This window comes from Sesamum indicum, linkage group LG2 (assembly GCF_026168435.1).
Source record: "Sesamum indicum cultivar Baizhima isolate 11 linkage group LG2, ASM2616843v1, whole genome shotgun sequence".
NCBI classification, from domain to species: domain Eukaryota; kingdom Viridiplantae; phylum Streptophyta; class Magnoliopsida; order Lamiales; family Pedaliaceae; genus Sesamum; species Sesamum indicum.
The window spans coordinates 12,438,067-12,496,023 of NC_142658.1; the positions used below are offsets into that span (position 1 = coordinate 12,438,067).

The 57,957-nt window shown below is 32.1% G+C and overlaps 3 protein-coding genes across 3 annotated transcripts; 1 reads left to right on the plus strand and 2 right to left on the minus strand.

Moving 5' to 3' along the window:
- Window positions 1-5,007: 5,007 nt before the first annotated feature.
- On the plus strand, window positions 5,008-14,560 carry LOC105155594 (QWRF motif-containing protein 2). Its single transcript, XM_011071488.3, has 6 exons — window positions 5,008-6,620; window positions 8,408-8,527; window positions 8,853-8,969; window positions 9,106-9,195; window positions 13,888-13,998; window positions 14,182-14,560. Exons 1-6 carry the CDS (start codon window positions 5,247-5,249, stop codon window positions 14,263-14,265), a joined length of 1,896 nt encoding a protein of 631 aa, XP_011069790.1. The 5' UTR covers window positions 5,008-5,246; the 3' UTR covers window positions 14,266-14,560.
- An 8,106-nt stretch (window positions 14,561-22,666) lies between these two features.
- LOC105155595 (zinc finger protein ZAT10) lies at window positions 22,667-23,722 on the minus strand. Its single transcript, XM_011071489.3, has one exon. The coding sequence runs from the start codon at window positions 23,627-23,629 to the stop codon at window positions 22,853-22,855; it is 777 nt and encodes a 258-aa protein (XP_011069791.1). The 5' UTR covers window positions 23,630-23,722; the 3' UTR covers window positions 22,667-22,852.
- A 10,801-nt stretch (window positions 23,723-34,523) lies between these two features.
- On the minus strand, window positions 34,524-36,729 carry LOC105155858 (uncharacterized). Its single transcript, XM_088877880.1, has 5 exons — window positions 36,073-36,729; window positions 35,725-35,976; window positions 35,325-35,390; window positions 35,144-35,209; window positions 34,524-34,752 (listed from the first exon to the last, which is right to left on the minus strand). Exons 1-5 carry the CDS (start codon window positions 36,637-36,639, stop codon window positions 34,654-34,656), a joined length of 1,050 nt encoding a protein of 349 aa, XP_088734006.1. The 5' UTR covers window positions 36,640-36,729; the 3' UTR covers window positions 34,524-34,653.
- Between the last annotated feature and the right edge of the window lie 21,228 nt (window positions 36,730-57,957).

Consider the following 57,957-nt stretch of genomic DNA (forward strand, 5'->3'; position numbering starts at 1 on the left):
ATAATTCTTAATCTACAAGAGCATTTTGGTCAGTTCACTACAAAAAATGGATGAAAACTTAACAGATCGGGCTAATCGTTAGACGACTGTTAAAATCAGGGGCTATTGATAATTTTTCAATCAATGAAGAGGTATTCGTAATTATGTCAAATCTCAGGGGAAGTCGTTATAGTTTACCCTAAAAAAATCTACACCTTAAATTATCAATTCACACAGTGATTTGAAACGATGATTACATAATTACATCAATATCAATAAATTGATATAAAGTATATCGATTTGATTAATAAATTCAAACGTCGACAATAAACTCATATTATGTAAGAGAAATAAACATTACAATACTGATATTAAATGAGATAAATACCCCACCATATAATATCAATTATACACTGAAATTAAGTAATTCGAGGGGTTAACAATGATTTGGCAAGAAATTACTTTATAATTAAGGAAAGAAACCTTAATTAAAAGCAGTAATTAGAAAGGAACGATTCTGATATACTGAATCACAAATTTCTTAAATGCACCCCCAAATTTGAGCAAAAAATTAAAAAAGATAATTTTAAATGACTTCATATTAAAAAAAAAATAAATTGATTATATTCGATAAAAATATAGCTCAAGTTTAGAACGGAAGGATTTGAAATTCCTTCGATTTATAATTATCTAAGGGTGTATTTGAATTTATGAATTTAAATTTGAAAGAAGAATTTGAAAAAAAGAATTTAAAATGACTCAATTTAAAAAGAATTTGAAATCGCCAATGAGGCTTAACTCAATTGGAGAAACTGAAGCTCAATGACTTTAAGGTTATTGGTTCGAATCCAACTGATGTGTGGGGATGTTGTTCTGCTTTCATAGTCGATATCATTCTACTTTAGTAATAATTATTGGTTAGATATAGTTGTCTGATACTGATTATTAGTATATGGTTGTTATAGTTGTCGGTTGTTGGTAGATATAAATATGAGATAATGACACTCTCATCTCTTAAGATTTGGTATAATTATACTTGGACCCCCTGTGGTTTAAAAAATTATATCTAGCACCCTTGATATTTGCTTTCGTCTAACAAATAATCTCCCCATCACTCAAAATATTCACAAAAATTGCTGATATCAATAAAAATTAAAAATAAATATATTTACTCACGATTAACTTATTACTGACTTATTGTAGGTCAAAAAAACTCTTTTTATGATCAAATTATCCTCATACATCTTCATGCGTTAATGCATGTGAAGAGGTATATCTTCACCGTTATAAAGATAATTTAGTTTGAATAAAATTATTTGACCTGCAATAAATTAGTAATAAATTGATCGAGAGTAACTATCAATTTTCATTCTGCTTTTTCATTAATATCAGCATATTCAGTAAATTTTGAGTAATGAAGGGACTTTTTTGTTAGATGAAAGCAAACCTCAAGTATGCTAGATATAATTTTTCAAACCACAAGAAATTTACGTGTAATTACACCAAACTTGATTATAACTTGGTACTAACATAAAGAGAGTAGAGTTTCCAAAACTCAAACTTGATTACTTAAAAAAATATTTAAACAAAAGAAAAGAAAATATGGTCATACTTTTTAGCAACAGAAGGAATTGATGGAGCCCATTTGTCTACGGATATGTTTGCCTTTGGTTGAATCCGAAGCTAATGACTTCCATAATCATTAAATTAGGTACGTTATTTTACTTACTAATTATTTTTTTAAGTAAATCAATTATAATTATATCAAATATCAGTTTATACTCTATTTTTTAATGTAAGTTCTTCACTTATTTAAAAAAATAATTTGATGATGATTTAATGTGCAAAATACTAAAATATATTAAAAATAATAATTTGAGTCATTAAACACACACATATATATATACACAAGAATTTAGGGATAGAAAAATATATTTATTTTAATTAATGCATAAATTTAGCTAGAAAGAAGTGAAATATTTGTAAATTAGTTACATAAACTAGACTTCAAAAATTGTAGAATTACATATACTATTATCAAATAATTAACAACTTAGGGTTGTTTTAAAAGTTCCTTTTAAAGTAATTTTGTAATTTTATTATGAATATTTTATTCTCTCTTTTTTTCCTTCTATCATCTATTTGTTTTTTTTTTTTTTTCGTTCTCTATTCTCTACGTTGTACTGTACTCTTTATCTCCTAAATTTCACAGTGCTCTCTATAAAGAAATTAAAAATATAATTTTGAATTAAAATTATTGTAACGGGGGCTCATTCTATTTTAAAGAAAATCATAGGACTGCGCCTCCATGGTGCTTCTAGTTTTTTTTTTTTAACACCCGAAGGTGGGGGAAGTTTTTCGAGGTCGCCGTCCCTTATTCATTGAAATTTAACTAACAGTCATCGCTACATCATTACTGCAACAAAGTCATAAACGGAGGAGTACTACTCCTTTACATTGTAACAATTTCTTCTAGCGATATTATGTTTTGTGTTTCTGTTGCCATCTTCTTTTGATTCGCCTTGTCCGAATTCTTGGACCACAAGAGTTGTTCCATGGTGCTTCTAGTTTTTTGTTTATAAGTACTATTTTTTTGGCATTTCTAAAAATAAAAATCAGCATTCCAAACACCTCAAAAGTGTTTATTTGAAGTCGGAATATAAAAAACGTTTTTTCAGTGCTCTCCCAAACACACCTAATACATTATTTTGTATTTTAATTTACCATCACTATATAAACTTATTTTTTTTAAATATACTAATTATATATAGTATAATAAAATATTAATTTAAATAGAGAATTGACTACATATCTAAATCAAGAACCTTCGGATTGGCATTTATTGTCCGTGGTGGGACGAGCCCACCTTAACTAGTTCAAATTTGTAGTGAATCAATGTAAGCACCAAGAATTGATTTCTTTATATAGGAGGACCAAACACTGTCCTACGACTTACACCATTCATAATGCTTTCACGCGTCTCGTGAATAGGTAGCACCACTTGCCAAAACAATTTCCCTTGTGCTCTGTTTGTTTCGATCTTGAAAACAAATATAGAAATCGATTTTGACTAAGTCTAGGAGTGTGGGACCGGGTTAAATCCCGGGTTGATTCATTTGGGATGAGTTTTGAAGCCATAACTGAATTTTGGAAAAACCCTTTTTTATACTAGTTGTTGTGGCACGTCGTTTCTGCGTGCATAAAATGAATAATTTTTCACGTTTTAAAATGTATTATGAATAAGAGTAAAATGTAACATAAATAAAAAGAAAGAAAGGAAAAAATAATAATTTATCAATTAATGTAAATTTTAAAAAGTTGAATAAGTTATTTATTTTATCATGAAAAGCATTTTTTACTTTATAAAAAATTGGTGCGGCGATGTCACTAACCGCCGTTTGCGAGTGTGGACAGACTTTTCTTTTTATATTAGTATAGATAAAATACATGTAAATATTTTATTTATACTTTATATCATATATAAAATTGAGTTGTAAAAAAATACGTGACGGGTTGGGTCATGAATTTTGACAAACCTGCCTCAGACTCAACCCATAGCACCCTAATTGAGAGGGTGTTTACATAAGCAAAATAAGTTGTAAACACAAACTTAGAAGTTATTTCCATTAAGAGGGTTGTTCGAACAAAATTTCTTTTCTGAGAACAATAATTATGAGGCAAGAAGTAATATGGATAAAGATGTTTAAATAAGAAAGTGCTACAACCTCTATGCATGTAAATACGCCCCCCGGTTCTTCGTTTCAAATATTAATTCAAGGGTTGATAGTTGTTCTTGAATAGGATGCGCTTCCAAAACTTATAGAAGAAAGTCATGGGCTACTTTGTAAAGATAGTATCAAGGTCTTGAGGTTGGAGAGCTTCATCGTGACCAGAAGCTTTTAGATTTGCCTTATTATGGATTGATTGTGTGTATATAATTACCTGTTGTGAGTAGGACTTAGGTAGTTTGGGCTCACTTGCATTGATTGGGCTTGAACACTGTGGCTTTGGTGCACATAAATCAGTCTCTCGATGAATCTTATTTGAACATGTCTTTGGCCCCATTTAGTCAATTCAAAAAAGAAAGAAATTTATTGATTTATCTTCGATTGACCCATAAAAATGAATAAGGTTCAAGGGCTTATGAACTTATTGTCTTTAAAAACACGAAAAGCCCAAATTTATTATGAATTTTTGCATTCATAAACTCTAAAAATGATAAATTATGGTAAAATCTTTTGACTATTTCAAAAGTTTGCATAGGGATTTCTAACAACCATTTTGTCAAATGCCCTAATTTTAGGTTAAATATCGTAAACTTCATGTACCTTGAGGACCTCATATGCTAGTGGCACGCCGCCTGCCCTTTCGGTACGACTCTACCGGCTCGTGAGTTCCATCTATACTATCGATATTGATACATAAACTTGACAGTTGACAGTATAAATAATATCGATATTTAATATTTTAAATTTTAGTGCATTTGAATTCAAATAAACTTTTACTCGATTCATTTTGAGTTGATTATATCTACTCAAATGAAAATTCTATATTAACTATACAAATATATTGCTTTTTCAGCTTTCAGCATAATTGTGTACTCATAAGTAAATATATTTATCTTTTTCTTAAGTTAGTTCATTTTTTTTTTTAGAAAAAAAAAGAGTATAAGAATGAATGAACCTTCGGAAAAGTGGGTGAAAATGTATTTAATTTAAAAAAAATTTAAAATTTAAAAATTTGATGTTGGCACCTAGCAATTTGTTAACAATTTATTACACCCCATAATTTCTCTTCCTGCCTTTCACGGCAACACAAACAGGCCCTTATAGTTCGTGATTCGATGTACAACCATTATAGAAGAACGTACAACATCTCTTTTGGTTATACCTGAAAATGTTTCTCTCTCACACATTCACACACTACACGACAGTTATACTCCAAAGTCTCTCTCCCCACCCCCACACCCACCCCACCGTTATATATATACATACATACACACACATATATATATATATATATATATATATATATTCGCCGGGTTTCGTAACGGTCATATCTTCGGTTTCTCTCTCTAAAACTACTCATTAAAGCCACTCATTTTCTCTTCTAAACATATATATATTCACGTTCCCCTTAACTCAGTCGTAATTGGGTTCTTCTCTCCCTTAGTACACGCTTTTCATTTGTTTCCAGAGCTAAATCAGCTGACTTAAGCTGAATTTTAGGGTTTGAAGGAGAGTGGGGAGTTCAGTTGACGATGTGAAATGGTAACTGCGGTTACATCCACCCCCAAGCAGCGCCCTTCGCAGAACCCAAAGCGGCCGCCGTTGCTGTCGTCCGACTCTGACAATGCGCCGTCAAGCCGTCCCAAAGCTCGTGAAGTATCCTCCCGCTATTTGTCTCTCTCAACCTCCTCATCCTCTTCCAATTCTTCCGCGTCAACCAACACGACGTTTTCTTCCGTTACATCCGGGTCGTCAGTTGCGTCGAGAAGGTCCCAGTCTCCAATGCTTAGCAGGAGTGTCGCGGTTGCTACTCCGAAGAGTCAGCAGAGGGCGGTGTCTGCTGAGAGACGTCGGCAGGGGGCGACGACGCCTTCTAATGCTGAGAGAATGTTGGTGACGTCAGTGCGGAGTTTATCGGTATCGTTTCAGGGGGAATCGTATTCGCTGCCTGTGAGTAAGGTCAAGCCACCTCCGGCAGCCGCCGGAACTCCCGGGGGTTTGAGGAAAGGTACGCCGGAGAGGAAGAAAGCGGGAGTGACGCCGGTGAGAGATCGAAGAGAGAGGGATAGGGAGAATTCGAGGCCGAGTGATCATCAGCAGCATCGTTGGCCGGGAAGATTACGTGGCGAGAATTCGAATTTCTTCACTAGGAGTTTGGATTACGTCACGGGACGAGTGAAATTGAGTGGATCCGGTTCTGCGCTCAAGGAATTGAGAAAGTCTGTGGCTGATGAAAATAGTAGAAACAAGGTTAGTAATTTGAAGTTGGACAATCACGATGTTGACGTTCGAGGAACAAGTGAGCTCGATGGTCGACCGAGATTAGGTGAGTCCCGGAACTCAGATGCTGAGAGTGACTCAAGCGAGAGCACTGCAAGTGGAAATGTGATTCAACTCAGAGGAGGGCCACGTGGGGTTGTTGTGCCGGGAAGATTCAGTCAAGATGCGAGTAACCGAGAGCATAAAGTACTGGATCCTGGTTCACCCTTATCAAATAGTGCATCAAATAGAACATTAGGTCATTCAAAATTAATTGTTGCAAAGAATTTTCAAAACGATAGTCCTGTTTCATCACCACGCGAAGTTTTTGCGATTAGAGGATTATCACCTCTTCGAGGGGGAATGAGGGCCGCTTCACCAAGCAAGGCCTTGACTTCATCTGGTGCTCTGTTAAGGGGTATGGCTAGTCCGACAAGAGCTGGAAGTGGTGTGGTAACTTCAATGAATGCCAGTAACACGTGTAGCACACCATCTATATTGAGCTTTGCTGTTGATATGAGGAAGGGAAAGCTGAGAGAGAATCGAATTGCTGATGCACATAACTTGAGGCTGCTATATAACCGACTGTTGCAGTGGCGATTAGCAAATGCGAAGGTAGAGAATACCCTGTTGGTACAAGAACAGACAGCAGAGGTACTAACTTTCCCCAAAATTTTTGACTCTTCAATAAAATAAATTAGTTAAACATTTACAGTATTGCAGTTCCAATTGTTTCATGGATCGAGGCATCCGTGCTAAAGTATGTGCTTTGCTCTAGTAAAACTGAATTTAGTGACAAAATAATAATAGACACATCGAAATATGTGGTTGTGTTAAATAATACTGTACACATCTGGGCAGCAGATTATTGGTTACTTACTCCATTAAATCATTTATAATCTTCATCCAGTCTGATTAAGTCCAAGAAGTCTGTGAATCGATATATAAGATTCTTAAATGCCAAAATGCACGAAAAAATAAAAGAAAAAAGAAAGGTAGGGAGGCTACTAGAAACTCTTCACCTTTTATTAGCTTCAATTAGTAATTGCAATATCTTAATATTAATGTAATCCCTTCCACACCCCTCGCTACCCCCAAAAAGAAAAATATAATAATAAAAAAAATGACATATGGAATGTTGCATGGAGTCTTATCTGAAAAATAATCTAAAATATATACTTTATGCAAAAGCGACCCAGTTCTGTATAATAGTTCTGATTCCTCAGGAAACGTAATACACTATTGTTTCATCTCGAGTCCAAAATATTGTGAAGGTGCTTTTCTACTTGGCCTCCTGTATTAATCATTGCCATCAAGTTTAAAATAATTTTCTCAGTTCATGGTTCTGAAATTTTGTACTCTCTTTTTGCGCAATCTCAAGAGTTTCAACTTTGGGTGCTGTAGCATTGTGATGTTTATTAATGGATTTCTCCTTTCTATATCAAGTGGTTAATTGCTTTCTGAAAAGCATGATAACAAGTTTAGTTGCACAGTGAGTTAGAATGGTATCAGTTTTTAAGCCAAGAAATGTCAAGGAAAAGGAAATGGAAACTATCAGTGGCATTAGGGAAAAATGAAAATCTAAGTAACCTTAAACTAAAAAACGCTTATAAACCATATTATTTCGATGGGAATGAAATATATGATACATATGGCGTACATCATGAGCACTCATTTTCCCTGCTAGAAGTGAAAGTACAAGAAAATTTTTACTTATATTTGCTTTTCTATTAGATGATATTCGGTGAATGAGAGATCTACCTTTTTAACTTGACGAGAAACGTAGAGGTGATTTGCTTATTGTAAACTAGGAATTGATATGATCTATTACTGGATAAACTGATAGATGACAATTAGTATTGGTACAGACGAGATAAGCAACTGAAATCGTTATGGCATCTGACATATCTTGCTTGGAACCCAAAGTAACTGAGAAGTTCTGTTTTTAAGCTGACATATCTTGCTAGGAATTGAAATGATATATTACTGGATAAACTGATAGATACAATTAGCATCGGTACAGACAAGATAAGCAACTGAAATCGTATGGGCATCTGACATGACATATCTTGCTTGGAACCCGAAGTAACTATGAAGCTCTGTTTTTAAGCTGATCTACAATTTCTCTCAAGGAAATTATTTTGCTGAGTGCAGCAATTATTTGTCAATGAACATTAGCACTTCACAACTAAAGAATTCCCTATCTTTACTTGATAATTGATTGTTGGTTCGACAAATCTATCACTTGCACATATTGATTAGATGTGTTCTTTTCACTTGAATATTTATTAACATGGCTATGTAATTTATATGATGCTAAATTGGATACGTCATTCTTCGTACCATCTCACACTTGAATTGGGCACTTATTTAGCTTCTTTAATATGATGTTCCAAGGGAAAGTGTTCTCATCTCTACCCTTTCTTTTTTGACTTCATCAGAGAAGTCTCTATACCGCTTGGATGACTACCTCAAAATTGCGACATTCGGTTGGGTCCAAGAGAATTGAACTACAACTTTTGAGACATAATGTGAAGCTTTATTCTATATTAAAGGAGCAAGTAAGACCTTTTCTTTCTTTGACTGTGCTTACTGTGATATCATTCAGTGGTTGACTTAAGTAGTTATATTTGCTCAAGATTCTTTTCTTTTTTTCTTCCTTTTTTATTTGGCCGGAACTTATTGCACTCTGGAAAATTTTCTAAATTTTTACTTCTCAAAGTGTTTAAAGGGACTCTCTCCTCTCTTCTTGCTTGCTGTAATTTAACATGCAACTATGTTTGATTAGTGCCTGCTTTCACACCACAGCGCAAAGATGTATATATGAAAGAAGGTTGAACACTGTAGACTGTTATTTAGCATTTAACTCATATTTCTTGAATGCAGGAGCCAAATTTGGAGAGCTGGGGTCTGTTCGAGAGAGATCACTGCAATTCCTTATCTGGTGCTATAGAAGCATTGGAAGCTAGCACTACCCGTCTTCCGCTTGTCGGTGGTGCAAGGGTATGATGGTGTTTTTCCTAATGAATACAACTGCATTTCTTTTCCTAATGAATACAACTGCATTTCTCCTTAAGATAGTTTGTAGCTAAAGAATTAACAAAGCCTAGTGTCGTTCTCTTTGTTTTATCTTGTTCAGGCTGATATTGACAAGGTGCAAGAAGCAATATCTTCGGCTGTTGATATGATGCAAGCAATGGCATCTTCAGTTTGCTCTTTGCTAACTAAGGTAATTCCATTTTCAGTTGGATTGTCGGAAGTATGCATTCACCTAATTTTTTCATAGTCTGCAAACTTAAGTTGTCCTCAAAGTTCTTAACTGGTTTCTAATTTATTTTCTGATTTCTTGGATAAGTATCATATAATACTCACTAGTCTCAACACAAACAAGTATCTGGATTGTGGACTTTAAAGAATAAGAAGCCACTTTTGAGACCGCATATAAAAAGGGGCAGGTTAAAATGAATTCTTCTACCCCATGATGCTTCAGTATTTTCTCAGGACTATTGTGAAAGGAGTTTCTTTTGCATGAATATGAAATTGTTGCAGTACTAGGAAGTTAGGACTCCTTAATGGATGTTGGCGCAGAAACTAGTTGCAAATTTGTTAGGCGGTCAACAAGTTGGATACTGTATAAGGTGGAGGATTTATCAGTTCAAATGTTGAAGCATACACGACACATCAAATGAGTTGAGTTCAGTGGAGCTTGGCAAGTGTTTCAAGGCTCGATCTTGATGCGCTTCTTTTAGTGGCCCGAAAAGAAAAGAAAATGAGGAGGAGCTGAAGCTCATTCATGAAAAAGGAAATATAAATTAATTTTTAATTTCTTAAAAGTATTTATCAAATAAATTAGGTTGACAAATGAAACTTTACTTTTAAATTAATCATAAGAAGATTTTTTTAAAAATATTTTACATTTGACCTAACATGAAATTCTAAAAAAATGGAATGATAATGAATATGAAATTCGACAAAAAACTAATAATTTTAATAATTCTTATTAAGAATTTAAAAATGAAAAATATTATAAGGCATACATACATTGATTTAACTCATAAATTTATAATTGTTTTTACTAATATATACATAATATTAGCTTATAGTAGCAACATATTAACAAAAGTTCGGAAATATGCTTTATAACATATATGCACAAATATATAACTGGTTATAGTTATATATTTATTGAATTAAAATAAAAAGAATATAATTTTTTTTTAATTAATTCTTGGAAGGGTAAATATTATATTTGGTCTTTTAAATTTTCGTTTAGAATCACTTTAGTCCCTCAAGTTCATTTCTTGAATTTAGGATCTTTAAACTTTAGTTTTTGTCTCAGTTTGGTCCTTCTAACCATTTTCCGACAAAAATGTGGCCAGATTTTGACTCTTTGGAGGGTAAAATGGTCAACAAATTTGATTTGATCACTTTAGTCTCTTAAGTTCGTAAATTATCAAATTAATCCTTTTTTACACGAAAAGAATAGCCGTTTTTACATTTTTTATGTTGATATGCTCTATAATCTTATGTGAATAATGAAAACTTTGAATTCTTGTGAACATAATACTAATATATTGCTGAACTTAGAATAAATATTCTCTTTTCTTTAGTAGTTCAAAAAAATTAAAATTATGAATAAATTTTATAAAACTTATCTAATATGAAAATGTGATAAAGAAAATCTAAGTCAGTAATTTTTATTTCAAGAGTTTAAGATAAGTCTAAAAAAGTTAAACCTAAATAATATTTGTTAAATGTTTGGATCGAACAAAAAGTTGGTAGATTATTCTTTTTTAACTAAATTCATTAGTGGATTTCATATATATAAAATTCATTTTAAGAAGTTTTCTACATATATAGTCCCATTATAGAAAAATATCTCTAAAATGAATTTAGAAAACCTCTAAAAATGAATTTTATATATATTTGAAATCCACCAAATAATAATAATTAAAAGCATATTCAACCAATTTTTTCTTCAAAATTGTAACTGTTACTATATATTTTATAACATTGTTAAGATTAGTTTTATTAGATATGTCTTTAACTCCTAATATTAAAGAACCGATTTAGACTTTTTAATTATATTTTTAGATTAGATAAGTTTTTTAAATTTATTTATAATTTTGATATTTGTCACTTTTGAAAATGAAAAAGAAAAGATTATTTTATTTTAAGTTAAGCAATATGTAATATTATGTTCACAAGAGTTCAAAGTTTTCATTTTTCATACAACATAATTACATCCCATATAAAAATATAAAAAGAAAATGGTTTTCTTTCTAGAAAAAGGACTAATTTGATATTTTACAAACTTAAGGGACTAAAGTGATAAAATAAAACTTAAGTTGACCATTCTACCCTCCAAAAGTTGAACTCCGGCCATATTTTGGCTGAAAAATGGTTTGAGGGACCAAACTGTGACAAAAATTAAAGTTTAGGGATGTTAATGTTAAGAACTGAACTTAAAAGACTAAAGTGATTTTAAACGAAAACTTAAGGGATCAAGTATAGCATTTACCCTTCTTGGAATATGTCAAATTTACAAATAAATTTGTTAGTTATGAGAAGTTATTAGTTATTACATACATTCTCAATAAATAATATTACAAAAATAATGTTATAATAAATAAGTTCTAAAATAAAATTATAGTAACTCATGTATCTCGTATTTATTAATTACATAGAATATAGGAGAAACTTATAATCATTTTTTTTTTCATTTTATATCTAGAGATACAGGACATTTTGTGCATATTGAGTAGGCCAAACCTATGTTTTTAGTGCAAATACAATTTTTTATATTGTTTGGTCCCTTTTCCCACAATCACTTTCGAATTAAATTATACCAAAACCATATTCTGATAAAAGCTACAATTTGTATCTTTTAATCCCACTGCTATTATTTTTCATCTAATTATCTATTATACCTATTAAATTCTACCAAAACCACTTGACATGAGGTAAGTTTGGGAATATAATTACAATTTGAATATGCGTAATCATTATTAAAATTGTAAAGTCACTCTTCCTACAATCAATTCTCTCATAATATGCAACAGTCGACCCAAACTAGACTAATATCAATAACAAATTTTAATTGTTATTGTCATTGTTACTATCATTAGTTTATGGGTATTATCAAATTTTACACAGATTTAAAAGTTTTACTGCAATTAATTATACATAATATTCACTAGATATGAAAAGTTATCATTATGTTTGGATTAATGTTTTGAATGTTTTTATTTTGGTCTTTTGGAGATAGAGAGAGAAAAATAGAGATAAGTAAGTATGTGTTTTGAGATAGATGGTATGTTTGGATTTGTATTTTGATATAATATAAAATAAGTGTTGTAGGTTTGATGTTGGGATTTGGGAGACAGGAGTTACTGTTCATTGTCAAATCATGTCTTTGAATATATATATATATTTAGTAATATATATGTGTATGTATATAGTATTTTGTTTGTTAGTGAAATATAATATATATATTTATGTTAAGAGAAGAATAAAAAATAATTAAAAAAAATAATAAAAAATAAATAAATTACAATTGCACACCTAGTGGAGGTGTGCAAAATACAAAAACAAACAAAGTTTTGTAGAGATGGGCCAAAACACAAAACCAAACATAGCGTATAAGTATTTCTAAGAATGTATTCATATTTTTTAGTTTCATTTTCCAAAAGAATATTTTGGATTGAATCATAAAAAAGATTTAGATAATTATGCATAGAAACTATTAAGATAATTCATGGAAGTAAAATGAGAACAAACGGAAGTTAATATCAACATAAACAAACAAAAACCATATACATTAAATGAAATAAATATTTCTTTTAAAGAGTTCAATAATATACATTAATAGGGCTGATTTTTGGATACATCTTACTAACTTTATGAAAATATCATATTATTTTAAAACTATAAAAACTGTAATATCTATTGAGTAAGATTTTAATATGCTTTATTTTATTTTAATATATTCATTTAATATATATTAAATACATAATTTTTAGAAAATAATAAAACCAAAAATACTAAGTCTAAAAGGGAAAAAGCCCGTGAGCAATAGAGGGAGCTATGCTCAAGCTTGGAGCTACCGTCAAGCGTGCTTACGAGGCTTGCAGGCTGGTTCGACTCATTTTGCACCCCTAGTTCTCCCAATAACAAGCAATGGAACACTGCCTTGCGAGTCTGATAGAGTCATTTTGCGCGTCCAGTTCTCCTTGATAACATGCTATGGAATCTTTGCCAGTGGAAGGTATCCCATTTATCAATGTGGCAGCCATTGAGAGAATTCCGAGACAACCAACCTGAGAAATGTCTAAGATCTGGATGAAATCAAAATTACAGGCTTTTCTTGGTTCAACATGAAGTTTGTTATAAAGGAAATAAGAATAGGCTTCACAATATTCATGACCCGTTGCTGATAAAGATAGGAAAAGTGAATGGCTATAGGAGCATAAATTGCAGTGTGAACAGATACAAACTTCTAATTGTACTGTGTCCATTTAGTTCCATACTTCCATTTAATACCATAGCAAGCATACGTCTCAACAAGTTGATCTGGTATGTTTCGCCTGTGTAAACAGGATAGTCTGAACATTCTATATTTCTGAATAGTTACTCAAGGTTCTAGTACTAAAGAATTATTAATAACAACAAAAAAAAATTATTTGTTTAGTATTTTAAATGGGATGAGTCGATAGATTAAAATCCACCATAATTTGCATGAGCTGATAAGGAGAGAGGAATTCACTTTCGGTTATAAGACGATGAAGAAAAAAAGATCAATTAAGTTTTCAGTGCTTAGGTAATTTGAGCACCTAAGCAATAAGCAGTGGATGAATATTTACTCTAATATTTGCATACCATCTCTGTCTTTCTTAAACTCCCTTTAATTGCTGCTATACAGGTGGAGCAGATGAACTTACTGATGTCTGAACTTTCTAATCTAAGTGTAAGGGAGCATCGTCTACTTGATGAATGCAAAGATTTGTTATCAACAACATCCATACCCCTGCAGGTCAGAATATTTCACATATAACAATCTTTAAAAGAATTCCATTGTTGACTAGTCTGGTTTCATTCGTGTCCCTATTCTCTTTACCTTTAAGCTGCAGAAAAATTTTATTGTTTCTATATCCTAACTACAATTCGTTCTAAGTAGACGACTCTAACAGTGTGCTAACACAAGTTATTGTGCCAGGTCATATATTGTAGCCTGAAGACCCATGTACTGCAAGTTCATACACACACCCGTAAGCTCAGCAAAGAAAGTGCAAAATGCTGATCTTCTCTTATTGCTAACATCAGCCAACTGCTATTTCTCTTACAGCACCATGCAAGTGAAATGGTAGTTTTCATAGTTAATTTTGTGTGGGGATTGTCACAGTGGTCTGTCTGTCTCCTTTAGGTTTCTCTAGAGCAGCCCGAAAATGTACTTTTGTGTGCGAAGATATGTAGAAGATCTTACTTTCTAGTTTAGGTCGTTACACCTAATCCTATCAATTTTCCGAGATATGTAAATATGCTAGTTTAGCCTTCAAGTATATGCTCATCTAGTAATTAGCATTCTGTTTTTTGTTTGTGATGCTGTGTTTTTTGAGGCCGCAATGGGGCGCTATGCGTCGGAAGGTACTAACGTTTGTCCTCCTTGGTGGGTATAATAGTTCACATAAATATACAACTATATGTCTACTAACATTTATCCTGGCTGGGAAATGAACATCGAAGCAAGGAGTGCAATACGTCCTCTTGCTCACTTCCACACCAAGGACTTCACTCCCCTTGGTTCGAGATTCAGCACCGTAGGAAGTCCATTCCGGCACACCCTCCACGCAAATAATCTAACCTTAGGCAGCACATGGGCTAGCCAAATAAACTTCCAGTTCACAAGTCCAGCCGGCGAGGTTTCCCCGCCTTAATAGGCTTTCAAATCCAAATTTGCCTCGAATAAAAAACAAGATCTGTGATTTCAGATCTTGGTCTATTTTTATAAAAAAAAAATAAACTGTGAAATCCCTGGGATTTGACGAAATGTTAAAAGAAAATAAAGTTATCGAAAATTGGATTTCAAATTCCAAATATATTAAAATTCTTATCTCCAGTGCAATATATAAATACTAATAGGACACATGCATGTAAAAAGCGATCACATTTAGTATTACAAAATCCAATTTTATGTATATAATTTTCAACTCAAATTTTTATTTTTATAATATATTTTAAAACTTAAAAAATTATTTTACCATATACATATAAAAACAACGTGTCATAACTGCTAATAAAATTATACTCTATTCATTGGGAAAAAAAAATTGAACTTAATTCCCTGGAAGCATCTGCATAAACTGTTACCACAACCATATCAAATTAGATTGATTATATATATATATATATATATATATATGTGGCCTCCATCTGAGTCTGGACCATCCATTTGGCAATAGTTCTGTGTGGTTGGTGTGCCGACCACATGATTGAATAACACACTTCCTCTCCTGCTGCTGCATCTATAGTTGAACCTATTACGCCTAAGTTAGAGTGGCAAGCCATCAATGTCTTTGATTCTCTATTTTTCTCGAATTTTCTGTTTTAACTTAGTGGTTCTGAGTATCTGTACATTAGATATTTGGGTCTCGTTAGATGTGTTGCTATTTATCGAGTTTATTTATTTATTTATTTTTAAATAAAAATAATAAATTATTATTTACTGAATAAAATCATTCATAATTATCAATATCAAGTATTCATACTTTACAACAGCTAACAACTATAATAATCATATAGTAATTATCAGTATTTGATAATTATATTTAATCAACACCTATTATTAAAGTGGATCAACACATACTATTATAATAGAATCCATTATATATGTTAAGGGTGCTCACGGTGCGGTTTTTGATTTTTTTTAAACCTATTATCAAATCGAATTGCCATTGGCGGTTTTATAAAATAATTTTTAAAATTGTCGCTTTTGGAACCAAAATTAAAGGTGCGGTTTTGTGCAGTTTCGGGCTGTTGCTGGCGGTTTGGCAGTTTTAATATTTATAACAAAAATAAGACGTTGAGACTAACAAAAGAATCAATAACCGAAATAAGTGTTTGTATATAGAAAACGAGAAAAACCTACTTTATGCACATACACCTCCAACACTCTCCACAACTTTAAGTAGACTAAAATATAAGATCATATACATTAATCCAACAAGGAAACATTTAATCCAACAAAGGTTAATGGTCGATTTTAGAGAGAATAGAGTAAAAGACAGAACAAAAATAGAGGGAATTAGAAAAGAAAGAAGAGAAAAGAGGGAGAAAAAAATAGGTGAGGAAAAATGAATGAAAAATTCAGACAACCATTAAATGGGCTTAATAATTCCATCTTTGATAACATATGAATTTTGGAATTATTTATTTCGAATATAAAAATTCTTCTAAAAAATTAATTATTTTATCAAATTATTATATATAATTTAAAAATTAATTATGTATTTAGTGGTGTGGTTCGATTTTTGGTGATTTTTTTAAGTTCTAAATTAAAACCAAATTAATAGTGCGTGCACTTTTACTCTTAATTTAGAATTACAGTTTGAAAAATAAATCATGAAAAACAGTTTGATTCGGTTTGATTCAGGCATTTTGGACTGTTTTAAATTTTTTTAATCATCCCTAATATATATTGGTAGTGTTCAAACCTATGACCTTAAACTAACGGCTCTCAATTAGGCCTCATCTGCCATTTTATATGAGTTTTTTGTAATTTGTTTCGTTGCCTTAATTACCATGGTGGAGGAATTGATATTGATATATATATATATATATATAACTCAATTTAATAACATACTAATGAAATTAAATAATTATTATTTGAATAAGAATCGGACTGTTCGTTTCTACTACAATATTGTCGGACTGTTCGTTTCTACTACAATATTGAATAACATCATTGAATAGTTGTTGTTATCATACGATCAATTTTTGTTATTAATATTAGTAAATTCGATGTATTTCGAGTAACACTTGAACTTATTTAGTAGATTGAAACAAATTTGAGGATGTTAAATATAATTTTTCAAATTATAAGAAATTTATGTGTAATTACACCAAATTTCAGGAAGAAAAATATAATTATCCCTAAAAAAAACTATTGAGTAGAGCAAGTTGCCAACCTTATGCAAGCCGACTTATTTCAGTAGAAGCTTCCACCAATGGTAGCTCGTAAATTGATAAATGTACAACAATAATGCTTGGGAAAGTCAATCAAGACATGATCAACTTATGCGGTCGGCTTCTCTACTTATATTTTAGGGTAAATTTACCATAATTTTTTTTTTTAAATTTGGTATAATTATGAATACTTCTCATTGTTTGAAAAATTATAAATAATCTTTTGATGTTTGATGAAATTATATAAGTCATTGATGGGGGTTAAAATGTCAATTTTTCTCTTACTGTATTTTTTTTTATTTTTTTTTAAATTAAAAACTTATAAAAACTCGAACGGAATGGATGAAAAAATTTAAACTTTATAAAAAAATTATCCACTTAGTCCTTAAAAGATATTTTTTTAAAAATAAATAAAATTATAATTTTTAATCCATAAGGGCATTTTGGCAGTTTACATAAAAAGTGAATGAAAACCTAACGGATTAGATTAATTGTTAGACGATCGTTAAAATCAGGGAGGTACTGGTAATTTTTCAAACAACGAGGGTGATGAGAGTTTAATTATTAAAAGACAGAAAAGCCTTCATTAAGGGCATAATAGTCATTTTTACCAAGATCAGCGCAGGAGGTCGCGAGTTGGGTCGTTCAGGCCAGCCCCGCACGGGTTGACCCGAAATTTGAAGATGGCTGAGCACCGCACGATTGAAGCTAGGAGCCCCAGATTAAGACACGTGGAGTGGTCTACAGTGTCAAATAAGACCTTATAAATACTTCAGATCTGACGCACTCGAGGTAACTGGCATTTATTGCATTGACTCTTTGACTTTGGATCGCATATTTTTATCTTGACCACCAACTAACTTGGGCGTCGGAGGGTTTTCGTCGGGGACGACCCCGACTAACATGACGTACTTGTTTAATTTCTCAGGATCTATCACAGATCTGGAAAGGATCCGTGGCTGGATGTAGATCGTTGATCAAGGTCGCTTATTCAAATCAAATAAAAGGGAGTATTTATAATTATGCCAAACTTTATGAGAGTTGATTATAATTTAGCCTATATTTTATTCAAAATCAACTATTCAAGTCTGGCTTTGATTTAATATAATACACTACACAAAGTATTGGAGGTTAGTGGTGGGAGGTTTTTGACTTGGACTTGTACACGTGAAAATGAGCTAAAATTGTATTTTCTTTTATCTCATAACTTAAATTCGGTAAATTTTTAATCACATTGAAAAAAGGAGTTTTAAAAATAATGCAAAAAAAATCTTATTTTAAGTTTTTTTATGACCCTGATAAAAAAATTAATGGAGAAATTGATATAAATATACGGTTCTGCGAAGGAAAATAATCACGTGATATTATTTTTTATCAATTTTCTAACGTAAATTAATAGGGGGACTGAAACTGAGACGTTTTATTAATACTACTAAATGTGGCACATTCTATATATGTGCATAATTTTTAAAAATAAATTAAAATAAAATAGTTTTCTAAATTAGATATTAATATTTGTAGAGTAGAAAAGCACCAAAAGATATATATTAAGATAATGAGTTAATATAAATATTTTGATTTATAGAAAAAAAAAACGACAAACAGAAATAAATAATATTGTTGGAGAAATCAAAAAAATACATGAAAAACAAATAAAAACAACTACCAATTAAAGATAGTTATGAGAAATCATAATAGATGAAGGAATTAAAAATTTTAAACTAATTGAAATAAATAATAAATCGAAAAAATACTCTCATTATTATTATTATTTAAATAGTGATTACATATCACAATAATATAATAAATATATTGCTTCGATTAGTAAATTCATAAATGAATACTTACAGTAAATTTATATTAAGTGAGACAAACACTCACACGTCTGGTAAAACTCGAACCCATGATCTCGAGCGTATTAATAAATTCTCAATTTTTAATCATAGATTAAGACGTCATTAATAAGAAGATTAATTAATTTGAAAAAGCAATTAAGGGTTACATATATGTCATCCTAATCACCTCTATCTTCTTGTTTACGTACAAAATGAGAAATAATTCTGCCACCTTATGCTTTTGTTAAGAGTCCACTTATCCATACTAAGGTAATTATCTACAATTACACCCTTAATTTTTAAAAAGAAAAATCAATTTATTATATTTATCCAACTAGTATTAGGAAAAATGTAATTTGGTTAATTATTATGGTTAAAGTAAATAATCGTGACGAATACTAATTAGGTACGACTATGCAACGGCTATTTAGCCGTTGTTTCTGCACACACTAGAAGAAATATTCCTTTTGATAATAATTAATTTTTATAATTAAAAGTAGAAAAGTGTAGCAAATACTAATTCACTACAGTTGCGCAGTTGCGCAATGGCTAATAACCGTTATTTTTGCAAGCGATTTCAAAACATTAGCCACGATTAAAAATTATAGCAAATATTTTGACTATAATTATTAACTGTGGTCAAACTTAATTTTTTTAATGATTTCTAAGCCATGGTTATTACAATGTTGATATAATTAAATATTTTGTAGTGAAATGATGTTAAATGATTAGTCATGGCTGGAAAAAATATGACAAATGTTGATTAATAATGTTCATACCTTAAGTTTTTGCATAATTGATTTTATTTGACTATTGTAGATAATATTATGCTAAATTGTATAAATCCTCCTGTGTTTTAAAAACTCAACAAAAAATCCCCCTCTAATTTGAAAAGAGGCAAAACAACCCCATGTGTTTTAATAAATTTAGCCCAATTGCCCCTCTCTGTTAAATATGACTAATATCATTAAATTTTTTATAAAATGACAGTTATGCCTTCACATATTACATATTATTTTTTTTAATGACCATTAGATTCAAATTTGGGCAACGACAGATCTGATCTAGGCGACGGCAATGTCGCCCCACAAAAAAAAAAAAAAAAAAAGTAACGACAGTTTGGGCGACGCCGTAGCCCTTCTGTGAGGGGCGGTCGCGGTCCACCCAGATAAAAAAAGGGTGACGAGGGGGGGGGGGGGGGGGGTGGGGCGGCCTTCGCCCCCATTTCTTTTTATTTTTTTAATTAATTAAAAACAATTTTACATAATTATAATAATTAAATATATATTAGTTAATTAAAGATAATTATAATAATTATTATACTTAAATTATTTAAATATATACTTTAATTAAAAATCCTTTTAAATAATTATAATAATTATTATATTTAAATTAATTTATAACTTATAATAATGATAATTGCTAATATTTATATTAATGTAGATATCTAAATTTGAAAAATAAAATTTATTATATTAGTTTTTGTAATGTAATTTTTTATCTTTTATTTTTTTATTTTAATATTTAATATAAATATGTTTAAGATAAAAGAATATATTTTTAGAAAAGAGAAAAATATAAAAAAAATCAATGTAACCATAGTAATTTTACATACAATATAAAGACATTTTAGTCAAGACAAAAAATATCAAAATACACAAAAAAAATAAAGCGCAAACGCATTTGAGGCGCGTGCATCACATCTTCCGTTAGGGTTTTTTTTTTTGCAGGGTTTAACAAAATACAAGGATTTTTTTGCCTATTTTCAAATCACATGGGTTTTTTTAGCTAATCTAGGAAAACATAGAGGGGTAAAAATGAATTTAGCCATAATATTGATTCGTTATAATTTTTAAGCTGTAGTCATTTATAATGTATTGAATAATCCATTTCTTCATAGTTTAACTTAATTGCAAATTTTCTGGGTTAATATTTGACGTTACAAGAAAATAATGTTAGTGACAAAAATAAAATAATAATTTTAAAGTTTGTAACTAATATATATATATATATATATATTAAGTGTTAATAATTATTATTACCAAATTGTCACTATATATGTTGCGCTAATTATCTACAGCGACAACTTGATAGCACAACTTTCTGTTACTAATTTGATCTAATGTTATTTTTCACAAAATAATTACGACTAATAAAATTCTAAAATTTATTATCATGATAAAATAATTTTTTTTTGTCACAAAAAATATATGTAAGTTTTTTTTGTCATTAATTGGATTTAAGGATCATAATCGCTACTATTCCAAAAACTAGATGACTAAAATCCCTACATCCAGAATTAGAGGGCGAAAATTGCTAACCTCTTAAAGATACAAGATCATATTTGCTATTTAAAATTATAACTTAGATTGTCGCGTTATTAAATTCACTAAAAAATTCAATTTAGGTGCTGACATGACTGATGACTAGAAATTAGTCGAAAATTGACTAAAATTATCAAAATTTTTAAAGTTATATAATCAAATTACCAATTTTAATTTGAAATGACCAAAATTATCACTTCCTAACTTATAGGATTAAAATTATATTTTTTTGCTAAAAAATAAAAAAAAAATAAATTTAGAATTATTCGAATATTCCAAATCAAGAAAAATAAAGAGAAAGTGGGTAGAGTAGTAAACAGCAATTTCTGTATAGCATTAGAGAAAGAAAAGAATATTGGATAAAGTGTTGGCACGCGGTGCAGATGCACCGCGTGAGATCCCCTCAGCCTCAGGACAGCGTTAATACAGTTGAAAAACGGTGGCAGCCTCTCATTACAATCGTGCCATCTGTCCCCACCATGTAACCTCAATCAAATACCGTTAAGCCGTCGAATCAAATTAATTAGAAAAGGAGTATTAGTATATTTATTATGTGATTGGTCACTTTTCTTTAACTGTATATCAATTACACAACAAATGTATTATACTTACTATATAATTAATTTAGATTTCGTCGAATCAGATGCGAACCGGAATTTTTCCTCACTAAGAATTCTTCAGTGCATACAAAATCAATGATGTGAGAACTTGTTGAAATTGACGTATTATAAATAAGTTGTATTTCGTGAATTCGAATTCTACCGCATGTTTGATATATTATTTTATTTATTATAATTTATTTTATAATATTTTATTATATTAATGTATTTATCGAACTAATATATCACTTACTTATTTCAATTATTGAAATGTAAATATAATTATATAATTACCGTTTAAAAAACAAAAACAGAATCAACATGGTGGGTTTTTGGGACGAACACTACACAAATTTTTATGATTTAGCTCCGAGTTAAAAATTATAATAAATATTTTTATATCAAATTAATACAAACACTAAAGTCTTGGTCATTAACCGTATTTGTCATAATGTTTAACTACGGTTAATATTTTGATTGCTGGCAAAAACCACCGTCAGGAACCATTGTATATATCACATGTAGTTAATTAATATTCATTAATATATAAATATATATATATTTGTAAATAACTATCACTATATCATATCAATAATTTTTTGTACATACACATTTGAAGTAATGCTCTTTATAAAACGTTAATTGAATTTCATGACACTTTCAATGTTTTTTTGCCGTATATTGTACTGATTATTTAAGTAGAATTTTTGCCGTATTTTATATACACATCAAATACTAATTTAATGATAGTAGTAATACGATTGAAGACGAAAAATTAATATTTTTACCAAATAAATAAATAAATTAAATAATGAGTACCAAATCTATATACACAAAAAATTTCATCCATCCCCCTCAAAAGAAAAAATAAATAAAAAATAAAAAGACAAAGGTTGAATTCCCAATATTATGAATTTTCCTGATTTCTGCAGCTCTGCGAATGTTCTTCAAAGGATTTCCAACTTCGCCGGCGGCAGAAGGCGTGATTTCTTTGCCGGGTGGGGGCTTTCCACCTCGTCGTCAACGGCGGAGCCGCCGAAGCCCCGCCAGAAGTCAGGCAAAGCCGGCAGGTTCAAGTCGAACTCCCGGTGGGTACTAACAGTAGAACCCACGCCTTCTGATGAAGTCACGGCGCTGCTGCCTGTGCCGCCGTTGTTATTGCTCGGGGCGCCGCCGTCGTAGTGGCGGCGCTTGTGGCCTCCCAAGGCCTGCCCGCTCGGGAAGCACTTGTGGCAGATGGAGCACTCGTGGGTTCTCCCGCTGCCCCCAGCGGTGGCTGAGGAGGTAGTTGTCGCGGCGGAGGTGGTGGACTGTTCGTCTCCTCCGCCGCCACCACCAACGCTGAGTTTCCGGTGGCTGGCCTTGTGGCCTCCCAGAGCTTGGTACGACCCAAAAGCCTTGCCACAAACCGAACACTTATAAATCAACTTGGACGAATCAAGCGGCGGCACCACAGACGGTGGTGGCGGAACACGGCTTTGCATCTGCAATTCCTTCTGCTCCGGCGGGTGTGCGGCGGAAGTTGAGACAGCGCCACCGCCTCGAGCTAGCATGACAAGGCAGAGCGCGAGGTACTCCTCCTCAGTGGGCTCATGGCGCTCTACGCTGCGGGGACGCTTGGATCGCTTTCCCTTAGTCCACGGCTCTAGATAGCGGAGGGCGGCGGTCTCAAACTGAAACGACGGCGGAGGAGTAGTGGGAGAGTTCAAAGCTTCAAGCGCCATAATCAACCAAAGATGAAGAACTCCAAGTACTTGTTTGCAAGTAATTGTCGAGAAGAATTGTTCTAAGTTATGGAATTGAGAGCGGGAGTAGAGATTTATATACAGGGAAGGGGGAAAGGAGGGAAGTTGCGTGACAAGTGTTGGGAAAGTGAGACGGTTTACTGAAGAAGAAATAAGACATGTGGGCAAAGGAACACGTTTGCTTGAGGGCCAAGTGGAAGCTGGTGAGTGATGAGGGTAGGTGAGAGGAAGAGTAGGGTGGTGTGTGTAGTGTGTGAGAGAGAACAATTTGAGCAAGTGAGGACGACTAGGAAGTCTACTGGACTTTGTCAAAGTCAAAACTCCTACGCGGTCTTCTATTGCAATTGCACCTCAAACAATCTTACCTCACTCGGATTCCCCTTCTTCTACCCATTTTGAGTCAACTCTTCCACGTTACAAAAAGGGCCGCAAATGAGCCGTTCCCACTCGGTGTCCCGGTTGGCATACGACGACCTGCTCTTTTTGTAGGAGCACTTGCCCCATAGCCCGTCATTGTTAGGGAAATATATGACTATAGTCAATAATAATAAATTTACTCATACATTTAGTAAAATTTCGATTCATAATTCTATACTTGTTGATGTAACCTCAGCCTCCCTAACGGCACCGAAAAGCTCATTAATTGTGACTCAGTCCTTAGGTAGCTCTTTGAGATTTTTCTACAATTAGAATTGTAGTAATAACTAAGAGGTTTCATTTATTAAACTTAGAAATTTTGGTAATAAAACAGGTGGAGTTGGGCAAGCAGCCGTATGACTTTTACTCCTTTGGAGAAGTTGGGAATTGGACGTATTTCAGTCTCTTGTTATTGTGGAAGTGTGCATGAATCTACACAGACGGGCTGCGGTTTTGCACGTTGCAAATTGATGCATGACTTGGACTTTTTGCCTTCATTTTGGTCCAATTTGTGTACTCTTTTTTAGGTAAAGTGCAATAACTGAACGCTCACACGTTTACATCGTAAGCCAACAATCACTATGATACAATGGTTAAAGTCGAAATATTGTCGTATTTACGTCATGGGTTCGAATTATTATTAAAGTATACTATAAAAAAATATATTATTTAATTATGACTAATATAATTAATATATAATAAATTATTGTAGTAAATAATTATTGACTATAATCATATATGCAAAAGTTGTTAGACGTAGTTTTCGCGAGGGTGGCTAAGCTATTTGATTATGATAAATATTTTTTTATCATGGCAATTAACTGTAGTAAATAATTTTTTCATTGTGAAAAAACTATTTACCATAATTTTTAGCCACACCATTAATATTGCAACCAATAGTAATTTCTTTTCTTGTGGTATTTGGTGGATTGAGCCTATGGGTGGGCACGCGGATCGAATTTTTCGGGCCCCAACCCGACTCGATCGAGTTTGGATTTGACGAGTCAAATAATTAATCGGATTCAATTTTATTTGAAAATTGATTAAATAATATCGGATCGAATATTGAGTATAATATTGCTATACAAATACCTGGTCGGGTATTCGATAAAAAAGAAAAAAAGTAAATTATGTACTCTTCAGCTCCACTCTCCCGCTTAGGCTACCCAGTAACCTAACAATTTTCTTCATCCCTCTTTTTTTTACTTTTCACATCAAGTTTCACCCCTCTTTTTTACCCTAGATAGAGAAAATATTTTCTTTCACCATTCTTGCCGTTCACTGTTCGGCGGCATCGCTCGGCAGTAGCCATTCCTTGTTCGCGGCTTGCCATTTCCATCATCGGCCACTTTGTCTCCAAGTAACAGTAAGTCTTAAACACACACAGATATATATATATATATATATATATTGTTTTTGTATTAAAATCAACTCAAGAAAATGGGCTACCATTTTTTACACCATATTTAAAACAACTTTAGAAAATGAAAAAGAAAAAACTGGAGAACTAAAAAAGAAAAAATGAAGAATTGACAACATAAAAAATGGAGGATTGAACCCGACTAATGAGGTACTTGGTTTAATCGTGTTTGGGATCAGGTTCATTTTTACACTACTCGACTTTTCAGATATCTGACCCAAAAAATCGAACCCAAAAAATCCGATCCGACGCCCACCCTAACTGAATCTACGTCCTGACTTATTAATTATATGGATCCGATTCTTTTTACCGAATTTTTTTTGTTTGGCCTCCCTGCTTTCTCAAAAGGATAAGAATGTCGGGTATTAGATTGGTGTGGTGATGATTCTTCTTTGTTTAGTCAATGGAGTAAGGAGGAGTAATTCTCTTATATAGTTCACCTAAAACATTAGCTAAAGTCTCATTTAGCCAATGTTCATTAATTGAACATGTGTTATTCGCAGTACGGCTTTTTATCCCTGACTAAAAGTCTGCGTCAGCTTTTATTAATAAACAAGTTAAGAATAAAATTTAAATGCTTTTACCAATTTATAGCTTGATTGAGTTTGAGAATGTTTTGGTGAGTTTTGTAAGTTTTTTAAATTATTTTATAAGATGTTTGAGAATTTATAAGATATTGAAAGACGTTTGGTAAAATTTTGAGAGAGCAAACTCTTTTTTTTTTTTTTTGGGGGGGGGGGGGGAGGGGGGAGTAAGGGGTTTTCAACTTATTTCAAAAATTTTAACAAGCTCCTTCGATTTTGATCGTAGAAATGACAAAATTGTCAATACTAAAATATTATAAGTTTCTTGATCTGATTTTGTACGAATTAGATTGGATTTTTTTCAGAATTCTGTTGCATTTTCTATTCTAATATTAGACATATGCACATCATGTATACGAAAATTACGTGATTTGTTTTATTTAAGAGAAGATTTTATACAAGTTGCGTGCGTATGCTAAATAAAGTACAAAATACAACATAATATTTGAAATAATAAAAATATAATCTGACGTGCTTATAAAGTATTTTAGGGTTAATTACACTTAGACCTCCTCTGAAAATATAAAATTACATTTTCTCCCAAACAAATTCATATATTATACTTACACCCCTTTCGAACATTCTCCATTTGCACCTCACCCCTTTTTGTTAGGGTTTGGATAGAAAATACTGACCTTAACAAAAAATTTACATGAATTTTCAATTTTATGCCCCATTTAATATTCTCATGTAATAAGCTTGTGCTTATAAAAAAAAATATAATAATTTTAACCTCACTCCATATACAAATATATATTATATTTATCCGTTTATAAGTACAAAATTATACACGAAAAAATGAGGGGTCAAATTAAAAATTTATGTATTTTTTTTTTCCTAATATCAATATTTTTCGTCCGAACACTTTTTTCACAGAAACCCTAGTCCGGAATTTTCAAAAAGCTCTATAATTAACCCAATCTTTTAAATAAGTTTAGTGAAGCATCCCCTAAATACAGACGTAATGCACCTCATTGAAACAAAGGGAGAAAAGATACTAAAAAACAAAACTATTGTTGGAAGAACTTTTTGGGAAAGAAGTAAAGTAAATTAAGGAAAGCAAAGAGGAGTTGTTTACAGTCCTCAAGAAAGAATATGAAAAGTACGTATTCCAATTTATCAGTTTATTTTTATCATTACTGATTTGGATTGGAATATGCGACCTTTCTTAATGAGTTCGGACTCACAATATATTCGCACCAAATATTGTAGATAGGTCCTGAGGAATAATAGGTACATTTTAAATAGTCGGATTTGTCCCCTACTAAAACCCTCCGATACTCAAATTAGTTCGAGCCAAGGTAGAAATATGCGGTTCGAGAATTCAAATAAAAGTAATAAATGCATATTACCTTAAATGACCCAGATCTGAAGTATTTATAGGCCCCATGTGTGCAGTACAGGCTGGGCCACATGTATTCATCCAGGCGCTCATGGTTCTCAATCGCACGGTGAAATATCGGGCGGTCTAAATAGATAGTTTTCCGATTCCTCATGCAGGTCGAAGCCCTGAGGATCCGACCCGTGTGTTTATGCACGGATCGTAAGGTTTCTAGGGTATTTTTTTTACCTAAAGTGAAGGGCTTTTTCGATTTTTTCCAGGGACGGGGGTAATACCCCATCAATACGAAGTAGTATTAAAATTGAGTTTAGTGGTTAAATCTAAAATAGCCTCATGTTGAATGTGGTGAGTGTGTCTTTGATCTGGTATTGTATGGAAATTCGAACTTGTCGTTCTAGAATACATAAAGGTGGGACCCTCCCAACACCCACCACTTCCAAATATCTCCACCTTTCATAATGAAGCTTAATGCAATTTACATCTCGAGATATTACAGATAAAAAAATTATTTTTCTGTGATAAAAAATGACAAATTATCTCATTATACCTATTAAAATAAAGCAATTTACCTTTTTGTCTAATGAGGCAACTTGCTTCATTTTAAAAAATAACAGAGAATAAATTATTATATTTTTAAAAAAACACAAAAAGATAAATTACTATTATTATTTTTATAAAAAAAATAATTTACTTATTTATAATATCACAGAAAAATTACTTAGCATTTTTGTCAATGATATTAGGAAGTTCTTGAAATTTTAGGCAGTCATAGTCTCAGTTTGACACCATCGTTTCCTCATGTTGTGTGTGTAGGAGAAATTATGGCCAACCCAATTCTTTTTCTGATAATAGTATTGATGTGGCAAGTTGAAGTCAAAAGTCAAACTCAGAATTCTTATCCAAATTATTAGTGTTGAGAATTAATTAAATTCTAGAAATTCTTGGGAAGAAAAAAGAAGGAAAAGAAGAATTAATTAATTATGTTTGGTTTTATTTTTGGACTGTTTTGCTTTGTGTTTTGGAGGTAGAAAGAGAAAAATAGAGATAAATAAATATGTGTTGGAGATAGAGTGTATGTGTGGATTGGTTTTTAGAGGTATTTTAAATAAGTGGTGTATGTTTGTTGTTGGGTTTGGAAGACAAAAGTCACTGTTCATTGTCAAATCATGTCTCTTTTATATATTATATATATATATATATTGTATGTTTAATATTGTATTATTTGGAGACAAAAATTACTGTTCATTGTCAAATCATGTTTCTTTTATATTATATTTATATGTATAGAAGTTTGTATATATCTATTATATATAAAAAAGTTCAAAAATAAAAAAACACACAAAAAGGTGTGAAAACAAAGAGACAAACATTAGGTGTGCTTTATCTTATCTTAGAGATTGTCCAAAAATGAAACCAAACGTAATGAAGATTTTTGTGATTTTGTTTTTTGAAAATATGAATATGGGCCGCGAAGTGGAGAAGACCAGCCCATTTCTCAGGCTGAATGGGCCTGCCATTAAACCCGAAGCTACTTGGGTCTCTTCCTCATGGGTTTCTCAAAACAATTGTGGGCTACAAGCTTCCTATATGCTCTGTGATTTTTGCTCAGCCTTTTTGTGAATGTTTTGTGGACTTATTTTGTGGGCTTCTCAAAACAATTTTGAAGTTCTTTTATTGTAAAAGTATACATTCTCTCTTTCTCTTTCTTTCTTTATTTATATTGTTATAAATAAATAATATTAAATATTATTATAATAATTATAAATATATTTAAATTATGGTATAATATTTTAATTTATTTTTATAAATATAAATTATTAATTAGTTTAATAGTAATATGATTTGTAAAAGTTGAGAATATATATATATATATATATCAAATTATCAAAATACTTGCATATAATTTTGTAAAGTTGTTAATGTTAATAAAAAAACTAAAGGTAAGTTATAAAAAGGTTAAATTACACATTTAGCTATTTAACCAATTGACAGAACTTTGTCAATGTTTGTTTGTGCTTGTGTTCTTTCATAGTTTTGCAATTGGTAAAACGATGTAGTTGTGTAATTTTTATTTTGCATCCATCCAATACATGTCGTTAGTTTTATACCATTTGACCAACTGACAGAACTTTGTTAATGTCTGTTTGTGCTATTGTAGATTATTTTGTTAATTGGTATAATAGTGTAAAAACACAGTGTAAAAATAATACTTGCCATATAATACTAATTTTTATAACCTAAACAAAAAGATTAAATGTGATTAAATATCAAATACAATTCCCAGTTATCGAAAAGTATATCATCCAAATACAACCCAAGCTTTGGAAAAGTACATTACATCAACGACAATTCCCAGTCTCCATACTCCCTACATGCTGAAAGAGTTGCAAAATTATTTTATTGTGAGAAAGATAAATAAAAACAAGACATGTCAATGATACCGAGTCAAATAATAATGAACAAGGCTAACCTCTACAACCTTTAGAATTAGCCCGTTCATACCCTCCTTTTCCTTGTTCGTCTATGTACTATAGCGGACTGCAGGGAAAAAGTAAAAAAGTAATTTAAACAAAGATTAAAATTCACATGGACATAACTTTGATGGAATTTATAAGGTAATAACACTTAGGGCTATGACATTTAACTGGAAATCCTTCCGTTATTGATCTTCAAAGTGCAACAGCAAGAGCATCATATGTCCAGCATCGGGATCATATGAGGGTGAGGAGGCACCGGGCGTAACATCAAGAGTATCTGCAACATCTGGATCATATGATGGTGAAGGTGGAGCATTAGGAGCATTTGGGGGAGCATCGAGAGCATATGCATCATATGGAGAATATGATGGGGGGGGGGGGGCATCAGGAGAGGTAGCATCGGGAGTATATGCATCACCTGGAGCATCATGGGGGAGCATCTGATAATGATGGTGGAGCATATGGGTGAGCTTCTTGTGATGCCCAAATTACAAAATTGGGATCAACAAGAGCATGTGGAGCTAATTGTGGAGGTATGTCCGGAAGATCAATATCTACAAAAATAATAAAAAATATAATTAGAATGTTAGAAACTTGAAATGTAGGAATTCAATCCAAAATGTAAGCATAACAAAACTAAAAGAGTTAAATAATTGGTTTACTTACTTGCAGCTTGTATGCATCCATTGTGTCTCTCTTCAACCCACCATGTTATGTATTTCACATATTCTTTTACCAGTTTATGCATAACTTGGCCATTCCAAAATTTTATAGCTATTCTAGCAGTTGAAAATTATAATGATCAAATTTTTGTAACGACTTTACGAATACAACAATGTAGGAACAACCTTTCTAACTATTTTCTTGTTCCAAACATATGAAATTTTTCTTGCGAAAAACATTTGTTGATAAAACGTGATGTCAACAAATGTTTTTCGTTTCAAAGTTGCCATAAAGGCCGTTCCTATTGAAATGGCCATATGGTCGTTTAAAAGAAGTAGTTATAAATCTCGCATTTTTTTGTAGTGCCAGTTTGCCTGTTGAAGGAAACCCCATCAATTGTGGGGATATGAATGTAAAATAACTATGTATTGATTTATTGGGACTTGCCTGTGAGACTGGAGGATCAAGCCTAAAGTCCCATTTAAACGGTTGAGGAAGCATTTCGAAAGAGTGCCAAGATGATCCGCACATGGATCGTTATATCAGAGGTTATCTTCTTTTCCTTATCGAGACTGTCATGCTACCCTGCTGTGATACCAAGACGGTCCTACTTCCCTACTTGTATTTCTTGATGGACACCAACATTGCAAAGCTGAATACCTTCACTTGGGGAGTAGCTGCATTGGCCAGAGTACAAAATACTATGGAGTCAACTCAAACAGGACCTTCAAAGGAGCTTCTTGGTCGCTCGAATTTTTTATTCTAGAACGGATTCGTGTGACCAGGAATGACTATATCAAGATAAAGTAGAGAGTAGATCCATTTTCATTGTCACACTTTTTCGACCTTCATGGGTTGGAAGTCGTATGAAATATTCAATATTCCACCATAGAGGATTTTCTTCACCACTGCAGTTATGTTCGACTATAATATTATTAACTACCACAGGCCTGAGTTGGCACCCCGTCAACTTGGATTGAAAACTAGATCATAGTGCCAAATATATATAGGAAGCAGTTGAAGATGACGAAAAAAACTAGTTAGGTTATGCATAAGTTGGTAGAAAAATATGCAAAATACATAACTTGGTGAGTCGAAGAGATACAACAAACGCATACAAGCTACAAGTAACTAAACAAATTTTTACCTTGATTTTATTTAACTCTTTAAGTTTTTTTATGTTTATATTTTGGATTCAATTCCCACATTTCAAGCATCTAACATTCTAATTACGTTTTTAATTATTTTTGTATTGGTCTTTTGGATAAAGCTCCACAATTTGCTTCACATGCTCTTGTCGATCCCAATTTTGTAATTTGGGATCATAAGAGGCTTTCCCAGGTGCTCTCCCCTGACCATCAGATGTTCCCCAGGATGTTGGATCATATGATGCTCTCAATGCTTCCCCCTCACCATGGATTATACTGGACCATTATGATGCTCCCGGTGCTCCCCTTCACCATCTGATGCTCCCTTCATATTATGCTCTCGATGCTCCCCTTCTCAATCATATGCTCCTAATGCTTCAGATGCTACCAATGCTCTCGATGCTCTCCCGAATGCTCCCAATGCCCCCCACCATTATATACTCCTGATGCTCCCAATGCTCTTGATGATGCTGGGATTATATGATGTTTCTGCTACTGTAGCTCCAGTTTGAAGATCAATGAGGAAGATTTTCAGTTAACCATTTTAGCCATGTAAGTGTTATTACCTTATAAATTTCATCCAAGTATGTGCATGTGAATTTTGGACTTTGTTTAGCCAATAGCATGCATTGTTTTATTCTTCTATTTATTGAATTTATTTATATGTACTCGCTTATTAAGTTATTTTTTTATATTTTTCCTATAATCCCTAATATATAAACGAAAAAAGAAAAGGATGGGATGATCGGGTTGATTCTAAAGGTTGTAGAAGTTAGTCTTGTTCACTACTGTTTCACTTGGTATCAATGGCAGGTCTTGTTTTTACTTAACTTTCTCGCAACAAAATAATTATGCAACTCTTTCAACTTGCAAGGAGCATGGAAACTCTGAGTCCCCGATGTAATGTACTTTTGGGAGCTTGGGGGATTATATTTGAGTTATGTTTGTTTCATAGTTTTAGCTACAACTGGGCATTGCATTTGAATGATGTTTGTTTCGTAGTTTTAGCTAAAATGGGGATTGTATTTGAATGATGTTTGTTTCGTACTTTTAGCTACAATCTACAAATATATAAACTGTTAACATAAGATATTATACATGTTATGAATTATAGAGTTAATCACATTTGATATTTTTTTTTTCAAGTAAAACAGTATTATATAGCAAGTCGATAGTAATATCTATACACTATGTTTTTACACTGTTTTACCAAAGTGTACATGTGAGTCGGTATTTTTACAGTGTTTTATTGACAATATAAAACATGAGAAAGAATGCTAGAGAGGCTTCATCCAACTCCTTCAAGGAGATTAATGATCATCATGTATTAGAAGGCGATGATGATTAGAGAAGAATGGATGAGATAAGAGAGTTGAGCGATCAAGTTGATTGCATCAGCCGACAAATTGAGAACTTAAGATATCCTGGGGTGGCCCCTGAGAATATTGTTTTGCAAATGGAGTCACCATTTATCCTAAAAATACTGGCGGAGGCCTTAGCTTCTAGAGTAAAGATCCCTGACTTGTCTAGGTATGACGGTGATAAAAACTTTAAAAAGCACTTGACAACATTCGAGAATATCATGCAACTTTATGGATTGTCAAACGCTTTAAATTGTAGGATACTTATTACCACTCTTTATGGGCATGTGCAAAAATGGTTTTATTCACTAGTAATAGCCATATAACCAACTTTCGAGAAAGTTACTGCATCATTTCACAAGTAAGAAGAAAGCTAAGAGGTCAACAAGCCACTTATTCACAATCCGTTAGAAAAATGATGGGACCTTGAGGGACTTTATTGAAAGATTTAACACTAAGGTACTTGATGTACCAAACTTGAGGATGGATAGAATGGCTTCTATCTAGATGCATGATATGAAGAAAGGACGCTTGCCTTCTGTGTTAGCTAGGAATCCTCCTGTTGATATGGAAGAGCTTCACCTTATTGGTGAGAAGTATGTTCAAGAAGAGGAGATGAATACACTAAAAGAGAATGAATGGAAGATCCACTCCTGCAAAGATGCTGAGCAAAAGAAAAACAAGAAAGAGAAAGATAATGCAAAGTCCAAGTTTGAAAAAGACCCAGCACTAAAGTATCAAAGATTCTACAACTACACACACTTAACCACTATAAGGGTGGACGTGTTGTTGAACATTGAGAAAAAATTGTTGTAGTGGCCAGCAAAAACACAACTAACGCCTTCAAAGAAAGGATCTAACTTATATTATAAGTTCCGCCGAGATAGAGGCCATCACATTTAGGACTATTTTCAGTTGAAGGATGAAACTGAGAGGTTGATCAGGTAAGGAGACATTAAGGAGTTTGTGTTGAGGCAAAGGCGAAAAGAAGTAAGGAGTGAAGAATGCAGTCCGTTAAGGAAAAAGTCATGGAGCAAATCTCGAAGCCATGAACCAAGGTATCTAGAGTGGCCCCTGGACAATCCACAATGCAGGAAACCTCCAATGGACGACAACAAGCTCAGAAGGGGTGTTAGAAATACCATCTCAAGTGGATCAGTATGTGGAGACTCTTCTAGTTAAAGAAAAGGTATGTGAGATCAAGTTAAGCTCTTCCAAGAGCAAATACATGCAGCTCCACCATTTGATGCGGGGTCTCTTGTCATACAATCTCAAAAAATGTCCCGTATTTATGAGTGCACTTGTCACCGTATATATAGCAGCCAACAGTTCAGGTACGTAGTCTTAATGCATTTAAACGTATATACCGAGGTATATTCACGCATATCTTGACTTTTGACTCGGGACAATACCTTCCACAATAATATGCACAAAAATTAATCTTTTTCAATTTACTTGTGTATTGTTTTTTTGTTTATACAAGAAAATGAGAATTACTCCTCATGATGGCCGAAATTTAAATAGCCTCATTTGTTTACAAGTCAGCAAACTCAATCGTCTTTCTCTAGAACTCAAAATCAGCAGCTTAATTTTAAGGCCACAGATTTGGAGAAATCTTCTGATAAATGCCAATGTCCATTCCATTGTATGCAAGAGGAGCATACATCCACAGATCATCAGAGCTTAGCAACTGTGTCAAAAAATAAAAAGAAGGAAAATTAGAACCACAAACTTTTTAATAAAATATAAAATAATATGATCTAACATAACCCTTTTCATTTAATGATTGAAGTACTGATCCCTTTCCATTTAATGATAATCACATGGATATATGCCCTTTGAGACTTAGGTATATTATAAAAGAAGTATAATAATAATTTTGATGAATTACACTAAATTTCTTACAATAATATTTTATATATAGTATAGATTTTTCTCTAAACATGGACGATATAATTGCAACGTGTTTATGTATTTATTTTTCTTTTTTTGAAAATTCGAGATTTTTTATAATATGTTCAAACTTCAAGAGTATCGATAATTAATTATCATTCTCATCTTTGGTTAAGCAAAAATATTACCTTGATTTGAAGCTGCAGAAACTTCACATAGTGGACGGCTTCTTCCAGCATTGTGCTAATGTCAACCTGATAAATCCCATTGCAAGCTTTTATGTTATGATCATATCAAATCATAAAACTTCATAAAATTAAAATCATAATATTCTACCCCAATTTCTTAAGTGAAAAAACAATCTTTTACCTTTGTTCCATTGGGAACAAGATTCTGCAAGATCTTCAATCTCTCATTAATTCTTTCCCTTCTTCTCTGAGAAATGGAAAACAGACATAATTTAGGATGAATTCAAAGCAAATCAACCTTACGTTTTGAAACAATGAGGTCATCTTATTCTTTATCGGGAATTACATTGACGCTCCTGAAGTTTGACCGATTATAATCAAATTCCTCGTTTTGCACAACACCTCCCGCAGTGTCGTGTTTTACATTACAGATTTTCCGTGAATATCATACCATTGGGAGAGTCTCTAATTTAAGACACGACTCAACGGATTGCAGGCCGAGAGTATTTTTTTATATTATATGACCGTAAAACCTTAAAACGTATTTATCTAATTATCTTCTTATGTAATTTCTCTCTTACTCTTGCGTAAAGGCTTTGAGGATCAGTTGCCGAACCCCTGGTGGCTCTTGCTTTCCCATTGGAGTTCAGAGAGGCCGAGACTTTGGATTCGGAAGGCGACCCTCCATTCAGTTCTTGAGAAGCATTGGAATCATCCTCAGAGCTGCAGCTGCTTGAGCTCTGTCTGTTTCCTCCACCATTCACCTCTTCTGCTTCATCAACCCTATCCTGCAAGATCCCTTTCTTGTTCTTTTTCGACTTATTTTTCTGCTCCTGCATCAAGTAATACCATTCCATGAGATAAAATGATGTAGAAATACTAACAGTTGTAGAAGAAAACTACTAATAGAAGTACTTCAAATCTCTTACAACTTTGGAAACTCGAGGTTTTTTCTTGGATGAATAATCCTCCGACATTGATTTATCCTTGATCTGAATCCCTGATGCTTCATACTTCCTCTTGAGCTGCACTTCCTTGCAAGAATCAGCAGTTTCTGTGGGCTGCTCCGGTTCTGCTTTCAAATGGAGAATCTCTTCCATCACATCGTCAGGAAACACCGGCACCATTACTGCATTGTCAACGTTATTGCAGTCCATGGCGTAAAAATTCACGGGCTCAGTTCTATTGCTAGAAAAATCATCATGATGAGGAAAGTTGAGACCATTAGGCAGCTGCTTATTTTCATTGCTGCTAATGCTGCTTTCTTGAGAAATGCAGTAAAAGTTAGTGCCAAGCATATGATCAACGGGGAAAAACGGAGTCTCATCAGCTCCAGCTGCCACATTCTCAGCAGCGGCCGATGGGAATTCACCGTTACTAGGAAACAGGCTACTGCTGCTGTTGCAATGCAGCAAGAAATCAGGGTTCTCCCCAGTGGAGAACATGCTGCTCAGCGATTCCCATTCTTGATCAAGAAAAGCTCCAAAAATTTCCATCTCTTTTTCTGTGTTGGGAAGATGATGAAGCAGAAAAAGAGAAGGTTTTTGAAGTGGGAATACAATCTGAATTTGGTTTCTAGGTAGGAAGTTAACTGTTTGGCTTGGAAAAATACTGGAAATTTGGTGTCATATTTATATCAATGGCAAAGGGATAAAGCATAGTAGCAAGGTATTGACTTGGTTTTTTCTATTGATTTATTTTGTAAAATACCAAATTATTAATAATTGTACATAAACTTGTTTGTAAACTAACCTCATGAGTCCACAATGGGGCCCAAAAACAGGCCAAGTACAACTCATGAGGGAGGCTAAAGTACATATATTTATAAAGAAATTACTTCAAATCTGAGTTAGGGTTTGTGAAACATCCCCCTTATAGACTTGCTAAAAATTGATGAGGAAGTGTTAATTAACTTATGCATGTCTACACCTAATCATTTGATTGTGACTAACTATGATTTAATTAACATTGTTAATTGGGAGGGGAAAATTGCATAAAATCTCCTATGTTTTACCAAAATTCTGTAAATTTCTCTATGTTAGGTTTATAGTCAAGAAAAACCCAATTTAATTTTTAGAATAATTCAAACATTCCCATTCCAGTAGTCCACCTTAACACCGTATAAATTTTAGTATATTTTTCGTTATACTCTTATTTATTATGTATTTTTTTTATTTTTAACAGCCGTACTGAACATAACAAATTAATGTAATAACAATCATTGAATTTTAAATGTTTAGAGATGAGCACTTTTTTTTTCTTTTTTTTTTTCTTTTTTGGGGTGTGGACGGGTGTTTAGAATATATATATATATATATATATATATATATATATATACACATGTATATATAGAGGCAAGGAAAAGAGGTGAGTGATTTCGAAAGATCCAAATAATTCATGCAATATATATATTCGATAATACCCGATACACCATATTGATGGGAAATAATATATTATTTTTTAAATAATAAACAAAATCATTCAATGCAAATTAGAAGGAAAATATATATGACTTTTAACACATAATAAAATTCAAACAAAAAATTAGCTCCCCTTCAATTCTTACAAATGAAGTTCACTTTTCATTAGTTTGTGATAAAAAGGCGATTAATTTCATTTAGGGTTTTAAGATACGAAGATGGTCTTCTTAGGCCATATTTTTAATAAAATGAGATTTTATTACAATAATCATACAATACAGGGGTCGTTTTGAAATTTACCCTAATTGCCAGGTTTGGTGGATTAGGAGGGTTTTTGAGGTAAAAACACACACACACACACACATATATATATATATATATAAAAGAAAGAAAGAAAGAAAAATCAGTTATGTAGATAAATAGGAATTGGAAGAACGTGGAATTGTTTGTAAGATAATATATAATTAAGTACAAAGTGAGGGAATTGGGTGAAGATAATGTATCTACCCCAAAGACGGCCTTTCTCTGATCGTGGAGATGAGGATTCCATTGCTCCCAAGTAATAGAGATTCCGACAGGGTAAGCGTGGACTTCGTTCTTTGTCTTCACAATTTGCCTTAAACCTAACCCCTATCACCAATTATTTAACATTAAATATATCAAATTACCCTCTTCCATAACTATCACATCACAATGATGTGCATGAGCTGACATTTCCTTGGGAAATTAATATATTTTTGGTCCTATATTTGGGATAGCTAGACAGTATTTTTGGTTCATTTTGATTACACTTTTACACTGGAAAATAATAATTTCAAATAAATAGTGTATTAATTTAATTTAATTCAATTTTTTTGTCAGAAAATGCTGATTGTGTTAGAAAGATGCACATAATTAGCACGTGAAAATACATAATTTTCTAACTAAATTTAGATTTTCCGGCAAAAATTGGACCAAATATGTTAATTTTTAATATTATTGTCTGAATTGAAATTGGAGGCAACGTAGGATGAAAAATGTATTTTGCTGACATTTTACCTTAATTTTTAGGTCATATTAAATCCACCATAGTTTTTAAGTACATAATTGCCATATTTTTGGGACATTATGAAGCTATAGTAAGGAATTCTATATGCAATGTGTAAAAATATTTAAAAAGTATTGATAATTAAATAGTAATTTTGTACTAAAGTTTTTGCTGTATGAGTTTATTTCATTTCCTTTCCCATTCATCAAGGAAAATGAATACAATATTTGAAAACAGAATTTAAGAGAAAATAATAGTATGAAAAGTATTGATATATATAAAAATAAATAATTTTGAAAATGAAACTATGTATCTAATCAATATAAATAACTAAAATGATCAGAAAGTTAACCAAAAAAAGAAAGAATTAATAAAATGAAATTACTTCAAATAAAATTCATTATTATCTATTATTTAAATTTTGACAAATACATATTAAACTCCAATTATTAGTAAAATTGCAATCAATTTTTTTTAATAATTATTTGGCCATGCAATCCAATGATTAATTCCGCCACAAGTAGATATTATAAAATTGGGTGAATAGCAATTTATTTTTATGTGATATTGAAAATGAGCACATTAACCCCTTATGAAGAAAATATAATAATTTACCTCCTATACTTTTTAAAATGAAGCAATTTACCTCCTTATACATGGAGGTAAATTGCTTCATTTTGAAAAATATAGGGAGGTAAATTATTGTATTTTAAAAAATATAGAAAGGTAGATCGCTATTTATTTTTTCATAAGGGATAATTTGTTTATTTACGATTTCATCACAAGGGATTGCTTTCATTTTTTCTTATAAAATTAAATGGAGTAATACTTTGAACTATGACTTTGAAAATGTTGATGCTCTCTAAAAAGACATCCTAATATCACTTGGATTAATTCAGACAGTAAATGGGTTATCAGCTCCTTATAATTAAAAATATTAATAGTTACAAAATTCCGACGATAAAAGAATAAAATATTAATATTCTCACCAATGAGGCTTAATTCAGTTGACGATGTTGGGGCAAACCCCTTCTTATGCATAGGATGTTGTTTTTACTGAATTGTACGTGTGTTGTTTCTATAGTAATAATATGTGTTGGTTAGATTTAGTTTATATTCGATATTACTGATCATAGTATGATTGTTGTAATAATTTTTGTCAGATATTAATATCCGACAGAAATGATTGTAATCAATTTATTTCAATTAATTATAGTTTATCGCTCTTACTTCAAATAAAACATTAATATTCTCACTTCCCATGACAATATCAGCTTCTACACAAGTTGGGGAAATTGCATTTTCTGGTTTCATAAGTTAAGTTTAGTATATTTTCGATCTTATTATATATACGATTCTAGAAAATAGTCCATAATTTGCAGAAAAACATCTGATTTGCAGTTCTTGTGCCGACGTCTATTAGGAAATTGATAGAGAATATCGCCTCTAGGTCATGGGTCTTATTTTCAATTCTTGTGCTATTTTTCATTAGAAAATTGACAGAAAAAACCACATGCAGACCATATGGGCCGTATTGGTTTTTTTTTTTTTTTTTTTGTTTTTCTTTAGTGAATTTCCTACTAAAAGTTGACACGATGACTAAAAGAGATTTTTTTTTTTTTTTTTTTTTGAAATGTTATGTGACTGTTTTCGGGAGTAAAATTCATTTTCATCCCTGACTTATCAAACCAACTGCAAAATTATCCATATCTATTTAATTAACTTTAAATTAGTCCCTCCAATAATTTCCAGCCAGAATATATGATTTTACGGAATTACCCTTCATAAAATTTTACCTTATTGATAGAAACCAAAATGGTTCTTACATTTATAAATTTTTTCTAGTGCAATTTACTCCATTTCCCATATATTTTTATAGAAAAAATTTAATATTGTTGTCAAAATATTTTTACATTTATGAAATTGTTTATGTCAAAATTAATATACCTTTTTATGGAGAAAAAACTAATTAATAGTTTAATTTTATCAAAATGTATATTTAGCTTCTTGACATATTTTTATCTACGAAATAATTTAGTCTTGTAACATATTTATATATATTTTTGTAACTCGCTTTTTAAAAATTAATCTTTAACTTAATAAAAAATATTTAATTTTAATCATATTTCAAAAAAATATGTTGTAATGAGTTTTTTTCAACATTAACTTTTAATAAAATATGTTTGATGCAAAAATTACATTATTATATTAATGATAGTAATAATTTAAATAATTTATGAACTAAGAACTAAACAAATACATATATCTCTTATTGCGTGAATGAGAGCTCTTTATAGACATACTAAATAAATTAAATTCGACTTAATTAGAATTAAAAATAAGCACATAATTTCCATTTGTCGTTTAACAAATTATCAATATCTTTTTTCATGCACAAAATATATTGTTTTGAACTTGAGGACATATGTATAGCTAGTGAAATATAAACGTACTTAATAATTTTATTTTATTAACTTAAAATTAAAATAGTGCATATATTTACTAATAATATTCGACAAAAATATTATTTTTTTACATGTACATTTGTGTGCAAGGAATTAAATTATAATTAAAATTAAAATTAAAATGAGGGACCAAAAATGATTTAAGATAAACTTTTTAAAAGGGTTATTCAGAAAAATCATATAATTTAGCTTGAAATTAATGCCGAAAAATTGTTAAAGTGATAATTTGAGGTTAATTGAAAAGACAGAAATAATTTTGAAGTTGGATCGAAAAACCAAAGATGAAAATGAATTTTTACCTCTATTTTTAGGAATTTTGTCAACAATAATTTGAACATTCAGGAGCTCTACCGGCCCCTGCTCTCTTACCTGTTGATCGCTCTCTGTCACGCTATTACCCTCTGAAATGTCCTCTTCGAGTCCTTACTCCGTATAGATATCGCTCTATCGAGCTCTTCCCTCTCTAATTTTTAAAATGAAGCAATTTATCTCCATGTTTATGGGGGTAAATTGCTTCATTTTAAAAAACACAGAGAATAAATTATTATATTTTAGAAAATACATTTCATAAAAAAACAATCTATTTATTTATAATATCACAGGAGGTCACTTGCATTTTTCCCAAAGTCCCTGCAGTTAGTTTAATAGCATTTACTAAGATCCATGCTGAAAACTAGACTATTTTAATTTATATATGTGGTTAAATTAAGAATGCTGTCGACATTACAGTAACAGGCCAATCAGGTTTCTGTAATAATGAATGAATGTGGATGGAATTGTATGATTCCGTAAAGAAGCGCACAATATCCATTAGAAGAAGCGACTACCAGCTGTAATATCTTGGTTTAAGATTAATTAGAATTATGATGAATAAAACACGACTTCAGTTCAACCCAGATTGCCTGAACTTAGTCATTACATGCCAATCTTCTCACCTTTGATTCCGCCGTCTCCCCCGCTTCAAGCCTACGCGTCGGACACAGAGAGTACACTACGTACGATGCCCATGTACAGTATATCAAGATTTGTTCTTTGCTGTCCTTTGTAATACGTGGCTGTTTTAGATTGAAATGCTCGCTTTATTTCTTGATTTTTTTCATTTTTAAATATAACCTGCGACGAACTCCATATTCGTTACGATTATAATTATATATTTATTATTTAAAAAATTACAAATATCTCTTAAAATTAATGATCGACTAAAAAATACCATTTACGACAGTCCATTGTAGGAGAATATTTAGCAGACATTCGTTACTCTCAAATGGATATTTATAAATTTTCAAACAATGATTAGGTATTTGTAATTAGTTGTGAAAAATCTAAAAAAAAAGTCTATTTTAATTTTTTTTTTTTATAACGACAGTGGGCTGGGGTAAGAGGATCTAGACGTCATTAAAGAGAGCTGATGTCAACTTAACCAAATGTGGGAGAATTATATTTTTTGTCCTACATGTTAAGATATTAATCAATTTAATCCCTTTTGTTATGATTTTCTCATATTGTATCCCATAAGTTTAATTATTTTTCAATTTTAGTCCTCAAATGCATTTTTTAACTAATAATTAATTGAAAATGTACATAAATGCGGGTGGGACGCTGACGATTTCATTAATTATTGAACAAAATATGCATATGGGAGCTAGAATTGATAATACTTTCAACTTATGAGATATAATATAAAAAAAATATAATAACTAAATTAAAAAAGACACAATACTGTATATGAGAACAAAACTGCGATTTCCCACCAAATTTTACTCCATTTACATCACTGCTGGAAAAACATCACATGCTGTGCAAATGTGAAAAATATCAGATTATATAACTCTTAAATATCACATGTACACTGCATGTGATTTTTTTTGACAAAAAACATAGAGGAAAAATAGTTATAAATGACAAAGTGCAAAATTTTGTAAAGTTGAAATGGTAAGTTGATACAAAAAAAAAATGTAGATGTCAAAGTGTAAAAACGGTCATGATTCAAATGACAAAATATAATTAATCCTTATTAATATTCAAATTTACCCTTTACTCAATTCATTTCCTTAAAAAATGACTTTTTGCTTTCTCCTCCCCTTAAACCACATTTATTTCTTTTTTCATAAATTTATTTTTTCTTTTTATCTCGTACCATAATTTTGTTTTTATATAATCACTGGAAAGAACCGTGTGCAATGACTACTAATTGCAACAAAATAAAAATTCTTATTACTAAATAAACAAATTGGTGACAATTTTATAAAATTATCACGTTATATACATGTGCTAGAACTTGCTGTCTCAATTGGTAATCCAACCATTTTCAGTCAAATGAATGTATGGGTTTGATTTTCTCTACCAACTAAATTACAAGCCTCATTAATTTAAATTTATCAATATATATATAATAAATTATAATGATTTTCTTAAAATTTGTCATAATTATAAATACCTCTTTATTTTAAAAAAATTAAAAAATATCCTCCTCGAATTAACGATCACCTAACAGAAACTCCCCTACATAAAATAAGCTGTCACGAACGGATATTTATTAAACGGTCGTTAATTCCAAGAATAGTTTGTAATTTGTTAGACGTTTTCATAATCATAAGAACACGTTCATAGTATTTGGTTTCATTTTTGGGCCATCTCCGCATGGATAATATTTGTCTTGTTTTGTTTTGAAAGTTTTTACGGTATTTTTAGATGTTTTGAAACAAATGCCTCATTTATTTTTGGTAAAAAAAAGTCTACACTAATTATAGACCCTACAACTAAAAAAATTATATATATACTCATACATATATATAAAAAAGATATGATTTGACAATGAACAGTAGTTTTTGTCTCCAACTAAACAACATCAAATATATCATACTTATTTTATATTATCTCCAAAAATAAATCCAAACACACACACTATCTCTAACACATACTTATTTTTATTTTTCTCTCCTTATCTAAAAGACACACCAAAATAAGTTAAAAATGAAACCGAACGCTGTGGTCATAATTCATCCTCTATATGTTATAATTTTTAATTAAAAGAAGGAGAAATGGTGAATGGAAATGATTACACATACATGGATTTTGGTGAAACCTGTAAGAAGTGATGATTAGGAAGGTTGCACCGCCCACTGCACGACGTCAGAACGAAGTGTATTTCTGTATAGAAAGGGAAGGGGTGGGAATAAAATCTACTCATATTTCCAAAGAGCGAAGAGAATAAAGAAAACCCTAAAAATCAGATACTGTTTTGCGTTGTTAGGCCGGCTTCGCACGACTGTGATAAAAGCGTGTTTTGGTTCCATTGGAGTTGTCCTCTACACCTCCACATTACCACCTTAATTTTTTAATTAATTTCTTCAATCATTAGCGTATATATGACGAACTGAATTAAGATTGGAAGAATGACAGCTAATCTTTGTCTTATCAAACCACCAAACTGTACACGACCAACGAATTAATTAGCCACGTGAACTCAAGAACTAAGCTGTTCATTATACCCTTTTGGGAAAATTGCAGGTCAGAGTTAGTTTGATACATCACCATTAATTTTAGGGCAAAATTACGTATATATTATTCACTATAAAAAAATGACTCGATAGCTAAAAAAATTATTAAAATTGGCGTGGGCTTAATTCATAAATAATTTTTTTGTTGTTAATGTACACGATTTAATATATATTTTTAAATAATTCGTTGTTGAATTAGTTATCAAGTAAATTTTTTGTATTAAATAATATAAAGTTGCAATGGGAATTTTACTTGCTAATTAACTCAACATTATTTTTTCTGTAGGTGTTGAACTATTTTCTTGTATTGCGTTAAAATTAGGTCTAATTACACAAATAATATCCTTTGTTCTCTAGAGGATTATAAGTAGACCCTCGGAGGGGTTGGATCTAACTTTCGAGGGTTGTACTTGTAGAATTTTCGGCTTAAATACATTTTTGGTCCAGTAACTTGGGTCATTTGGTGTTTTGTCCTTTAATTTTTTTGATAGCATGTTGGTCGTGCATTTTTTAAATATTCGCTATTTCAGTTATTTTTTCTCTGGAGTTCACCCTTCTCACTAGTGGACGTGAGCTCCAACAAAAAGAAGATCTAAAATCATGGGAATTGAAAAAATACGGAATCAAAATGCTACTTTAGAAAGTTAATTTTCTCTGGAGTTCACCCTTCTCGCTAGTGGATGTGAGCTCCAACAAAAAAAAGATCTAAAATCGTGGGAATTGAAAAAATACGGAATCAAAATGCTACTTTAGAAAGTTAAAGGACGAAACTCCAAATGACTGTTACGGATCAAAAAATACATTTAAGCACAAAATTTACTCTTGGATAAGGGCATAATTATAATTACAACTATGACTTTAAGAAATATATTTATATTTTTATAAAAAAAAATAAATATTCGTATAATTAGACATTACTGTAAAAAGTGTCGACTGGCATCGAATAACAAAAACGGGTTTTCCTAACTTTTAACTATACAATGTTTTAATATTAGGTGAAGTCAAAAATATTAATTTAAGGGAAAAATAATATATTCTAAAATTAAAAATTTATTCATGAAAATCAGCGGAAGATTTAAAAATTATATACAAGAGCACACAAAATCTGAATTCTTTGCAATTAATGAATGCATGGAATTTGAGAAATATTAATTCAACCAAAACCATATACAACTTGAGAGAGAGAGAGAGAGAGATGTGAAAATAATATTTATTTAAATTACATAAAAATACGAACAATAGTGTAAAAATATAAATAATGAGTCTAAATTCTTCATCTAACACGTCTTAATTAAATCATATTTAATTAACTTGTGATAGGGACGCATTTGACGCTAATTAAAAATAATATACATCTACTTTTTAATCCTTTCAATGACGTCTTCATCAATTAATTAAGAGCCATAATTATCAGTAGTAATTATTTATAAATGTAGGAATAATTACACCCTCCTCTCATGAAATTTGGTATAGTTATACATAAACTTCTTGTTGTTTGAAAAAATACATTTAGTATCCCTGAAGTTTGCTTACATATGATAAAAAAGTCCCTCGATTAGTCAAAATTCACTGAATTTGCTGATATTAAACAAAAAAAATAAAAAAAAGTATATTTACCCTCAAATTGACTCATTACTGATTTATTGCAGATCGAATAAGTCTTTTTTATGACCAAATTACCCTAATTCATCTTCACGTATTAATGCATTCGAGGAGGTATGTTTTCATCGTTATAAGGGTAGTTTGGACAAAAAAAAAATTATTTGGCCTGCAATAAGTCAGTAATAAGTCAATCGAGGGTAAACATCAATCTTCATTCAGTTTTTTTGTTAATATCAGCAAATTCAGTAAATTTTGACTAACGGGGAACTTATTTATTAGATGGAAGCAAACCTCAAGGGTACTAAATGTAATTTTTTAAACTAGAGGGCATTTAAGTGTAATTATATCAAACCTTAGGAGTAGAAAATATAATTATCCTTAAATAATATTATCTTTTGCTAACCCGCTTTTATTATATACAGTGGTTCTTCCACTTAGCATGGCTTCTACTATATATATTAATTTTTAAAATAGATTTTCAAAGTCTATTAATTATCCCATGCAGCTAATTTAGGTAATATACAAACCAATAATTCTGCTATTATGTTATGTAAGGATAAGTTTTTGTCAGATAAGCACAAGCTTAACGAACTAATTATAGATTCAGAGGTCAAATATTCCTTCTATTTTTTTTTAAATGCATAAAATAGTATTAATTTCCAAAAATATAAATAAAATGAGTTGGTCGAAACTTAGAAAATCGTTTAATATTTCTTTTGGACACGAAATAATATATATGTATTAGGGTAATTTTATTTTATTTTTTCTGGATAATGTTTAGTTGATATTTTACTTATAATTACAAGAGCCTTCGTCATCGAGATCACTTACTTGAAAAGATTTGCTTAACTGTGGTTAATAGTTGATATAGGTAAGTGTCTCACATTGGTTGTCCATGAGGAGCTTGAATGGCTTATAAGCCGTAGGTCTCTTCTTTTTACAAGATGCCTTAGTAAGACAAAATCGTGTGGCTCCTCCCTATTGGACCGAAGACAAAGCGAACAATCAATATAAGAAATATAATATTTAACCATGGGTAATTGTCATGGTTAAGTATAAATAGTTATAGTAAAAGTTATTGACATCTGCACGCAACGGTTATTGGTTGTGATTTTTCTAGACGGGTTAAAATATTTGCTATGGTTGATAAATTAAATTTTTGCGTTGATTTTATGTAATGTGGTTAATAATAGTTATTTATCACGACTTTAGTCCATAGTCATTAAAGGGATTTTTTTGGTCTCCTAGCTTAGACTATTTGGCATTTTCGCCCTTTAACTTTTTAGATTAACATTTTGGTCCTACATCTTTTTAAATTTTGTAATTTCAATCCGTCGTGCGTTAGAGTTCAACTCCACCAACAGGAAAGAGGAAGTCCGGTGAAAAAGGAATTGAAATCGCAAAAATAAAAAAGATTCAAGACTAAATTGCTACAATAAAAAGTTAGTAACAAAAAATACTAGTAGAAAATGGGTCAATATATAGAAACAAAAACCCTGATTTAAAATATCATATGGGAGGCATATGCATTTTCTAGGAGAAAATGGTGGGTTCCGACAAAAAAAGGAAAAAAAAACACGAAATAAAAAAAATAGGATAAAAAATCTACGCTAAAAAGTTAAATGACGAAAACATCAAATAATTTAAATTACAGGACAAAAAATGCATTTAAGCCAACATTAAAGTATAGATAATAATAACTTTTTCTCTAGTGAACATCTCGCTATGGGGTGTGCTAAGACCTCATCTCTTGTGAGGCGTTTTTTCAAGACAAAATCATTAGACCACACAGAATGACGGCAAACAATACCTCATCCAACAAAACACCAATCGAGCCAAAAGATACATTAATAGTATTAATTTATCGTATATAATTGTATAGTAATGATCACTATAATAATTAAAAAAATATTCTTTTTATAATGTTTTCATATATTTTTGGACATTCTCTCTCTCCTACGTACAATTTTTGAACTCTAAGGTGGCGATAAATGGGACCATTCCACATTTTAATATTGGTGGAGATGGTTTTAAGTACATTATATATATATATATATATATATATATATATATATTCTGTCGGCTGACTTATATGGACTAAATAATTAATTAAACTACAGATATTAACATGTCTGCTTCTGGACTCCTGAAAGGTCCAAGCTCTCAAGGTGTGTGTCTGTGTGCATATATATATATATATTATATCTCATTTATTTACTAAAAAGTACAGCTTTGATCAACTCAAAGTCAGAATACATTATCAATAATAATAATTGCACATACACGAATATATTTATTCTTTTTAAGATTTGATCTTTCTGATCAGACCGTCAAATTCTAACAATTGGAAGCAAACTGGAGAGTTAACCACGCTTTCGTTTAAAAGCGTTGTTATCATGAAATATTTGCATGTTATTTTCTAGAAAATAGATATATTCTATTACGCTTTGATAGTAGGGTACTAATTAATATTGTAACAATATATGTATAGATGTTTATCAATACCATATTCTTTGAGGAGTGTCTTAATCAATATGTATGTTTCTATGTTACTTTCATGAACAAAATGTCAGTTAATCAAAATTATTTTTGATTATTTTTATTTTATGCCTTACATTTAATTGTATGTATTTGGTTAAAACTCTCAAATTACGGTGTGATAAATTAATGAATGATTACGTAGGAATAAGTTGTGTTAGGTACGTGTAATATTTAATTGAACTAATTGTTGTATTATTATAGTATTCTTTTGTGTAGTATTTACTAAGAATTATTTGAACTTGTGATGAAATAGAAAAATATCAAAAATGCTGAAGAATAAGGCAAACATGTCCTTATACAACCTTCGACTTTGATTGTTTGGCCCGCTTTTGTAGTACTTTTTTGTAAAACGATGTGTAGGGAGAGCCTTTTAAGTTGGACGACAAGACTCCCTTAATATAAAGGGATATTCGTGACCCGTGATACATACCACAACATTAGATCCTTCAAACACCATTTCATTTACGAGGCTACCCCTGCCATGGCTTCGATATCATCAATGGAACTCATAGTGGATGTAAAAATCACATTAAGTCAAATAATGGGAAAAGATCGGCCAAAATTGCTTTCGATTTGTATTTCACTGGCAAAATCTCACTTTTGGTCCCACTAGATGGGCTCTTCTCACTTTTGGACCCGAGTTTTATGTGTTCAACACTTTTGGTCTCAAAATCCTATCTTTTTAATAAAAGTAGTCCTGTTTCGTTAACAATTAACGAAAACGGCACGTGAGTTTCAACTGCTAAGTAAATGGGGTAGGGTCACATGGGGCAATTCTCACTTTATTTCAGACCAAAAAATCTCCTTGACTCCCGTTTTCTCCAAATCAAAACCCTAAATCCTAAATCCACAAATCAAATCCCTAAGTCCACAAAGCACTCGAAGCAAAATCATCTGACTTTTTGGAGGTATTTTGAAGAGCACCAGATTTTGGAGCAAAGAGTGGTGGAAGGAAAATGAGCTTTGAGGCACCAAGTGCTCGTCAACTTCCCAGACCCTGAGTACGAGAAATATGGTTACTGTTTTGATCTTCCTCATAAAATATGTGTTAATACTTTGATAAACTTGTAAACAAATGAATGATTGTTTGTGTTGTGGTTCTGTAAAAAAAATGATTTTGTTTTTGGAGTTTTATGTTGTTGTGTGGTCCCTTCTGAAGAAAAAAAAATAGTTTCTAAGACCTTTTTTTCCCCCATGACATGTGACTCATTCGAACACTTCTGTACATGTTTTATGTTGTTGCTTGGTCCCTTCTATAAAACTACTTCTGTTTGTCGATTTCTTTTTTGTTATATGAGACATCTTCTGTATATGTGGTCCCTTTTGTTCTGTCTTTGACTGAATAAATTAATCTGTTAGTATTATTGCTTTCTGATTCATGCTCCTTCTTCTTTTTTTTGTATATTTCAAGGAATGAACCTTTATCAGTATTATTATGTATCATGGGAGTTCAATTATTCGTAGCCCTAAAAGGTATGTTGTCAATTTGCAAAACCACACTTGCACATGCAGAAAATGGGATCTGACAGGCATTCCATGCAAACATGGAATGAGTGTTATATGCACTCAATCCTTAGAGTCAGAGGACTTTGTTAATTCATGTTATAATGTGGCAACTTTCATTGGGGTGTATAAGCATGCCACCTTACCTGTTAATGGCCCTAAGCTTTAGGAGAAAACTGAACTAATTCCACCCCTTCCACCCAACTTTGGAAGCGGTGCAGGAAGACTTCCAAGAGTTAGAAGATTGGAGTCTGATAAGCCATTTAATAAGAGGGAAAAAAGGACAAGAGGCCAAATGAATCAGACCACCAAATTGAAGAGGCAACCATACAAGGTGAAGTGTCATTATTGTGGAAAGACAGGCCACAATCGAAAAGGATGTGCAAGGAAGAAATGGACCATCCTATGCAGGTAAGGAAAAAGACCTTTAGAACCATGCAACTAACAGTTATTGATGAAAAGACCCCATACAAAACTGTAAATCTTTTAAAAAAAAATTGTTTAATTTATTATTGACATTACTAACTTTGATTTAGTGTTATGTACAGACAAGAAAATCTATAAGAAAATCCATGCAGCAGAGTTAAATGGAACAATTTTCTGCAAATCCTGATGTAAGTTGAACTACAATATAGTGAAATTAATTATAAACTTGAAACTAACATTACTTTGTGTATAGTAAAGGAGAACTACAAGATCTAAGTTCATTAAGTTATTCTCTCGACCAAATTTTGTAACTTCTCAGTCCAATACCAGTGGAATGATAAAAAATTATTTGATGTAACGTATATTCACTTTTCTTAATCCATGTTCATCTTATTAATCTCATTTTTTGTAGGCAAGTCAACACATGCTTCACAAGTTTACACAATTCTCAATCATGTACCAATCTTCTGCTAGTGGAGTCCCTTGTCTCATAAAAAGAGGAAAGAAGTTTGTCATAATGACAAACTTAAGTGCAGCACTGGATGCAATTAAAAAGAATAAGAAAAAATAGATAAGAAGGGAAAATGAGATGCATTTGTAGTAGGTTTTTTTGGCTTGTATAGCAGCAGGTTTTTGAACTGTGCTGGCATTCGATTTTTGGCTTGTATTGGCAAGGGGATTTTGGGATGTTTTAGGGAACAAAATGCTGCACTTACTATAAGACTTCTGGGGGATGTTTTGGCATTTTGGGTTTGTAAAGTGGTAGTATTTGGCAAATTTTTAGCATGTAAAGTGACACTTTACAACACATTTCATTAATGATAAAAATCAGTGCATTTCATTATATTTTCTATTTTTTTCAATTTTAATTCAGGGGTATGATAAAAAGCAGAATACGAGGAAACCTTGTGCTGAATAACAAAAAACACCAAATATGTTAGCCCACACAAGCAACTAGCCTCACGACCAACATGCTGAAGGATTTTGGAGCTAGTTAATTCAGGAGTACGTTGAATAGAAGTGACCTTAGAGTAAAAAAGCAAGAATTGAAAAGTGTAGCCCAACCTCCAATTGAGCCACATAGAAACACAAAAACCCATCAGAAGAGAAGTTTGGGTGAGTATCGATAGCAAGGACCAGAATCACATACTCATCAGGGATCCCATACTTCTCTCGAATGCTCACCACATCATTAATAGAGAATCGAAAAAATAAACCCTAAAGGAGTTAACTCCATCAACCACTAACCTATCCTCACCTTTTCTCCTCTCTCTTTCTTCTTGGTTCTTCGGTTCTTCCCCCTCACTCTTAGTTTGATGGTGGAGGCTAAGTCATAGGGCATAGGGGTGGCCTTGTCCTCCTTAGACAATCTTACCACGTCAACCATCACCTCCTCTATTGCCTCCTCATCTATGTTCCAGTAGATATGATTCAGGAAAAGCACGGGGAAAAATTGTAGCTTCGCTTTGAACCATTTATTATGATTTGTTCAACAAACCACAATTTTAATTTTAGAGTAAAATCGCACTACACTTTATTGATTTTGTTTTAGTACAAAACTAAAAGAAATCGACAAATACCAAACTACAAAATATATATTATTTAATTTTTTAAATTACACATACAAAAAAGTTAATAAAATTGGTTAGTTATATATAAGACTTTAATATTGAATTTATAGAAACTCAAGTACATGAGTTGCCAAATATACACATTGCCATGCCATTTTTATAAAAAAGTTAGATTTGAGCCTTAAAGTTAAGAGAAACAAAAGAAAAGGTCCATGATTTTCTATTTCTCAAAGGAAAAAATAGAAAAAGAAAAAGAATACAGAAATTGGAAATGAAATCCTTTTTGTTGGAGAAAATCTTGTGAAAATGTGCAGCAACACCAATTTTCCATGAAAACTTTCTTGTTCTTGGATCTGAGAGTAATTGCAGAAGTAAAAGGAAGAGAGCAAAAAGAAATTTCAGTTATATTTCTTGTAGAGTGAATATAATGTATATATATATATATATATATACAGGTTAGTTGGAAGATGGGTACTTAACCTCTATTAACAGAAATTAAACTACTAACTAATCAACTGCTAAGTGACATTTTAACTAACTAAAATAGCTAGTAAGAAGCGCACTGACACTTCTGTAAGAGAAAACCCGACTTCTAAAAATGAGGGGAACAACAAATCTCATTACACTTATGAAATCGTAAAAAGAAAATTAACAACTCTCTATCACTAGTTTCGTGTTCATTCACCCATGTTCTACAAATCCTTTATTGTTTGGTTCTTCAGCTTTGTAGAAACTTAACATCCCCCCCACCCCAAGTTGGAGAGATAGCATGTCTACCAAACCCAACTTGGAGACGTTTGTCAAGAACATAGGGCCAGTAAGGGCCTTGGTAGAAACATCAGCTAGTTGGAATTTAGAAGAAATATGTTGAGGGGCTACAAAACCTTCCTTGTACTTATCTCGAACTAAGTGACAGTCAATTTCCAAGTCTTTGGTTCACTCATGGAATATTGGATTAGTGAAAATATGTATGGCTACTTGATTGTCACAAAGGAAAGGGATATAAGTGACCACTTGAATCTGAAAATCAAGTAAGAGATGAAAAATCCATGTGAGTTCACAAGCTGTGGTGCCCATAATTCTATATTCTGCCTCTGTTGGTGATCTAGATATTATATTCTGCTTCTTTGTTTTCCAAGACATTAAGGTTGATCCTAAGAAGACACAGTATCCAGTGAGAGATCATTTGTTGTCCGGGCAAGATCCCCACTTTGCATTGCAGTAAGCCACCAAATTTTCTAAGGGTGCTGCAGGGAAAACCAAGTCCTTTGTTGCAGAACCTTTAAGATATCGGAGTAGATGAAGTGCAACATCCCAATGTTGTTTGCATGACTGCTTCAAGAACCTACCTAGTTGTTGTGAAGCATAGGATATATCTAGTTTGGAAAAGCCTAAGTACAATAGTCGACCAATAAGTCTTCTATAAGGCTCTAGGTTGGAAAGAGCAGATTCTGCCTCTACAGGCAACTTAATTCCAACTGGCAGTGGGGAGGTAGCTAATTTAGCTTAATCTAGTGCTGCATCCTTCACTAAGTCTTTAATGTACTTGGATCAAGTGATGACAACAACGCCTTGTGGAGACCTAGCAATTTCTAGTCCTAAAAAATATTTGGCTATTCCAAGATCCTTGATAGTGAAAAGATTATGTAGATATTGTTTGACTAAAATAGCTGCCTCTGAAGCTCTTACAAGAAGAATGTCATCCACATAAAATAATAAAACGAGTAAACCAGCAACAGTATGCTTAGCAAACAAGCAATGGTCATGCTTGGATTGTTTAAAATTAAAAACTTTAATTTTGATAGTGAATTATGCATTCCATTGTCTTGAGGCCCACTTAAGGCCATAGTGTACCCTATTGAGCTTGTAGACATGCCCATCTAGTATTTTGTAGCCTTCTAAAGCTGTCATGTAGACTTCTTCATCCAAGTATCCATGCAAAAAAGTATTATTTATGTCCAACTGATAGAGGTGCCAGTGTGAGGAGGCCATGACAGTAAGTAGGATCCTGACTGTAACACTCTTTGCAACAGCAGAGAAGCTATCTATGTAATCTATTCCCTCGACTTGATTGTAGCCCTTGGCTACTAGCCTTGCCTTGTACTTGTCTATGCTTCCATCTGCTTTGACTTGTACATCCACTTGCATCCAATAACTCTCTTGTTAGCTGGCAAAGGCATCACTTCCCAAGTTTGAGTCTTTTCTAATGCCTCTAATTCAACCTGCTTAGCTCTTTTTCCATTCCTTGTTTTGTTGTGCTTGTGTAAAATTTTTGGGTTCTTGCACAGAGGTTAGGGAAGTTAGAATGCAGGTATGTGCTGGACAAAATCCAGTTATGACTGATGAAACATAGTCAGTATCACAATTTAAAATCTTGCATCCAAGCTGATTTAATATGTGCCTTGGTAGACTTTCTAAGATTAGGAGCAGATTCAATGCAAGCAGTCTCTGAAGGTGCTAAAGGGACTTACTCGCTTTCTATTAATGCTGAAGGTGGTGGTTGAGAGGAGTCTTGATCTTCTATAGCAACGGGAATGAGACAAGTGATGGGGTCAAGTAGCTGACTAGCATATGGAAATGTGTCCTCACAGAAAATGACATTTTTTGAAAAAAGAATAACACGTTTATTTAAGTCATATAGTCTATAGCCTCTATGTCCTTGAGCATAGCCAAGGAATATGCATTTTATCCCCCTTGTATCAAATTCTCCTTTTGAGGGTAAGTTATTGTTTGGAAAGCATAAAGTTCCAAAGACTCTTAAATGTGTATAATATGGAGGCTTATTATGAAGAACCTCATAAGGTGTTTTCCATTTTAGCACACTAGTAGGCAATATATTCAGAATGTATGTTGTAGCAAGAATAGTCTCGGACCAGAACATGCTTGGCATATTGATTGGAACATTAATGATCTAGCAATCTCAAGTAAATGTCTATGTTTTCTTTCTACTACTCCATTTTGTTGTGGAGTGTATGTACAAGTCTTTTGATGTAAAATACCCTTATTTCTCATAAAATTCTGACACTCTTCACTATGTAATTCAGTCCCATTATCATTTCTCAAGGCTTTAATTCTTTTGTTAAATCGTGTTAGGATCATTTTATGGAAAGTTATCGGAATAGGCACTGTTTGAGTCTTGTGCTTCATGAGGAAGGTCTATGTGCTTATGCTATAATCACCAACAAGAGTCAACATATAGTACATTGTAATATGGAGTGTTGATTGTATGGTCCCCATATATCCATGTGAACCAAGTAAAAAATATTTTCATAGTTTGACTGACTAACTGGAAATTGAAGCCTGTGTTGTTTAGCTTGGGGGCAGATTTCACGAAATTTCATAGCATCTTTATTACTATTTACAAAGCTCAATCGATTAGGTACATCTGGAGATGAGTGTTCCAACCTTCTATGCCAAAGATTTATGTCTATTGATACAGTATTCAATCCTAATTCAGGCAAATGTTTTTGGTAACTCTCTATAGTTTGATTCTTGAGGGAACTATCACCCAAGACATATAGCTTTCCTAGGAGCTTTCCTACAGCCACAATAACCTCAGTCTTGTGGTCTTGCAACGCACAATAGGAATGATAGAACTTAAACTCTCATGTCAGTGGATGTAGAGACCTTATTAACAGAGAGTAAATTAAATTTCAAAGCAGGAACATAAAGTACTTGCTTAAGCAGTATATTGTTAGGTAATTGAATTGTCCCTACAGTAATTACTTTTTGTTTGGTCCCATTAGCTAGATGGATGTAGGTGTCAGGTTTAGCTCTATATCTATAGTTGAACAACTTTCTATCATTGCATGTGAGAGGTTGCCCCACTTTCTATTACCCAACAGTTGGACAAATTTAAGACAGAGTGTAGCAAAGTACTTGTTGAGTCTTCAAATACTTCAAGGTGGGAAGCGTGTGAATTTTCTTGTCTACTTTCCCTCACTAACTTTCTGAGTTCAATCCTTACAAGATGGCTTCTTCATCCATTAGCCCCTGTACTGACTTTTGCTATGTCTCTGAAACTTGTGACACAGATAAACTTCTACTGGAGGATCCCTTCTTTCTTTGCTCCATGATAGCTTTATACCATTAAGGATAACCATGAATTTCGAAGCAATGTTCCCTAAGGTGTCTTGATTTACCACAGTGGCCACATATTTGATTTTTCTTATTTGTTACTTGCGTTTTTCTCCAATTGTTTCTTGCTGCAAATTTTCTCCCCTATTCAGGACCTCTTAGCTGCATCCCTAAATTTTGCAGAGAGTTTGAGAACACTGAATTTACCTTTCTCTGTTTCTTTATATGTAGGACCATTGTATATTCTTTCACTGTAGTGGGAAATGGCTCTACCATCAAAATTTAATTGCGTACTTGGTCAAATGAGTTGTTAAGTCCCATTAAGAACTGCATGAGGTTATCTGTTGTGCGTATTTTTGTAATTTCCTTAGAAACCCCACAACTACATGATGGAATTGACATTAAACAGGCTAGCTCATCCAAAAGTTTCTTGAGCTTACTGAAATATGATGAGACACTGAGCATTCCTTGTGTGGCTGAGGCAATCTCCCTCTACAATTGATGTATTTCCCTATATCTTGATTGCAATTGTGTGGCTGGGGTCGTTATTGACCCTATATCTTGATTGCATTTCCAGCCACAGTTCTCTAGCCATGCTGATGTATAGAAAGGACTCCACAATGTCTTTAGACATTGAATTTAGTAGCCAGGAGATGACTAAGTAGTCGACCCTACTCCATTGTTCAAATTCCTCTACAGTTTTAGTAGGTTTATGATTCTTCCAATTGATGAATCCTAACTTCATTTTTGCTCCTAGTACAATTTTAATGGATCTGCTCCAGGAGAGGAAGTTCATTCCATCCAGTAAATTTGATACCAAAACTGATCCCGAGTTGTCTGTTCCTTGTATCCTCAGATGCTCAAGGTCACAAACTTCTTTCTTTTCTTTCTTTTCTTGTTTCTAAGGGCTAGCGATGGTAGAGGTATGTTATTTGTGAGGGCTAATATCTTGAAAGAATAGATGAGGGGAAGTATTAGAGACCATACCATGTGAAAATGTGCAACATCACCAATTTTCATAGAAACTTTCTTGTGCTTGGATTTGAGAGTAATTGCAGAAGTAAAAGGAAGAAAGCAAAAGAAAATTTCAGTTATATCTCTATTAATAGAAATTAAACTACTAACTAATTAACTGCTAAGTGACATCTTAACTAAGTAACAACTAGTCAGAAGCGCATTGACACTTCTATAAGTGAAAACCCGACTTCTAAAAATGAGGGAAGGAACAAATCACATTACACTTATCAAATCGTATAAAGAAAATTAATAATTCTCTGTCACTGGTCTTTGTGTTCCTTCACCCATGTCCTGCAAGTCCTCTATTATCTTGTTCAATTCTTAGCAACTTAACACATCTTTCTCAAAATCTCATATTGAAACTTCTCAAGGTAAGATTTCTTTGATTCTTCTTTTTCTTCTATCCTAAGTTCAGGTTCTTTAGGGATTTTTTTAGTCTTTTTTTTTCCCCATTTTTTTGTAGTGTAAAAAAAATAGTTAAAGATAGGAAATTTCTTAGATTATGATTAGATATCTTTTTTATGATTTTTTATTATTTTAATTTTGCTAACATTAAGTTTCTATTTCTTTTGCAAATTCATTAATGTATATCAGATATTATTTAGTTCAAAATTAACCTTCAAGATGGTTTTAAAGACTTTTATTTGTTGTCTTGATTATTGACT

Excerpts from the sequence above, each read along its gene's own strand:
- LOC105155594 (XM_011071488.3), top strand. The coding sequence starts at position 5,247 with ATGGTAACTGCGGTTACATCCACCCCCAAGCAGCGCCCTTCGCAGAAC. Across the intron at positions 8,970-9,105 it reads CGCTTGTCGGTGGTGCAAGG|GCTGATATTGACAAGGTGCA; the intron begins GTATGATGGTGT and ends TATCTTGTTCAG. Across the intron at positions 13,999-14,181 it reads CAACATCCATACCCCTGCAG|GTCATATATTGTAGCCTGAA; the intron begins GTCAGAATATTT and ends TTATTGTGCCAG.
- LOC105155858 (XM_088877880.1), bottom strand. The coding sequence starts at position 36,639 with ATGGAAATTTTTGGAGCTTTTCTTGATCAAGAATGGGAATCGCTGAGC. Across the intron at positions 35,391-35,724 it reads CTCAAAGCCTTTACGCAAGA|AGAAGAAGGGAAAGAATTAA; the intron begins GTAAGAGAGAAA and ends TCCATTTCTCAG. Across the intron at positions 34,753-35,143 it reads TTCTGCAGCTTCAAATCAAG|TTGCTAAGCTCTGATGATCT; the intron begins GTAATATTTTTG and ends TTTTTGACACAG.
- LOC105155595 (XM_011071489.3), bottom strand. The coding sequence starts at position 23,629 with ATGGCGCTTGAAGCTTTGAACTCTCCCACTACTCCTCCGCCGTCGTTT.